The 72089-nt window shown below is 36.7% G+C and overlaps 1 protein-coding gene across 2 annotated transcripts; it reads right to left on the reverse strand.

Moving 5' to 3' along the window:
* Nucleotides 1-28382: 28382 nt before the first annotated feature.
* Nucleotides 28383-60290, reverse strand: LOC139135954 (uncharacterized). Of its 2 annotated transcripts, XM_070703738.1 has the most exons (16): nucleotides 60099-60290; nucleotides 53557-53702; nucleotides 52536-52607; nucleotides 52024-52135; nucleotides 50929-51595; nucleotides 48661-48844; nucleotides 47226-47403; nucleotides 46562-46582; nucleotides 46189-46270; nucleotides 45802-45845; nucleotides 45489-45695; nucleotides 44756-44944; nucleotides 42668-42871; nucleotides 41788-42015; nucleotides 39851-40051; nucleotides 28383-29396 (listed from the first exon to the last, which is right to left on the reverse strand). In XM_070703738.1, the coding sequence occupies exons 1-16, from the start codon at nucleotides 60163-60165 to the stop codon at nucleotides 29341-29343; spliced, it is 2658 nt and encodes an 885-aa protein (XP_070559839.1). In that variant the 5' UTR covers nucleotides 60166-60290; the 3' UTR covers nucleotides 28383-29340. The 2 variants fall into 2 exon arrangements, with proteins under 2 accessions (XP_070559839.1, XP_070559840.1); XM_070703739.1 differs by lacking the exon at nucleotides 46562-46582 and having other exon boundaries at nucleotides 60099-60272.
* Between the last annotated feature and the right edge of the window lie 11799 nt (nucleotides 60291-72089).

Here is a 72089-nt window from a genome sequence, read left to right on the forward strand (position 1 = left end):
CGAAAAAGTGTACAACTTAAATCGTCTCTAAATCTGCATATTGTCATGCCTTTTGTATCGGCAAGGTAGAAGGCAGGAAGGCCGATCACATCAGTAAATCTGTCAACATAGCGTTCAGTCAATACTTATGACTTAAGCAGTTGTCAAAACAATACATTCACTAAAAAAGGATGGACGGTTATTTCAGAAGTCCGGTAAATCAACAACGAAAGAGCATTCTCACGATGCATCACGTGCAGGGTTAATCACGGGCACTCCACAAAATGTCAGTCAGAGTCATTGTCAGTCGTAAAAACTAAATTCAAGTGATAAGATACGAAACAATCGAAAAATGATATGTCATAACTTCATTAACATGCAAGTCACACTAACCAAAATCTAATCACTTCTTGCAATTAGCATATGGTACCTGTCTACCAAATCTGACTTGAATCTGTTCAGGGGTTTTTGAGTTATCATGTAAACAGAGAGACAGACAGACACACACACACTCACACACACATACTGACAGACATCCAGACATCACGATGACATTAGCTCACGTGTGTGGAAACGTGAGCTAAAAATGACGGAAATTTGTGTGCCATGTCACCGGAGCAAAATATTTTTTGGCTCTTTTCAGTATGCATTTTGTTTGTCAAGGCGAATATATCCTCTGCAGCCATTTCCATTTTACAATCTGTAGTTGATAACTTCCTGCTCAAATAAGCGAAGGAAGTTGACAAAATGCAAAGTATCATCAAGGTCAATGTGATGACATCATTTTTGTACACACCTGAAGGCCAGGAGTTGCGTGTATCAAGACACTAGCATCATCTCCTACTTGCACATCAGCGATGACAACGAAATCTACATCCAACGTATCGCCATATTGGTAAGGACCGTTGTTGTTTCGCAACCATATGTCGGCAAAAGCTGTCTCTGTAATGAGCAGAATTTTGAGAAACGGTCATGGAATCTACATACTTACCAAACGAATTATATAACAGGCGAACTAGAAGTCGATATAGCTCCGTCTGTTAGTTCTTTGCTGAAAACTGTAATAGGATTGCGGCACAGCATTCCAATAATACATCCTAGCACAGCACTCCAATAATATATTCTAAGAAAACTGACATGGCTGGAGAATACTGATGTTTTTCCCCGACACAGATTTGTCTACTGCTAATGTGGAGCTGAAATATAGAGCAGATATCGTGGTATTTGCATATAGCGTAATTTTGCACCGAGTAAATGCACGGATTTGTGATTTCTAATGCCAAATGACGAAGTATGGATTATGATACAAGCTTTAATGAGGGCATCCCTGAGAAGGTACATATTGAATGCCAAAACTCCAAGACCAGTTGTATTAGAGACAATAGTTTTGACCAAAAATGAGCAGACTGGCCCAAAACTTTTCATATGCAAATTTTATCACTATCGTTTGCACAAAACTATAAGTCGAGTTTAATTGATATTAGACAACTAGTTCAGAGAACAATAATGAGAAAAAATTCCCAGAACTTTTAATATGCAATTTAATGCTGATTTATTCATGACTTAAAAGAGTATCCCTAAAAAGCTACATACTGAGTTTCAAAGTTGTACGACAGTTGAGAGAATAGTGTTGTGATCTTATATGAGAACAGCAGATCAGTTCATAAATTTGGATATGCAAATTTCATCATCTGCATAAAACTGATAAGGTTATCCCTTAGAACTGACAAACCCTAATTGTTTTTAATTGAAAACACACATTAGGCCAAGAAAAATAAAGATTTGTTTCTCATCCTAGATATTTCAAAAATGATGCAGTGACGCGGTTTTTTCTCTCTCAATTTTTTTTAACCCTGCAATCAACAAGAACGCGCAAAAAACATGAAAACAACATAGGAATGCACGCAGAGATAAATGCACAGTAGTGTTGCTTTCATATTTTTGTATACAAACAGTTCTGCGGTTTGACTTTTAGTGCGGCAATGCAGTTTTGATAGCTTAATAGAACAGTGACATATGTGTACAGTTCTGAATGGATTTTTATCGTCATTTGTTTTGTTTACAGTACTGTTTTACACAGCACCATGCTATGCACTATCGTCCCGTATTTTTGCGTTTAATTTTTTTCATTTTTAATATTTCGTCATGAGCAGAAAAAAAGGTTGACGTGGCGGGTCTGAATTGACGCGCGCGAGGGTGAGAAACAAACCTTTTATTTTTCTTGGCCTTAGAAGATACACATTTTAAGAAAGATAAGCAAAAACGTAGAAATATTCTCAAAAATTTAAATGTGCAAATTAGATGCCGATATTTTATATCTTTGTAAGGGCATCCAACACAAGCTGCATATGCACTTTCAATGCTGTAACACCAGTACAATAGAAACGGTGATGTTTTGACCAAAAAGGAGAAAATTAACTGCTAAAATTTGCATATGCAACGTCATGAGTTCATCCCTCGGTACTTGCAAATAAATTTAATTCTTTAGGTCAAGTAATTCAGAGAAAAACATTTGTGATTGAAGAAAATTGAGCCAAAAATAAGAAACAATTCTCAAAAAAAAATGGATACTCAAATGTCACTAACTTTATTATAACTTCATATTGGTGTCCCTAAGAGGCTGCACGTTGAATGTCAAAGCTTATAAGACCAATGGTATAGAGAAAGCACTATTTTGACCGAAAAATGAGAAAATTAGCCAAAAATTTTGTGTACGCAAATTTCTTCTCAATTTGAACAAAACTGGATGAAGTTATCCGCACCAAAACTGAGTTCGATTGCTATTTGACGAAAAGTTTCAGAGAAGAAGATCGATTATGAGTGACTTGAACAGTAGTGATTTCTGCGAACAAGTGCAAACGGGCGACCGACGACACATGTTTGAGAAAAACTGAATTGTTCCGGAGCTGAAATATTCGAAGTAAATACTAATTCTATGACGTTCTTGTCGTACTCTGCCAAGATCAATAAATTGTTTTGAACGGGGACTTGGTATTCAGGGACAAATTAATTTGACGATTCCCATCAGAAGACATCTAAGTTGTCAATTTCTCGGAACCGGCAGAAACGAAAGAGTTCACAGCAGCAGCAACTGTACTTTTCATGGATGAAATTTGAAGAAACAGCGGATCATACGAGTAAACTTTGATGCAAACATTAGGATAAATTATCAATATTAAGTGAAATGTTAATTGTTTTCTCTTATTGAGGCCAAGAGGTGATAAGTGTGTTTAAGTGTGTTATGCCTAATTTGCATAAATCAAATATGGCGGCCAACCACCCAACAAAATAACATAATTGGCCATATATCACATGTTAAACAAGCTATTTCAGTGATTTCAACGTCTGACACTGATAATTTGGCCTGGGGAATCATTTTGGAGGTAAACTGTTTTATATAGGCACTTCATTAATTTGCATAATTCCAATATGGCGGCCAACATTCCTATAAAATACATTTTTCGGTCAAAAACCATGTATTAAACAAGCTATTTCAGTGATCTAAAGTGAATAGTATATTTCTTTGGCATGAAAAAAACGATTTTCGAGATGCAATGATTTGCATTGGCACTTTGTTAATTTGTATAAATCCAATGTGGTGGCCAACATTCCTACAAAGGACATTATCGGTCATATACCACGCTTTAAACAAGCTATTTCAGTGATTTTAAAGTTTTAATATTTTTCTTGTGCATGAAGAAACACTTTCGGTGGTTCAATTTTCACAAAGAAACACTTTCAGTGGTTAAATGTTCACAAAGGCCCTTTGATAATTTGCATAAATTAAATATGGCTGCCATATTAATGCCAATTTCTCGATAGCTTCTAATATAAATAAGGGTTTGATATAGGTTTTAGCACTAGGAATCTATCACGATGAAACTGTTAAGTTGGTGGAAATTTAGTTATAGAATTTTGATTTTTCTATGTATGATGACTGTTAATGATTGTTAGTCTTTTAAATAATATATTCCCTTTCCGAATATAACATAGGGTTCATCTGTGTAGGGCATTTTTGTAATTTGTATAGGTGTTTAACACTGTACAGTGTCAAAACATGTAACCTGTAATGTTTACTGTCAAAAAAGACGTGTTCAAAATCTTTAGTTTTTAATTTAGATTGAACCCCTTTCTTATGGATGGGTGCATCTTTATAAGATCCCCCTGGATGATAGGCAAGAAGTCATCACACTTAACAATGCTATGTAGGTCATTTTCCCCCACACTCATCTTGACCTGAGTTTAATTAGTCTAGAACATTCTCAGGGTCACAGGCCTTAACGACCTCACAACCTTGAACTCAATTAGTCATGTAAGGAGTGATCTGGAAATTTACTGAGTTGTGCAAGAGAGATAATTTTAGAACAGTAATTAGCATATCAATACAAGTTCTAGATTGTTCTCATATGCCCTTATGTAAGCACATGGGTATAAATAGGGACGAGCACAGCTTGCAGTCAGACATTTTGGGATCGTGTCTCTTGCGTGTTACTTCAAGTCTTTGGGAACTCCAGCAGTATTAATTCCAAGACTTTTCAAGACCTTCACTGCCACACTGGATTTATACTGTTGACTTTGTGCAACTTCAAGCCTGCAAGCCAAAGGACTGTTCATTCACCGACTTACTGTTACAACTCTGAGACTGGAGCTTTGCCGTCCCAGCTGAGATAAGTAGTCTGTACACTTTAACAGTTTGTATTCTATCCCAGACTTAGCAGGTAGTTTATTTTTCGTTATAAATTCCGTTTTACACGGAAACTGCTTAGTTCATCCTTTTGTTCGTTTTCTGCCATGTAACAAAATTTGGGGCTTGTCCGGGGTTCGAACATTTTGAGCCGTTTGACAACATTTTGCCAGCCTTTTCAAAACTACTGTATATTGTGAACTCAGCGAAATTCAATCATTGCGGAATTCAAGCCAGACGAATTTATTGATGACCTTGATCAGGACACGTTTGATTCCCTCAGAAAAGACAACCTCATAGCACTGGCCAATTTCCTGAAAGTTGAAGTCAAAAGATCTATGCGCAAGAGGGAAATACAGCATAAGATTGCAAAACATTTAGTTAATTCAGGCCATTTTGAGGAATCCGCCTTGAAAGATTATGAGCCTGAGTCTTCCTTTGAACTCAGAAAATTAGAATTAGAAATACAGGTAGATTTAGCACGTAAGAAATTAGAAATGGAAGAAAGACAGAGAGAGAAAGATAGGCAGGAAAGATTAGAAATGGAAGAAAGACAAAGACAGAAAGAGAGAGAGAGGTAAAAGAAAAGGAAAGAGAATTAGCAGAACGTTGACTGCAGTTAGAAATGAGACGTTTAGAGCTTGGACAGTCAGGAAAGTTCTTCCCTTCAGACGGTTTTGACATCACTTAGCCTGAAGCACTTGGTGCCTGAAGCTTACCGTCAGAAATTTAGGGATTGTGAGAAGGTGAAGGATCAAACTTATGTTGAATTTGCTCGAACAAAAGAACAACTGTTTGATCGGTGGCGTTCTTCTGAAAGGTCAGTCAGAATTATGACAAATTATGACAACTTGTTTTAATTGAGGAATTTAAAAGGTGCATTCGGAGTGACATCAAGACATTTATCAATGAACAAAAGGCCGATACATTGGAGGTTGCTGCACGTTTGGTCGATGATTATTCATTGACCCACAAATCTTCATTCCTCAGCGAACCATCCCAGTCCTTTTCATACCGAAACAAGGCAGGGAAATTTAACTCCTCCTTTTCATCCAAGAATTTCTCAAGGGAGAGTAGAAAATCAAATGACAACAGTTCACAAAATTCAAGTAACACTTCCACATCATCAGATCCCAAGTCTCAATCTCCTTCTGACAAACAGCTTGGTACACTTTCTTGTAATTATTGTAAGAAAGACGGCCATTTAGTGTCAGATTGTTTCAAATTGAAAAGAAAACGTGGAGGTCAAAGTGGTCAAAGTGGATCTAAGCCCACCGGCTTTATTTCTTCATCAACTCAATTAGAGTCTAATAATGTGTGTGACACATTCTCTGAGGTTAAACCCCTCTTATCCCCAATTAATGAGGTCAAGGTCAATTCTTCTCAAGATAACATTATGGGTATTTTTGAACCATTTATTCATGATGGTTTATATCACTTTCTAGTGAATTTTCTTCCGCTACCCCTGTCAAAATTTTAAGAGATACGGGGGCTTCCCAGTCTCTTTTGTTGGTAGATACCCTGCCGTTTTCCGAAAAGTCATTTTCAGGTTCTAAAGTTCTTATTAAGGGGGTAGATTGTAATGACTACATTCCTGTTCCTCTCCATAATGTCTGTTTGTCTTCGGACTTTGTTTCTGGACCTGTGACTTTAGGTATTAGGCCTTTTTTGCCTTTTGAAGGGATTCACCTTCTTCTTGGAAACGACCTTGCTGGGGACAAGGTCATTACTAATCCACTTGTGACTGATAATCCTAGTTTAGATCAGGATCCAGAGCCAATTGAACAAGAGATACCTGATGTATTTCACTCATGTGCTATCACTCGAGCCATGTCAAAGAAAACGTCTGAGAATCAAAATACTCTCACAAATGATGTCAAAGATGTTGACTTAAATGACACCTTTCTCAGTCAGGTGTTTGACACGGATCATTCCGTTATCCCTCTTAGATTAGAAACTTCTAGTAAAAATGGTAGGAAAGCCAAATCAGACGATTCCAAAGGCCCCTTTACAGCCAATTCCTGCATTTCAAGAACCATTTAGTAGGACACTCATACACTGTGTAGGGCCCCTTCCAAAACCAAAATCAGGAAATGAGTACATGTTGACTATAATGTGTACATCTACTCGGTTCCCAGAAGCCATACCACTGAGAAACATAAAGAAAAAGACTATAGTGAAAGCTTTAGTCAAATTTTTCACTATATTTGGTCTCGTCTCCCTAAATGTGTCCAGTCCGATCAAGGCTCAAACTTTAAGTCTGGAATTTTTCAGCAAGTAATGGATCAGCTAGGCATTAAACAGTATAGGTCATCCACCTATCACCCAGAAAGTCAGGGTGCTCTTGAGCGATTTCATCCAACCTTGAAAAATACGATAAGGACCTACTGTTTGACACAGAGAAGCAGTGGGATGAAGGAATTCATTTTCTGCTCTTTGCTGTTAGAGAGTCTATTCAAGAGTCTCTTGGTTTCAGCCCATTTGAGCTTGTATTTGGACATACAGTCCGTGGCCCACTTAAGTTCTTCAAAGAGAAATTCCTATCAGATGATGATGATTGTCTGAATATTTTACAATATGTGTCAGATTTTCGTACAAACTCACTAAAGCATGTGAATTAGCCAGAGAAAATCTTGAGTCATCTCAGCAGTCAGTGAAAATCAAATACGATAAAAACACCTCAAAACGGAAGTTTGAACCAGGTCAAAAAGTTCTCGTTCTTCTTCCGGTTCCTGGCAAACCACTCCATGCTCGTTACTTATGGGCATACCTAATTGATAAGAAATTGAGCGATTTAAATTACATCATAAAAACACCTGATAGGCGAAAACAAAAACAGCTATGTCACATAAATATGCTTAGGCCATATTTGGATAATGATAACCCTACTATAACACAGCCTGTCAGTGCAGTCAGATCTAGCCATTATGAAGATAGTGATACTGAAACTGACTTGAGTGAAAATACACTAAATTCAAAGCTGGGCTCGGTCAAGCTTCAGAACTCAGAAATCCTGAAGAATCTGGAGTCTACAAAGTTGGCACACCTCCAGCCAGAACAACAACAACAGGTGAAAGAACTGCTCCACGGATATAAACATCTGTTTAAAGATGTTCCAACGAGGACAAACGTCATCTATCACAATGTTGATGTTGGGGACAGTAAGCCTGTAAGCAACATCCATACAGATTGAATTCAACGAAAGCTAAATCTCTCCAGGAAGAAGTCAAATACCTGCTGGACAATGACTTTATTGAACCCAGTAAAAGTAAGTGGAGTTCGCCGTGCATACTTGTGCCAAAATCAGACCAAACTTATCGTATGTACACGGACTACAGGAAAGTGAACACTTTAACAAGGACAGACTCTTTCCCAATCCCGAGGATTGACGGCCAGCATTCCTACAAAACACATTTTCGAGTGGGAAAAGCCAAGTATGTGACGAAATTTGAACTACTGAAGGGATTTTGGCAAATGGATCGTGCTCGTGAAATATCCGCCTTTGTTACACCAGACAGATTGTCCCAGTACAAGGTAATGCCATTTGGCATGAAGAACTCCGGCAACGTTCCAACGGATGATCAACGACGTCATATCCGGGCTAGACGGACGTGAAGCTTCGACAATATCGTCCTGTATAGTGACACCTGGGAGGAACACATCACGCTTGTGCGGAAGTTCTTCGAGAGACTGAGCAAAGCAATGTTGACTGTCAACCTTGCCAAATCTGAGTTTGGTTGGGCGAGGGTGACTTACCTTGGACATACTGTAGGACAGGGTGAGGTAAAACCTGTTGATGCCAAAATCAGTGCCATTTCAAATTGCAAGAGACAACTGATGCACTTTCTTGGTATGGCTGGTTACCACAGAAAATTCTGACCATATTTCTCTACAATTACTGAACCTTTGACTAACTTACTTAAAGAGAAAGTAAAGTTTGTTTGGTCAGAACAATTCCAACAGGCATTTGATACACTTAAAGAGGAAAGTCCCCTACAAAAGGGGGATTATGGTAAGACTATGCAGATGTGAAAAAGCCACGCTACGGGTAAGACGCACTCGATTTGCTCCGAGATTTCCAGAAATTCGACGGGTGAACGGCGTTAATTTCCGTCCAATCTCATACATGACACCTGTGAATGTATACCGACTGCCTTTATGTCGAAAAAACGTTGAAAAACAGTGTTATTTAATACAGAAAACGCATATTTTCACAAAGTGTGGGTCCAGAATGTCCATTTGACCTCTGTTCTAAATGTTAATGTATGCTGCCAATCATGATTACTCAAATTCAAATTGCGGCCTGGGCGATCTTGATCCCTGCCGAGCACAACAAACAAAGCGTACTGACTTATCACTAAAATCACCGTTATGTACCTAAACACACGCATACACAACCACATACAACGTAAACGATACGACACATGTAATGAACACGCAAGAAACGGCATTTTCTTTTTGGAGAGATTGGTGGTCTTGAAAAAAAACGTTTTGTATGTGTTCCTGTAAAAAGTTATGAACATTGAGAGTCTTCACACGTCGTTTTGAAGGCAATCACAATTTCATTTTTTCCTTCAGGCATCGAAACTGAATCTTTTGACTCACATTTTGAGAAAGTACCTTTAGCATTGTGACAAGTTTGGTCATGTTTATATCAGTTGATTCAATTCAGTTGAGCTGAGTGGAATTGAAATTTCAGTGTCGATTACATCGTTGTCACTATTGCGTTGTAGATCGATCATCCATGATCATCCATACTCGAGTACTCATCGACGACGCGTGCTTACGATCACAATCTGCTGCCGTCCTTAGAGACTATCATCTATTTGCTAGACTTTCCCCTTATTTTTTATATGTCTAGTTTGCGCGCTTGTACCGAGCACGAGATGTTCAGGGCTAGATTTAAACTCAACACAGTGCCCGAGGAAATTCTCTCCTGAACTAAGTCAAGACCTTCGTTTTCTATCTTCCTTCCGAAGCTCGTATTAAAATACTATGTCCATTTCAGCTACTGGCTTCAATCACAGCGCCTTCACATTCAAATCACCCACTGCTGTTAGAGAAAGTATCCGTTCCTTGTTGATGAAAGCCGGGGTTGAAACCAGGGGGTTGAAAACCGTGGGGGTTGAAAACCAGGTCCCGTTTGAAATCGCAACGGAATATGCACACATCTTCTTAGACGCAAAAAGGTTAGCAGAAATTCAGAGATGTATTGAAAGCCATACATCATTGCTGTTTATTGAGCAAATTGTATGATGGAAATCCGTCTCCGAACTCGGCGATACATGAGCGGCCATTCTGTTTCATAACTTCCTATACATGTATTTCTATTGCGTACCACAGCGGTCATCGCATCGCTGTCTATCGAACCGCAAAACGACTGTGATTTGAATTCAGTAAATTTTGATTGGATTCGAACTCACAACGTACGGCATACAGTCACCTTAGTAGCGAAGAAATCACAGTTAAGGAAGGTCTGTCGACCGGACCACAGCCCCTCGACCAGTACTCCACCCTAGTTATAATGTAGTCTCGAATTGTGTGAACCCTACACACTTCCGTAATATTCAGGCAGAGGTGATAATCGGTAGTTCCTGGTGTAAAAGATAGTTTATGTTTCTCTGATAAGCCAACGACTAAGCAAGTGTTTAACCATCCCGCCCAGTGTTTACCAACAACCGACGTCACTACGACGTTGCCTATTGTGCGCCCACGGCGCTGGACTTTCCTCTTTAAAGCCATACTGCAAAGTGCTTCAGTGTTGTCTGAACCAGATTTCAGTTTGCCATATTAGCTGTAGATGCCAGTGATACGGCAGCTGGTGCTGTTTTATTGCAAGAGGATAGTCATGGGATAGATCATCCCGTTTGCTATTTTTCACGCAAATTTAACAAATCCCAGAAAAACTACTCTACAATTGAAATAGAGTGTTTATCTTTGATATTAGCTTTACAGCATTTTGAAGTTTATGTTACTTCTTCAAATCAGGCAATAGTGGTTTATATTGATCACGATCCACTTGTTTTTCTGCAGAAATTAAAAATCAGAGATTGTTAAGATGGAGTTTAATGTATCAGGAGTTTAATCTTGATGTTAGACATATCAAAGGCAGAGATAATTTAATTGCAGACTGTCTCTCTCGTATTGAGAGTTTATTGTTGTTCACACTTTTAAGATTATATTTGTAAAAGAAAGATTTTTCTTTGAAAAATTTTCTTTTTTTTGAAGAGGGGGTGTGTTATGTCGGTCATTTCCCCCCCCACTCATTTTGACCTGAGTTTAATTAGTCTAGAACATTCTCAGGGTCACTGCCCTTAACGACCTCACAACCTTGAATTCAATTAGTCATGTTTGGAATGTTCTGGAAATTTACTGAGTTGTGCAAGAGAGATAATTTTAGAACAGTAATTAGCATATCAATACAAGTTCTAGATTGTTCTTATATGCCCTTATGTAAGCACATGGGTATAAATAGGGACGAGCACAGCTTGCAGTCAGACATTTTGGGATCGTTTCTCTTGCGTGTTACTTCAAGTCTTTGGGAACTCCAGCAGTATTAATTTCAAGACTTTTCAAGACCTTCACTGCCACACTGGATTTATTAGTCTGTTGACTTTGTGCAACTTCAAGCCTGCAAGCCAAAGGACTGTTCATTCACCGACTTACTGTTACAACTCTGAGACTGGAGCTTTGCCGTCCCAGCTGAGATAAGTAGTCTGTACACTTTAACAGTTTGTATTCTATCCCTGACTTAGCAAGTAGTTTTCTTTTTCGTAATAAATTCCGTTTTACACGGAAACTGCTTAGATCACCCTTTTGTTCGTTTTCTGCCACGTAACAAAAGCAAAAATACAATAAACACAACAAAGCTAAAGAAACCGAAAAATAATATGACCAAAATAAAAAAAATGCCATAATACGCACAAATTAAAACTTAACACTATTGCAAACAATGTCAGATTCATAAATACTGCAATGCTTTAGCATAGGCTTACAATAAATCCAAACACAGAATCCAACTATTACACAATACAAACAAGTAAATTATGAGTCGTTTTTCCAAGTGTCATTTTTCCAGATGTACATGTTTGTATCGTGTGACAGTTGGATTTTGTTGGGCTGATGAGTTGTTTGAATTAATGTTAAACCTTCGCTAAGCATGCAGTTTTCAATTTTTGTGAGTTTGTGTGTTGATCAAGTTTTTAAGAGTCTGACATTGTTTGGCAACATCGCTAAGTTTTAATTTGTCTGTATTGTGTCACTTGTTATTTTTGGTCACATTATTATTTTTTGATTCTGCGTTTTTATTATCTTTGTTGTGTTGAATGTTATTGTATTTTTGCTGTTATATGTGATTACTTCTTGCCTATCATCGTAAGCGATGTACAAAGATGCACTCGTCCATAAGAAGGGGCTCGGTCAAAATTAAAAACTAAAGATTTTGTACGCGACTTTTTAAAACAGTAAACATTAAAGATTACATGTTTTGACACTATAGACTATTATTAGATGACTAACAATCATTAACGATTGTCATATATGGAAAAATCACAAATAATACATCTCAATTGTAAAAGCACATCAACATATACGTATTTTAATCAGTTCGGAAGTCAGATATGTAATTCTACCAAATTCACTTAAACACTCTTTTCAAAATACAATACATTTATGGAGCATGTTAACAAATTCAGGTATCGTAGACACCTAGCAAAATAAACTTTTATTCTTAAATGGATCGTTTTTGTAAATAAATTTATAGTATATTTTCCATATTTTTAAAAATAAATGTTCAAGGACATAAGATTGAGCTGCACGTTGCCAACACAGTTTTATTCAAAGGAATATTTCTTGTCTAAGATGACAATGAAACCCATAGAAACTATTTTGTGAAATGTAATACTTCACTTGGAACAAGAGTATATGTAGAAAAAAACGACAATTTTATTTTTCATTATCTATCCACATTCTAATATGGCATGGGCTGAAAGACTGACATTCAAAAAAGTGCTTAAAATCATGATTAGTAAAATAAAAATGCCTCTTATTCAAAATGTAAGAATTTTTATGGCAAAACAAAATAGTTGTTTTGTTATACAGCACTTAAAGAACATAACGTGCAAATTTCAGAAAGTTTGACCCAGCCAGACTGGAGTTAAATTCTTTGGAAATCTTGAAATTGGGATAAAAGGGAAGCAGGAAATCGGGTGATTTGTATACATTTGCATACATTAACACTTCTATATCATGCAACTTACGACTGCTTGCCAAGCTAAAAGGTGAACCTGGCCAATTTTTAATCTTTGGTTAACAAATTAATCAAAATTGGATGAATATTTGCAATTAAATTTTTGAGCACAATACGCTTTGTTGGGTGCAGTGCCTTCTTAACAGTTTTTTTCTTGATACTCCCATTACTAAAAACTGTACCAAAACCCTATTATTACAAACTATTTGGGTATTAGTTTGGTAACAATATTTAATTTGTGAATGTTATCAAAGTGTCTTTTAAAAACATTGAACCGCTAAAGGTATTTCTCTATGCTCAAGAAATATATTTAAATTTCAAAATGGCTGAAATAGATTGTATAATACAGGATATATGACAGAAAATGTCTTTTGTAGGTATATTGGCCGCCCTATTGGATTTATGCAAATAAACAAAGTGCAAACGCTAATCATTGCAAGCCAAACATCGTTTTTCCATGCAAAAGAAATATACTTTTAACTTTGAAATCACAGCTGGTTTAACCCTTTGACCGCTGTAATTTTTACATCAATATTTTAATGCAATATTTTTACCAATTTCTGTGATCTTTTCTGTACGTTTTTACATGAACCAAAATGGATATCATTTTTCATCGCATCAGCTACAGTTTATTATCAAACTTTGGCAGATACCGGAAAAAATGACTGTAGTACATTTTATAAAGTTGACGAAAATAGACAGGCGCTCAAAGGGTTAATACGTGGTATATGACAGAAAATTCTTTTGTAGGTATGTTGACCACCCTATTTGATTTATGCAAACCAGGGAGTACCTATGCAAATCATTGCATCTTGAAAATCTTTTGTTCATGCCAAAGAAATACAATTTTAACTTTGAAATCACAGAAATAGCTTGTTTAACCCTTTGACTGCTTTAATTTTTGGACCAAAATTTTATGCAATATTTTACCAATTTCTATTAATTTTTCCGTATTTTTTTCATAATTTTGGACCAAATTGATATCATTTTTCATCAGCTATAGTTTTTTATCAAAATTTTGGCAAAATAGCAGATAAAATGACTGTGGTACATTTATAAAGTTGACAAAAATAGACTGGCGCTCAAAGGGTTAGTACGCGGTTTATGACAGAAAATATCTTTTGTAGGTATGTTGGCCACCATATTGGATTTTGGCAAATTAACGAAGAACCTATGGAAATCATTGCATCTCAAAAATCTTTTGTCCATGCCAAACAAATATACTTTTAACTTTGAAATCACTGAAATAGCTGGTTTAAGATGTGGTATATGACAAGAAATTGTGTTTTGTAGGAATGCTGGCCGCCATATTGGAATTATGTAAATTAATGAAGTGCGTATACGAAACATTATACCTCCAAAATGATTTCCTGAGCCAAATAACTAGTGTCAGACTTTGAAATCACTGAAATAGCTTGTTTAACATGTGATATATGGCCAATTATGTTATTTTGTCGGATAGTTGGCCGCCATTTTTGATTTATGCAAATTAGACATATTTCTCCAAGTTGGATTCGAGTAAACTTTTAATATGTTGTTCTGGGTACCTCCCTAAAATGCATTCTGAAGAAAAAAATTATGTTGCAATTTGTGGTGGGTTAGGTGCCAAAATCTCGTAGATTGACTGGACTTATACCACTCCAGGTCATATGACCTATTGTTCTTGCCATCCATTTATCCCTGTAAACACGACTGCCACCTATTGTTCTTATGCAAATTAGTAATCAGTCATACTTTTATTCTTATGTAAATAAGTAATCACCACACTTTAATGTATGAAAGTCATTATCATATCAATAAAAGTGTAGTGATTACTGATTTAAATATGAAAAAAGTATGACCGAATATTAATTTGCATGAGAACAAAAGGTCAAGTCGAGATGCCTAAAGCATTCACACACAGTCAATAACACAATAAAGACAATCAACTGATATGTTATAACATCACATTTTATAATTTAATTTTAACTTTCTTTGAACCATGCTCAATATAAGCAAAACGATTTGTTGATGAAGATCTATCTTTTTAAGATTTGGCGTCTTCTTGGGTTGGACCAATCCTGTCTGTTTTGTTATGTTGTTTTGTAGCAACGATAGAAACTGGTTTACGTACAGCTTCCTCTGTTTTACCACTAGATGAATGTGGCAGTAATGTATTCAATACATGCTTTTGTAGTGCGGTAGACAAACATTTGAGGCGCGTAAACCGTTATCTGATCTGTGACCTGTTTGTTCTTTGATAAGCTGCTCATCGCATCCCTGACGGTACAAAGATGTTGCCGCATTCACCTGAAATTATCAAACACAAAACATATGTCACAAATAGCATGGAAATAAGTACAGCCTTTTTATAAAGTCTGTGGAATAGTGAAAAGAAATTCTGTGATATTGCCGCACACACAACAAAATATTTGGATCAATGAATTTAATTTTATAACTTTACAGATTTTTTTATTGTATAAATACCTTAGTAAAAGAATAACATTACCTTGCCAGAATGTCCAGTGTGATGGCCTTCATCCAAGCCATCTCGCACATTTGCTTCGCGTAAAGACGCCTACTTTCTGGGAGGAGAACTTGATTATCCCTTGGCAATTAAGGGTCATCGATAGTAAGGTTATGTCGGCGGTACGTATCATCGCCAAGTACTTTTTATAAGTTGAACTACACATTGTGGATTTGATGCACTCCGTTGTAGCTGCTGCTCTTAAAGGGCAGTTTGCCCGTGTAAAATCCACTTTGATTGTTTTTACATGGTCGTCCATGGACCTCTAGGAAGTATCTGGGTCATCAGATCAGACAAGTTGACAAGATCCATCTTGACCAGTCGAAAACACGAAATGGCATTGAAAGCCTGATGCATCCACGAGGCAATTACATGCATCTACAGATTGAATGCCTTCTCGCTAGCCAATAGCCAATACGACAGAGTAAGGCAAGCCATTTTATTTAACCAATCAGACTAAAACAGTCTTCTCTACACAGGTGCATTATACCACTCTGTAGCCCTTATTCAAATGCAGATTTACAGTTGACCAGAGCCCTTGTTCTTCTTGTCTGGGATAGGTCATTCTCACGTCCCCAGTGCGCTGGGAGTGTGAGAACACAGTGTGAGAACAATTTGTTCTCACACTCTATATTGTTGCGCGACCGAACACCTCGTATGTGAAACGTATGTTGATTGGTCAATTCTGCTCAGCGCCTACTTCTCTGTACGAATTATTTGACGAATAGAACATCGCGTAATGTACAACTGGCACTATAGGGGACAGACGACTGAACCGCAGAGTGAACAGGTTGTTCTAGATTTGAGTACGGTCAGCGCGGCGTCGGCAACAAATACACGGAGGATGACCGCTTTCATGTTGTAACGGGAAAATTCAGGCCATTACAAACCTATCGGCTATTTACGCTCGTCGACATATTTTCTGGAGAAGAACTGACTTGACAGCGATACAGTTAGCGAAAGACTTCGATGAGCGAGCCATTTGCACACGAGGCTGTAGCAGACGACAGCTTTCACGCAATGTCATCAACAGATGGCCACCAGAGCTGTTTCGCAACATTTTCCTCAGATGACCTGGAGAATTTTGTGGCTGACCAACAAAACAAAATTGCCATATCGGTAATATACATGTTAACGTGTTTGATATGCCCATCAATGAACGGAACTTCATTTTTATTTGCGGAATGACACAAATGAAACAAGTGCAATCGTGTGCCGGTTTTTGATAGTATAAACCTACCACAATAAAATGCAATTTTCTAAAGATATTGGAGGGACGTGAGAAAAATAATCCCACACCCCAATGGGTTGGGATGGAATGTCTCACACTCGTTGGGGAATTCTGTCTCACACTCGCCTTCGGCTCGTGTGAGACAGAATTCCCCAACTCGTGTGAGACATTCCATCCCAACCCATTGGGGTGTGGGATTCTATTATTCTCCGCAACTGGCATGCCAGGTGCATAATGACCTCTGTGAACCTTTCGACGTACAATGGTTCAAATCAAAAGTCGACGATTTATTGACAGTAATTTTCAAATTTTAGAGAAGATTGGCCTGTTCTTCGTGGTATAAGTCGTTAATCGCACCTCGTAGGTGAGCTTATACAGTTGTAAACACCACACTTATGGTCAGGAACTTGTAAACATCACTCGGCCTTTGGCCTAACCACTGTCCACTGTGCCTTCAGCGTTGGTATACAGGGGTTATTCTCGAGCGCAGCTTTTTGCAGCTACTAAATTAACTCGACTGGATCACCTTGTCTGTGTATCACAACGTACACTTCCATATGTAATGTGCATGCTGTTAATGCATTAATGTTGACGCGACTGATCTAGATCGAGGCTTGCAAGTATGAGAAAGAGAAAACAAATAAATCTGTTTTTGGCTAAATTAAACTTTGCGTGTCATAATGAAATTACACAGAAGACAAATCATAAATCATTGATCAAAAACTCTCTTGATACAGTGAAATAATCAATTGGTACGAAGTGTATTGAGGGAAAGCTGACTGCATGTTGTTTTCAAAATGATGTGTTCATTCAATATAACAAATCAATTGTAATGTGACCAGAGTGGTCCTAAAGCTTTGTCTGGTTTTGTGCCGACAATACAGTATGAAAAAAAGAAATTCTATGGTTCGCTGTAACCAACATGACAGTATTTCAATCTTGTTACTGACTCTCACGAAACGCGGCTGCTATCAGGTTATTGATCCTTTTAAAAGGGGAGAGAGAGAGAGAGAGAGAGAGAGAGAGATTTTAGCAAGATTACAGACTGGTAATTATAATGTAGTTATTACACTGAACCTCACTACAGTATAAAAAATATCCTTGAAAGTATCCCATTGTGCCCTGGCAAATATCGCTAGAGGCATGTGCATATTCAATATTGAAGTAACCTCGATATGGAATTTCTATGCTTCCTAAAAAGGGGATCACTTTCCGTCTCGATCAATATTCACCTACTTTTACATCCGCCTTTTCGAAAGCCGATGGAAACTATGTTTACTATATAAGCTTCAAAATGAAATAGTACGCCCAAAGAATACTGTAAAAGTTTGAGAGACTGTATATCTGTCCCTGAGGTGCATTTTGCATTAAAAACTAGCTTCACTTTTAAAAAATGATGATGATGATGATGATGATGATGATGATTATTATTATTATAAGTAGCAGTAGTTGATATAGTAATAGTATGAGTATATATTTTTGTTGTTTTTGTGTGTTGAATGCTTAGTTTTTGTTCTTATTGTTAGTATCATTACTGAACACATAATTTCCTTTACAATCGATATTAATCCTATCAATCTATTGTTGATAGTGAGATAGTGAGATCAAGTTTTTTCTTCGAGGTTGTAATACTTTTTCAGGGCAAGATTTGTGATATACGGAAAAAGTTGTCCACGATGATGAACTTATATTTCAAAATACCATCCTAATGACCCACTGGCTATGATGAATTTAATGATGAGCTACTTAGATGCTGATAGAGAAGAGACTTCGCAGAGACAGTATAGCAAAGCAAAATGTTTAATCATAACGTTACGGTGAAATAGAAGTCTCTGCCCGAAAGACTTCAAAATGTCAGTTGTCAAGTTCAAGGGGTATGTACATGTAATTCTATTTACTTATCCTTCTGATGTATATCGCAATCAGTGGTAGTTGAAATATCCCAATGTTTAGCAGGTTAACGAAGTAAAAACTCGATAGGAAAATAATTCGTCTGCAATGAAAATTTCTGTCCGAGAATGTCAGGATTCATTAATTCTCATTAGACATTTTGGTGAGCTGTTGACTTGACTCGACCCTACTTGTTACGAAATAATAGCAGGTATTTGGATGTGTCATTTATCGGGGCATTGAAAATTCTTGCCATCTTTTTTATTGACGGATTGGCGAGACTGTAAAAGGGTAAAGTAAATAGATCTAACCTGTTCGTTAGGCATGCGCAGTGTGATCTTTTCAGTGCAAGTGTTACTCAGACTGATGAACGGTAAAATGCGTGCATCGTGCAATCGATATGAAATAACGTACACTCCATTTTAATGTCTTGGAGTTTCACTGTGCGGTCAATTCTCTACCATTTAAGGATTGCAGTGCATTGGAATGCCTTTTCATAGTATTATGTCCATTGTAATTTGCGAATCTATTCCATTGCAGATCACAAAAACAAGCTCATTTCTGTCAGTATTCGTGTCGAATGTGGACTCAAGAAATCACTCATGCAGCTATCATGACTTTAAAAACCCCTCAGCAAGGATATCAAATCCAGGATCGTTGTTACACGTGGAAGGCTATGCAAACGTGATTTTGCGATCGAATTACCGAACGATGAAAATCGTTTTGCTTACCCAGTCTTCAATTCATGGGAAAACGAGCTACTGTCTTATATTTTCTGTCATAACTGTTTAGAATTTGTGAAAACACGACTCATATCAAGTTAGCGACGGTATTGATGTACTTTTGGTAAAACAGAATGCCCATTGATGCAACTTATATTAAAACTTCAAGATTCCTTTCAAATGCATCGAAATTATTCGACGTATTCTACTAAACTTACAATGTTCATCTCCTATGCTAGCACACTGCTAACGGATACCTTGTACGTTTTCTTTTTCTTTTAATTGATTTATGTTCTTGGGCGGAAGTATCTGGAGTCAGTGTAAAGGATGAACAGAAACAGAGAGATAAAAAAACTTTCATGTTCTTAAGAACTTATATTTCTGTCACCGTTACAGTTTAAAGCCAATTAAAATTCTGTAGGTTGATATTGCAAAGTGGTAATTGTGATGTATGTAGAACTGTGACCTTGACGTCATGGGTTTGACTTTGGGATATTTATCATGCCCATTGTTGTAAATAAAAATATTCAAAGTCAAGAAATGCAAGAGTTTGAATGTTGTTCACGAACTATTGGTTATTTGTTTGCAAAAGATAGATGAAACCTTGCAGAAGCTCACTTGAAAAGTAACAAAGAATTCATCCTTACACGCTTGCAAGATGGGAGAGATGTTCGCATCGCAATGGTTACGACCGAGAGCGATGTAAAATAAATTCCACTGAAATAAACTTTTAATAGATTATTCAGAAACCAATGCTTGGCTATTAACCAGCTTTTGATGTGATTGAATATTTCATATGTGGCTGTAAAGACAGTGAAGCGATTCTGATTACACCAAAGACAGTAGAGGTTAACTATGATTACACATAGTAAAGAGACCCATCGAATCAATGCTTGTTTATAACGCTTTCATTGCCCATACCCGTTATATGTATATGGTGCTACCCTGGTAACCAGCCATTCAGTAGACTGCTAAATCACGATCTTGATTTTGTTTAATGAACGACTAACAGCCATCTGTCGATGTACTTTTCTGTGAAATTTACTTTGTCATACTGACTTTCAAAGGGGAAATTGTTCATATTTGCTGGCTTGTGTCGTCGAGTCTTATGTCCTTGCAACACAAAATACAACATTTCAGTCTTGTGAACTGTTTGCCAGATGGCTTTTAGCTTCTCTTCAATAAATTAATCGCAGCAAATATAAAATTGTATCCAGGGTGAACTTGACTATTTTTGTCAGGTTGTCAAAGCTAGTCCCCTGTGATTTATTTCTACCGCAGTCTGTTTCAAAAGTGTTACTTAATCTGTTCATCCTACCCTCCAACGAGTGGAAACACTTATTAGTTTTCATAAAGATGATGCTAGGCACCAATCATCACATGGCTCTCACAAATGGCAATTCATAAAGATGATGCTAGGCACCAATCATCACATGGCTCTCACAAATGGCAATTCATCTGTCAAAATATTATGCCATGGCATCAATAATTACAAAATTGCGAGCGCTGGTCAGAGATCAAGTTAAATTTCAAGCGGAGTTTTTGTTGGTAAGATCGGGTTATGAGGCGATCACTGGATAAAACTTGAACTTCAAAAATACCTTTTTATCATAATAACTTTGTCTAATAATTTAATTGCGATTCATGCATTTCAAAGTCTTCAATTAGGTTATCATGCGTCACACAATTTTATGGTTTATATTCACTTTATATTCACTGCGGGTTCTTACGTCATTTTTGCGTCACAGCGCCGTGAAAACAAATAATTGAAATTCGGATTTTTCAACCACCAAAGCAATATTCAAAGTTTCAATATATATAAATTACATAACTCTTAGTTCTGCTCTTTTTCCACACAATGTCTGTATCATTCGCTCTTCTGTATCGTCTGATCTCTCATTCACCTCGTTCGTATGCATTTCACCTACTGACGTCACTCCGCGGTCGAGAATTGTCATGGGAATCTGCAAGCTGCGATTCATGCGTGTTTTCGCGATGAATCGCCTGGAACCGCATGGCATATTGAATGACGGTTGAGAATTTACTAGTCAACATTTTAGGTTATATCCCGTTTAACTTAGCCAATGGATATGACGGTCCGAGAATACCAGTGCAGACTACAAAGAGCACGGTGTCTCCCTATTCGTAACATTTATTTGGTTACTTTCAAAGCCATAAACTGTCGCTTTAGCGACAAACTTTGCTCAAAAACATATAATAAAGGAATCAAGATATGGTAGATATTAGACTCACCTGCTCCCGTTATTGTGCTGAAAACGCAAAACAGAGCTAGAAAACCCAGATATTTTCCAAGCATAGCTACGGTACTCGTTGTGAATTGTAAAAATCCTTCAAAAACTCGATGGCAGAAGACGGCAACCTCTTGATATGTTGACTGAGCTCGGGAAAGAGGAGAATTAATCGTAAAGTTTAAACAAATCGTTCCACTAAAGGTGATGACGCTTACCTAACTTCCTTTCCGATCCGAACGAGGGCGATCATACTGCTTAGTTGGTTACCAAGGCAAAGATCGATAGAGGAATGCGATACATGATGTATAGCATAACAGAAGAAATGCTTCTCAGCAATAGATTGTAGAAATGTTTTTATAATGTAAAGCCACGTCACTTGTAGTGTAGTTATTATTCAAAACAGCCGTTTATAATGAATAGATATTCAGTCAATATTATGACGTATCGATTACAAATTGCCGAGCCGTAAACACCTGCAAATACTGATGGACAAAGGTCGAAAAATGCATCATCGATTCGTATTAGATTTTGAAGAAAATTTCAGGAATACTATGACGGTTTGTTCTTACAACCGATATTTCATTGTATGTTCACAATAGGGTAAATTTGTGTCGGTTGATGTGGTATTCATGCGGTATGGTTTATCAATCATAATAAAAAATTACTTTAGAATGGTCGACATTTTAATTCGGTCATTTCAGGTCAAAATTGTCAATAAATTCTATAAAATGGAAACTGTAATGTCTTACTTAGTAAGAGGTCACCTTAACAGTTAGGGTCAACGGAAGTACATTAAGGCTGCAAAGAAATGACCACCCTTGCAAAAGAATTTTTATGGAATGTTTTCAGTTAATATGAAACAACGACATTGTTTTTAGTTTCATCGGTGGAAATAAGAGTTATGTCTTTGTAGAACATTACAGCGTTGGTTAAAGCTGCAAAGAAACCAACTCTGAGTTGGTTTAAAAATGTCGCCACCAGAACAGATATTATTTATCAAATTTCAACACCACCTACAAACAGAATTGTTCGTTCCAATCATATATATAAGAGTGTGAAGCTAGGAATCTTTTCACTTCTATCTGAGGATTGCAGGATGCATGAAACTTAAGTAATAGATTTCATTACTTTGTACTTGAAGTAATTTGTTTATTTATATATACATATATATTTTTTCTTCAAAATTAATACATACATACATACATACATACATACATGTATATATACATACATATCTATCTATCTATCTATATATATATATATATATATATATATATATATATATATATATATATATATATATATATATATATTCCCTTATAGGGTATCACACACGTACATTTTAGTACAAAAATACCGCTGTAACTCACTCCGTGTTGAACTTTTTTGTTCTGTAGCACCTGAGGAAGTTCTACTTTTAGGACGAAACGTTGTGCAGATATAATAAACTATTTGAACCAGCAGATTGGTACGTGTGTAATACCCTATAAACGAATATATCATAACCACGCCACCGACAACACTGGGGACAACCTAAAAACCACAGTCGAACACATATAGGCCTATATATATATATCTCAGTGTTCGCGGTGACTTTTTTCTCCTCGCGTACGGCATACGCATTAGTCTGCTAAAATTGCGTAATGGCTGGATTTGAGTGCGTAATTTCACTTCCGCACTCTATTGATGAAAAAACTGACTGCAAAATACAATGTGCCGTTGAATAAACCTACACTACATATTTGGATTGTACGATGTAACATTATTTTAATGAAAACAGTTTAACGAACAACTTGAACAATGTTGAAACGTAACAGTGAAGGGTATACATGAGCACCGCACCGCAACCCAAGACGTTTCGGCACCGCTGAAGGCTATCTGTGGGAACTACCGGTAGTGCTGGAATGTAATGTTACAAATCAAAGTACTAAAAAGTATAGTGTCAACTAACATTCACGTACTTGCTTTAATCTTAGTGAGAACATGGGAAGAGACCGTAAGAAAAAACTTCATATCATTTTCAAATCTGTGACACAAGTTTATCGATATCAATAGCCGCCGACACGGCAAAATTAAAGTTTGAAAGTGGTGACGAAACAGTACGGCAAAATTCACACAAAATGCACATAAAGTACTGCTCAGAACGCAAAGGTCACGCTTACAAATATGACGGATCAGTCAATTACTAAATAGTTTGAAAAAAAATCGAAACACAGATGCCGAAACGTCTTGGGTTGCGGTGCCGAAGTGACTTGGGGCCGGAAATTGAGAGGCTGAAACGACTTGGGCCTGAACGACCGGTTACCATCCAGACACTTCTGGAGTGTTCAAAATTTATCGGGATTCCGATCGACGAGCTCTACCAATGAATAATTTTTTTCACGGACTCGTAGAGCAAAGTTGAAAGAAAACAGATTTGTCTGCTTCGACGCCATGCTGCATGTGTTCTTGATCAAAATTTGGGAACAGCGAGACGCGATGATCGTGCACGGTTGGCATTTATATAATTTGTCGCAACATTTCCGTCAATCACTCACTTTCAGAAACTATCGCTCGCCTGAAAATTAGCAACGTAATTCATAGGCACAGCTGACATGATAACGTGCCTAACGTGATAACGTGTGGACTACGATTCCGATTTTTCAGACAACGCCCAGAGAATCCAAAACTTTCCACACAAAATGAGTGATTGACAGAAATGTGTTGCAACAAATTTCGTCTGGTTGTCGCCTAAGCTCAGTCGTGGGGAGTGTTTTCGGTGTTATCCTTTGCGTATAGAAAACGCATAACGATGAAAAAAATGCGTAGAGAGTCAATTTCAATGCGTAAATACGCACGATTTTTGCGTAAACGCGAACTCTGTATATATATATATATATATATATATATATATATATATATATATATATATAATATATATATATATATATATATATGCATTTATGTTTGACAACTGATATGAATGTAATTCACTAGAAGATGGTGATTAGAAGTGCGGGCTTAAATGTACAGAGTACTAAGTTGAAATTTCACAAAAAACATTTAAATGTGTTATACATTTGAATTTACAAGACAAACAATTAAAAGCAGTCCATACAAAATTAGCTTTTGCTGTGAGATTAATTAATTTGCCTCCACGTTTCCCTCACCGAGTCCTCCCCGTGAGTAGTGCCCTTCAGGTTGCGTACATCATGTGGGCACCGCCATTTTATAAACCAGAATTGCTTTTCAAACTAAACACACTCGACAACGGGCTTCTATGACAGATTATCTCTTTCTGACAATTACAGTCGGAAAATTTTCACAAAGCTTGTTTAAGATACAGATTCTCCACAAATATGGAGAGACTATTTTCCAGACCAATTTTCGCGGCCAAAATAGATTCTCAAGGGCGACACCATCTAGAAACACGCCAAACGAACTATTATTTCCATCTCGGAAATGTTGGGCGCCATCAACGGCAATAATACTTCTTTTGAACACGTATGTTAAGAATGGGCTCCCACTGCATCATACTCTACAATTATAGTTACCGCTTTATTCATCCAACCTAGACTGGCCCCCAGTCGCCTGGTTTTTCTCGGCAGCTGAGTTACTAGCTGGCGGCCAAGGCGTTCACCCCAAGATTTACGCATCAGCCTACAATTAGCGCGACATTCTGCTGATGTTTAGTCCTTCAATTTCTGATATGTTTTGATACTTTATATCCCCACAGACTTGGAGCAAGTCTACATCCAAACATGAACCTGTCGAATACTAAAGTATGCCAGTCACTGCGTAATTCAAATTATTCTTGTTCACAATACTCAGGACAATTGAAAGCAACACCGACAATTTATAATAAGATTTACCAGAATATATTAAGGCTAGTTGACGACTGTGAAACTAGTCAATAAGGCAGGCCGCGCTCGCTTGTAGGAGCACTCTGTTACATATGAGCAAAATTTAATATTCAAAGCAGGTACGTTTACATTGAAGTGAAAAAAGGAAAACGTGCAATCATGATTTTGGATCTCGTGCCTCTGTGCCTTCCAACCGGTGTCGACTATAGAGAGTGTAACGGAACAAAGCTTGCTGAGCTGTGTTCAGTCATTATTATTATTATTAATCTTTATTTAAACTCGATAACTCCATAGGTGAAACACCTCTTTTCATGAAGGTCGAATAGACAAAAGAAAATCATATTACAGCACCAACTTGAAAACACAAAAAACACAGAAATACAAATATCAAAAAAAACAAAACAAAACAAAAAAAACCAAAAAAACTACGAAGAGGCATCAGACAAGTAAATAGAATACAGAAAGTTGTTACAAGATTTCTTAAAACTAGTCAGTGACTCAGAGTCCCTGATTGATTTGGGGAGATTGTTATATTCATCCATACCCGCAACAGACAAGGTGTTTTGATAAAGAAGTGTACGTGCTTTGGGAACTTTAAGGAGGTTCTGATTGGAAGAACGAAGTGATCTGGAAGGGGTATAGTTATTTAACATACTGGTTATGTAGTCAGGGGTTAGATTGTGAGTTGCTCTGTAAATTTGGGCCATATGGTTAAAACGGAGTTATACTCAGTTTCATTGGCAGCCAATGAAGCTGAGTATACATTTGATAAGTGGAAAGAGGCGGAACAGTGTCAAGAATAAGTCTCATTGCACGTCTCCGTAGACGCTCCAATGCATAGATATTGCTATTTGAAGTAAAGCTCCAAATATTAGAACAGTAATTGATGTGTGGTGAGATGAAACAGTAATAGAATAGTTTGCGTGAGTGGAGAGGAAGAAATATTTTGATGCGTGCCAAAAGAAACACTTTGGAATTGATTTTGCTTTCAATGGTTGAAATGTGTTCACACCAGTCTAGGTTATTAGAAATAGTGACCCCTTGTAACCTCTCTGATGAGACGCGGTAAATTGTGTTACCAGCGAAAGTGAGGTTGAAGTTTTCACTGTCAATGTGCCGTCTCTTCTAAGAAGCTGTGATGATCATTGATTTTGTCTTACTGGGATTGATACAAAGTTTGTATCTAAGTTTGTTAGTAAGATACCAATTGTCAACTATTTTCGATCAGCATTCAGGTAATATAGATATGGTGTTTACGGACTTGTTTGAAACATGAAGTGTTGTGTCGTCTGCAAAGGAAGTACAGGATGAATTTTCAAGGTGAAGGGGCAAATCGTTAACATAAATAATAAAGAGCAATGGCCCCAGTATGGAACCTTGCGGCACACCGACACTGACATCAATAACATCTGAGTTTGTACGTTTAAATTGCACAAATTGTTTACGTGTGAGTAAGTATGATTTAAAAAATGACAGGGTATGATCAGAACACCCATAGATTTTTAGTTATGAGAACAATATTGTGTGATCAACGAGAACAAACGCTTTGCTCAGGTCTAAAAATGCTGAGCTAACGATGTTTCCACGATCAATTTCTTTAGTTGACCAGACCAACAAGAGTACTTTCACAAGAGTGTTTGGCGCGAAATCCAGATTGGTTAGAAAAGAAGAGAATGTGTGTTTCCATGAATTTTACAAGGTGATTGTGAATATGGCGCTCAAGAAGTTTGGAAAGTACAGGAAGTACAATTATTGGCCTTTAGTTACCAGGTTCATCTATTGGACCCTTTTTATAGGGACTAACACGAGCCAATTTCCATAAAGATGAAACCTGACCTTTGATAATGCAGCAGTTAAATGCATACGTGAGGGAAGGTGCTATAGTGTCGGCTGCCAACTTTAAGAATTTGGGTGGTAATAAATCTGAACCGGGAGATTTCTTACAATTTAGAGATTTGAGTTGGGAGAGAACGAAATTAAAAGACATGGGTGGGATGTCGAAAATTGAAAGAGGGTTGTTTTGGATACCGACGAAATCTGACAATTTGTCAAGATTGACTGGGCTACTGTTACCATTGGAAGACAGTTTGTTGATGGTGTTGATAAAGTATTCATTGAATGTATTTGAGATGTGTTTAGGATCGGTGGAAATATTTTTACCTGATCTAAGTGTGGTGGGCGTACTTGACAATTTTGATGGAGCAAGTTCGCGAAATGAATACAGGACTTCGATATATTCATGTCACGAGATGATAAGAGGTTGTTGTAGTACTGAATTGAATTGAATTGAATTGTTTATTCAACCAGATAAACGGACAATTACAAGAAAAATATTACAGTCACTTTGAAAGTATGACTTTATCTGGTTTGGACCATAGAAATAGTCCATAAGGACTAGATAAGGACTGTGATTTGGATTTAAAAATGAGATTTTTGACTCTGTTTCTTAAGTGTCTATAGTCTGGGAAGCAAGATGTCCTTTTGGCTGTATCACATAATTTGATTAATTTTGATATCTATTCGTTCCACCAATCAGGACGACGCAGGTGACGTACACGTTTCTGTTTTGTAGGAGCATGCTTGTCAAGAACAGTCATAATTATCATATAGGCTCTACGCTGTTTTTAATCACTTTCTGCAGACTCTTGTTTGTTAATGTAGAACTTAACCTGTTTATTTGTTTAGTTTGACATGCATTATGTTCAAAAGAAAATCGCGGACCTCAGTCTCCGTTTCTGAACATGTTTCAGTGCAAAATTTAGGAAATCACAGAAAACTAAATTTGGGAAATACTTGTTCTCTGTTTTTTGTCAATATGCTGGAAGAGCCAACACTGCGACACAAAACTATCGAAGAAAATCCGAAGTCAATTTGGGAGCTATGGCAAGATTGGCAATGATACGTGTTCAGCAATAATGTCTTCTGACTCCGTCAATTCAGTGCCCATGCAACTGAAATATCCACAGATGACATAAATGTCGTTGGATCGTTGCATCTCGATGAAAAAATCAAAACATAACAAATCAAGTGGTGTTTCAAGTTAGTTTATTGCAGCGGTTGGAGAGTCTCCAGGGTAATTCATGCTGACAAAAATATAATCTACCTTCAGTGTTCACGTTCCCATTTAGAGTGACGTCATCGTCTGCGAAAGACACTCATTCGATAGAATTTCCCGTGCGAACGTATCTATCTGGCGTTCTAAACGTCTGTTTCCTCCTGTAAAGGACAGCCCTGACAGCAGTAGCGACCGCCTCCATCTTGTTAGAATGTAGTACATAGGAAGCTGCCAGATCTCGGCCACGAAGGCTTGAATACTTTTATTCGGACGGGAAGTGATAAACTCCATGACAGCCGAAGTCTATTGTCTTTTCCGTCCCTTTCAGCGAAATTACCCCCACGACAACATTGCTGTGTATACGTCGCTTGAATAATGTCATTGATAATGCTCTTGTCGCCTTTCGGCTAGTCTTACTGTGCAGTAAATGTAATAAGGCATTTAATCATGTCTAGCAAGATATACCAATCTGCATCGTTGCTTACAAAAGGCGGAGGTACTTAGTCAACGGTATAAGCTATATGATATGCAGTGCGCATGGAACAACGATGTTGATAACTCGATACAAGGTTGTCGTGTTTTATGATCCCATTCATCCGCTATGTTTTTTTTTTATTTCTGGGATCAAACACATTGGACACCATGTCACTACCACCAACTCTTACGCGATCAATACCACGCGGTTCCTGAAAAAACAACACAATGTCAATGTGCTTGTCTGTATTCTGTTGTCTTGTAAATTACATCGGCATAAATTCAAATTTAAGTTACGCTCCCTCAAAAATGAAACTCGTCAATATGAAAACGGATTTTTCCTTATCCAACTGACTTTGGAAGATAGATAAAGGTATGTTAATAGTTTGTGTGTACAGCTCTGAAATAGTTGAATGCAAACTCCATCCATCCATCCATCAATCCACCAGTAATGTATCTACCAACGGCAGACTTCGGTTCCTCCTATGAGGTACGAATGCTCGGTAACCATTACTAAAGACAGATAGAAAGGTTTGCTGTGTTAATGGCTATCGGATTTTCTGCACCTTTTAGAGGAAGCTCTCAACACATGCACCAATAATTCATTTTGCACGACAAAGTCTACTTAGCCCTATTTCTGTCGCTGGCTGCGATATGCTCACGAAAAGGCCCGGTGTAAGCCGATCTCAATATAATTTTCATTGGTTAGTTTCTTCTAGCAATCTGATCGGTGAGTAGTATCTTTGGCGATCCAAGATATATTCCTCCTATTTTCATATCAGAAGCTGTGGATCTTGCCTTCGCCTTTTGTTTTTCTAAAAACCCTCTGAAACAAAAACACGCTACTGTGGTTGACTTAACCGGAAGTTGTTGTCTCAAGGCACGGTCCTGTATTACCCCTATTTGTAACAATCAACCCTATTTGTAACAAAATTTAATTTTCAAAAAAACTTTGCCGTATATGTTGAAATATTAATAAAATATGCATATTTGTATGTTTGAGGGCAATTTTCTTTTTTTTTCCTTGTCAAAACTCATTTTTCCGAAACTGCTTTTGTTACAAATTGGGTTGATTGTTACAAATAGGGGTGACATGTGTCAACCCTATTTGTAACAATCAACCCTATTTGTAACAAAACCTAGATTTCAAAGAAACTTGGCCGTATTTGATGAAATCTTGATGAAATATACATATTAGTATGTTCGGGGGCAATTTTCTTTGTTTTCCTTGTTGAAACTCATTTTTCCGAAAATGCTCGTGAGATTAAATTTCGTTGTGCAGGTTCCTAGGGATAAGAGCCCTACTCGTAAGATATAATCAAGTCGTGCAGATACATGCCAAAGGTTTGTTTTAGGGCAACGTTCACCATTTTCGGTCAAAAATGTTAAAAATCTTGTTTTCTGACCGAAATCATACTAAACCTATATGGGGTTAACTTTTGTTACAAATTGGGTTGATTGTTACAAATAGGGTTGACGTGTCAACCCTATTTGTAACAATCAACCCTATTTGTAACAAAATTTAACCAACTTGAAACAAAACCTAATTTTCTACAAAACTTGGCCGTATTTGATGAAATCTTGATGAAATGTACATATTAGTATGTTTTTGGGCAATTTTTTATTTTTTCCTTGTCGAAACTCATTTTTTCCGAAAATGCTCGTTAGATCAACTTTCGTTGTGCAGGTTGCCTAGTATAAGAGGCCTACTCGTAAGATATAATCGAGTTGTGCAGATAGTTTGTTTCGGGGCAATTTTCCCCAATTTCGGTCGAAAATGTTAAAAATCTTATTTTCTGACCGAAATCATACTAAACCTATATGGGGTTAACTTTTGTTACAAATTGGGTTGATTGTTACAAATAGGGTTGACGTGTCAACCCTATTTGTAACAATCAACCCTATTTGTAACAAAATTTAACCAACTTGAAACAAAACCTAATTTTCTACAAAACTTGGCCGTATTTGATGAAATCTTCATGACATATACATATTAGTATGTTTTGGGGCAATTTTTATTTTTTCCTTGTCGAAACTCATTTTTTCCGAAAATGCTTGTTAGATTAACTTTCGTTGTGCAGGTTGCCTAGTATAAGAGGCCTACTCGTAAGATATAATCGAGTTGTGCAGATAAGTTTGTTTCGGGGCAATTTTCCCCAATCTGGACGAAAATGTTAATAATCTTGTTTTCTGACCGAAATCATACTAAACCTATATAGGGTTAACTTTTGTTACAAATTGGGTTGATTGTTACAAATAGGGTTGACGTGTCAACCCTATTTGTAACAATCAACCCTATTTGTAACAAAATTTAACCAACTTGAAACAAAACCTAATTTTCTACAAAACTTGGCCGTATTTGATGAAATCTTGATGAAATGTACATATTAGTATGTTTTGGGCAATTTTTATTTTTTCCTTGTCGAAACTCATTTTTTCCGAAAATGCTCGTTAGATCAACTTTCGTTGTGCAGGTTGCCTAGTATAAGAGGCCTACTCGTAAGATATAATCGAGTTGTGCAGATAGATTAGTTTCGGGGCAATTTTCCCCTAATTTCGGTCGAAAATGGTAAAAATCTTATTTTCTGACCGAAATCATACTAAACCTATATGGGGTTAACTTTTGTTACAAATTGGGTTGATTGTTACAAATAGGGTTGACGTGTCAACCCTATTTGTAACAATCAACCCTATTTGTAACAAAATTTAACCAACTTGAAACAAAACCTAATTTTCTACAAAACTTGGCCGTATTTGATGAAATCTTGATGACATATACATATTAGTATGTTTTGGGGCAATTTTATTTTTTCCTTGTCGAAACTCATTTTTTCCGAAAATGCTTGTTAGATTAACTTTCGTTGTGCAGGTTGCCTAGTATAAGAGGCCTACTCGTAAGATATAATCGAGTTGTGCAGATAAGTTTGTTTCGGGGCAATTTTCCCCAATCTGGACGAAAATGTTAATAATCTTGTTTTCTGACCGAAATCATACTAAACCTATATAGGGTTAACTTTTGTTACAAATTGGGTTGATTGTTACAAATAGGGTTGACGTGTCAACCCTATTTGTAACAATCAACCCTATTTGTAACGAAATTTAACCAACTTGAAACTAAACCTAATTTTCTACAAAACTTGGCCGTATTTGATGAAATCTTGATGAAATGTACATATTAGTATGTTTTTGGCAATTTTTATTTTTTCCTTGTCGAAACTCATTTTTTCCGGAAATGCTCGTTAGATCAACTTTCGTTGTGCAGGTTGCCTAGTATAAGAGGCCTACTCGTAAGATATAATCGAGTAGTGCAGATAGATTTGTTTCGGGGCGATTTTCCCCAATTTCGGTCGAAAATGTTAAAAATCTTATTTTCTGACCGAAATCATACTAAACCTATATGGGGTCAACTTTTGTTATAAATTTGGTTGATTGTTACAAATAGGGTTGACGTGTCAACCCTATTTGTAACAATCAACCCTATTTGTAACAAAATTTAACCAACTTGAAACAAAACCTAATTTTCAAAAAAACTTGGCCGTATTTGATGAAATCTTCATGACATATACATATTAGTATGTTTTGGGGCAATTTTTATTTTTTCCTTGTCGAAACTCATTTTTTCTTAAACTACTCATTAGATAAAATTTCGGCGTGCAGGTTTCTAGGGATAAAAGGCCTCCATCTAAGAGGTAATCATGTTTTTCAGATACATGCCAAAATTTGGTGGGGGCATCAGTCACTAATTTTGGTCTAAAATGCAAAACAAATCTTCTTTTCTGACAGAAGTCATACTAACCCTATTTGTATCAAAAGTTAACGCTATTTGTAACACTTAAAACATAAATTTTGCTCTTCCAATAACATGGTTTCAAAATAGGGCAGTTAGGTCGGCTGGTTTTCTTTTCCCCTATATTTTTTTTAAATATGCACTTTTCAGGGTTCAGGGCGATCTAACACTTACCACAACATTTCCAGAAAAAGCGTATCATTCATATTAAAGGATTAATTACATAAAAGACGTCGACGTCCCAAGCAAAAATCAAATATCAGGTGACGAACACTGATTTTACGGGGTTTTTCTGTCTTTTTGTTCTTCCCTGTTTACGTTGCTAAAACGTTTAGGGTCGCAGTCTAATAAAATAGGGTAGGTCGGGTTATCGGAACAGGACAACTTTTTTCTTTTGCCTATCCTATCCATCTGCAGGCCACCGAGACTTTGGTCGGCCTCTGTAAAGGATGCTTCATAGTAACTTAAATCATCATCAAACTTTAAATTTTAAAAACTTTCAATCACGTCGCCCTCGAGTTCTATATTTTTTTCCTCCTTCAGTCGTATTTTTCTCTGTATTACTCCACTAATAATGCCGTACAGCAATGACAATGCCGTAAAATCGATAATTTTATCAAGCTTCAGCAGCCGAAAACCATATGGAATTAAGGCAGAAAGGACCCATCATGTAGTTACTCATAACCCAAGCCAGGCACAGATAGGTGAGACACTACACATACGGTGTCCAAAGTTAGAGAGTGGAGTCGTTTATGTTCCAGATACCTTCGATCTGGTATTTGACCTTATAGTATCGGTCACCCAAATAACCGAGTAGTTCAGAATATCATAAAAATATAATCAAGTGCATTGTTTTAGAATTCGAGGGACAGATACTTCTCGATCTTAGTAATCATAATGTTATTGAATGTTATCGTGATCCCTATGAACATAAAAAGTAGAGATGAAACGTGATTCTGAAGAGTATTCAGAATGAAAATCTCCGAATCTAAGAAGTGGTGCGGCCGATGCAGATAATAACATCGTTTATGATAGTCTACCTCTTGAGGTTTATGATACGAAATATGCCATGCACTTGACTCATCCCTTCATCAAAGGTCATAGGGTTACTTATCCATCAGCGCTCGGCAGCAACATCGAGTGGGAAATTACCCTTGTGTCTCTGTCTCCTAGTTAATTGTCAGTGAAAATCTCCCTACAGCAGGTTATACAAACTGACGAATATTCAATTTGAATGTTAAAATGATTGTAGACTTCACGACACTACTGACACTGGAAATGCATTCAACATTTGAATTTACAGTTGAGAAATACTAAAAAAACAACATTTTCCGACGTTGAAATATTTCAGGGCTAAAAGCAAAACTAAGAAATCATTCTTGATATTAAAACAAATGCAAAACCAACTGGAACGTTCCAATGCCTGCTCAGAGGATCAACCAAAACCAACCTTTAAGGGACCCATCAAAGGCAAAATTCTTAGATACTCGCCTACATGCAATACCCAATCGATTTCAAGAAAAAATGTAGCATTCTTCACAAGCAAATTAATAGACAGAGAATGCACGGCAACATAAACCAAACAGAAACCATACTCAAAACCGTAAATAGAAAAAACAAACAACAAACATTCACAACATAAAATGACTTGATCTTCACAACAACATTTAGGCTCAACACATATCAAAACAAAGGATAAAAAAGAAAGCCCGTCAAAATATTTGGAAGAACTTGATAAGTGGGAAGCAATAAAACCCTTTTGCCGAAACAACCAACAAGAGCCTACAATAAACAACACAAGTGTATAAATTAAAGCAGCGGCATTGAGGGTTCAAATGAATCCAAACAAATGCCAAGGCCGTATCTGTGATGAATTATCTGAAAATTAGGTAAAACGTCACCACATGGAACCTTCATACAAAATGTCAAAGCAATAGGACGAGTAGATTCTAAGAAGAAGATTTTTGACCCGTTTTTTTGCAAAAATGGCGAAATTGCCAAAAAGAGTCGTGCATAGATCAGCACAATTCAATACGTCTTGAAGGAATTATCTCCAGAAACCTGTATACCAAATTTCAAAACAAACCATCTCGCAATTTTAGAAAACATATTTTTTGAAAAACGACATATTTCCCCAAAATATAGACCTAAATACGAATATTTCATCAAGATTTCATCAAATACGGCCAAGTTTTTTGAAAATTAGGTTTTTTTACAAAATTATTAAATTTTGTTACAAATAGGGTTGATTGTTACAAATAGGGTTGATTGTTACAAATAGGGTTGACACGTCAAACCTATTTGTAACAATCAACCCAATTTGTAACAAAAGTTAACCCCATATAAGTTTAGTATGATTTCTGTCAGAAAACAAGATTTTTAACATTTTTGACCGAAAATGGTGCAAATTGCCCCAAAACAAACCTTTGGCATGTATCTGCACAACTCGATTATATCTTATGAGTCGGCCTCTTATACTAGGCAACCTGCACAACGAAAGCTAATCTAACGAGCATTTTCGGAAAAAATGAGTTTCGACAAGGAAAAAATAAAAATTGCCCCAAAACATACTAATATGTACATTTCATCAAGATTTCATCAAATACGGCCAAGTTTTGTAGAAAATTAGGTTTAGTTTCAAGTTGGTTAAATTTTGTTACAAATAGGGTTGATTGTTACAAATAGGGTTGACACGTCAACCCTATTTGTAACAATCAACCCAATTTGTAACAAAAGTTACCCCATATAGGTTTAGTATGATTTCGGTCAGAAAACAAGATTTTTAACATTTTGACCGAAATGGTGAAAATTGCCCCGAAACAAACCTATCTGCACAACTCGAGTATATCTTACGAGTAGGCCTCTTACACTAGGCAACCTGCACAACGTAAGTTAATCTAACGGGCATTTTCGGAAAAAATGAGTTTCGACAAGGAAAAAAATAAAAATTGCCAAAAACATACTAATATGTACATTTCATCAAGATTTCATCAAATACGGCCAAGTTTTGTAGAAAATTAGGTTTTGTTTCAAGTTGGTTAACTTTTGTTACAAATAGGGTTGATTGTTACAAATAGGGTTGACACGTCAACCCTATTTGTAACAATCAACCCAATTTGTAACAAAAGTTAACCCAATATAGGTTTAGTATGATTTCGGTCAGAAAACAAGATTTTTAACATTTTTGACCGAAAATGGTGCAAATTGCCCCGAAACAAACCTTTGGCATGTATTTGCACGACTTGATTATATCTTACGAGTAGGGCTCTTATCCCTAGGGACCTGCACAACGAAATTTAATCTCACGAGCATTTTCGGAAAAACGAGTTTCAACAAGGAAAACAAAGAAAATTGCCCCCGAACATACTAATATGAATATTTCATCAAGATTTCATCAAGATCAAGATACGGCCAAGTTTCTTTGAAATTTAGGTTTTGTTACAAATAGGGTTGATTGTTACAAATAGGGTTGACACGTCAACCCTATTTGTAACAATCAACCCAATTTGTAACAAAAGTTAACCCAATATAGGTTTAGTATGATTTCGGTCAGAAAACAAGATTTTTAACATTTTTGACCGAAAATGGTGCAAATTGCCCCGAAACAAACCTTTGGCATGTATTTGCATGACTTGATTATATCTTACGAGTAGGGCTCTTATCCCTAGGAACCTGCACAACGAAATTTAATCTCACGAGCATTTTCGGAAAAATGAGTTTCAACAAGGAAAACAAAGAAAATTGCCCCGAACATACTAATATGTATATTTCATCAAGATTTCATCAAATACGACCAAGTTTCTTTGAAATTTAGGTTTTGTTACAAATAGGGTTGATTGTTACAAATAGGGTTGACACATGTCAACCCTATTTGTAACAATCAACCCAATTTGTAACAAAAGTTAACCCAATATAGGTTTAGTATGATTTTGGTCAGAAAACAAGATTTTTAACATTTTTGACCGAAAATGGTGCAAATTGCCCCGAAACAAACCTTTGGCATGTATTTGCACGACTTGATTATATCTTACGAGTAGGGCTCTTATCCCTAGGAACCTGCACAACGAAATTTAATCTCACGAGCATTTTCGGAAAAAATGAGTTTCAACAAGGAAAACAAAGAAAATTGCCCCCGAACATACTAATATGTATATTTCATCAAGATTTCATCAAATACGGCCAAGTTTCTTTGAAATTTAGGTTTTGTTACAAATAGGGTTGATTGTTACAAATAGGGTTGACACGTCAACCCTATTTGTAACAATCAACCCAATTTGTAACAAAAGTTAACCCCATATAGGTTTAGTATGATTTCGGTCAAAAAACAAGATTTTTAACATTTTTGACCGAAATTGGTGAAAATTGCCCCGTAACAAACCTATCTGCACAACTCGATTATATCTTACGAGTAGGCCTCTTATACTAGGCAACCTGCACAACGTAAGTTAATCTAACGGCATTTTCGGCAAAAATGAGTTTTGACAAGGAAAACAAAGAAAATTGCCCCAAAACATACTAATATGTACATTTCATCAAGATTTCATCAAATACGGCCAAGTTTTGTAGAAAATTAGGTTTTGTTTCAAGTTGGTTAAATTTTGTTACAAATAGGGTTGATTGTTACAAATAGGGTTGACACGTCAACCCTATTTGTAACAATCAACCCAATTTGTAACAAAGTTAACCCCATATAGGTTTAGTATGATTTCGGTCAGAAAACAAGATTTTTAACATTTTTGACCGAAAATGGTGAAAATTGCCCCAAAACAAACCTTTGGCATGTATCTGCACGACTTGATTATATCTTACGAGTAGGGCTCTTATCCCTAGGAACCTGCACAACGAAATTTAATCTCACGAGCATTTTCAGAAAAATGAGTTTCAACAAGGAAAACAAAGAAAATTGCCCCCGAACATACTAATATGTATATTTTATCAAGATTTCATTAAATACGGCCAAGTTTCTTTGAAATTTAGGTTTTGTTACAAATAGGGTTGATTGTTACAAATAGGGTTGACACATGTCACCCCTATTTGTAACAATCAACCCAATTTGTAACAAAAGCAGTTTCGGAAAAATGAGTTTTGACAAGGAAAAAAAAAGAAAATTGCCCTCAAACATACAAATGTGCATATTTTATTAATATTTCAACATATACGGCAAAGGTTTTTTGAAAATTAAATTTTGTTACAAATAGGGTTGATTGTTACAAATAGGGGTAATACAGGTCCCTCAACAAACTGTGCTCAAGGGTAGTCGTTTCTATATTGTCCCATAATGCAATAGACAGTGTGACGTCAACTAACAAGAGTCTAAAATGGCTGCCTCATGCCGGGCAATATTCATGAGCTCAGCACAGCTAGGGATAGAACTGGGAACAGAACCAGACTAGAATATTCCACGCTAAAGTTCAAAGCCTCTGATACATCACGAATATTCAAATCTAAAGAGGGTCAATCATTCCTTCCTGACTTTCAGTTCACGACACAAATTTAATGAGAAATCAGTCGTAATATGTTGCACGGTCACTTTGTGGAGTGACTGCGGTTGATGGTAGTAAGGCTGCGTTAAAAAATTGTGAGGGGTTCGATTCAGGGGGTAGTGGAGGGGGACTTAAAAGTTTTGCTCTGCCTAGGGGGGGGGGGCCTGAAACTTGGTTTTCAACATTTTGATGTCTCCGATGGTTCTAATGTTAGTAATAATTAAATAAAATCTAGAAGCGTTTTGTTGCATTTTATGACTTGTATCTCGAAAAAATTTAAAAATGTATGAATGCCTTTAAATTTTCGTAAAAACAACAAGTTGGCTTTGAAACAAGACAGAAGCTGCAACTGTTGATAATTTTTCTAACATTTATATGCAATATATCAAACACAGTTTCTCGCACGGTTCACGTAGGCTGTGTTGGCAAGCTGAATACTGGATAGCTCAACATGCTGTAGGAAGAAGAACAAGAACGCAATCGCATGGTGACAGTGATAGCTCTGACCCTGATGTATTTTAAGAAGAGTTTGGGTGATTGAACCATACATGTACTTGTACACAAGATCAGGTCAGAGACCAGCACATAGAAGACTAGGAGACTTAACAGTTACCATGGATTTTTGAATTCTGGCACATGAGAAATAGTGAATAATCAAATATTTATGGGGTCACCATGCTTGATTTATACAAATGTACGATGAAAAGTCACAGTTTTCTCAAATCACTTATAATCAATAAAAAAACCATTTATTTAAAGTTCATGCAGTGAATGAAATTTTCTCATCTCATCGTAAAATAATACAAAAGTAAAATTTTGAACAGTAAAGACTCAGTCTAATTTAAATGAAAAAAAATGTCTGACTAAATGGAATAATTTATTTTTCACCAAATTTGCCATTATTACACCCAAAATTTTCTGAGATTAAACATTTATTTGATGGATATTTTCCAGTATTGTCAATTTTGTAAAACATTTATAAGTAGCATCTAAGTTGTATATGTCCTTTACTTTTGAAAAAAAATATTTTATCGATAGGTCACTGTTCTCAGTTTTTCACACTTTGATAAAATGTAGCCAGGAATTCACAATTTGCATACTCTCTCATGATTGTCATTTTGTGTGCTCTTCAGCGGGTGCCATTGACCTGGCCAGAGTTGGATAAACCCAAGTCGGCTTAGACTGATAAATCCAAACAGTCTACTGATGCATTTGAAAATGAATCAAGTTAAGAACTTGCCTTGGGAATATGACTCTACAACCTGCTGATATGATCTGCGTATAGAACTACGCAATACATATTTATTTTCACTCTGCGTGCATTCCTAATAAATATGCGGCTACATGATAATTTGAGGGGAGGGGGTCCTTCCTACAGCATGTTGAGCTATCCAGTTTTCAGCTTGCCAACACAGCCTACGTGTACCGTGCATTTGTATCATAGACAAATAACTTTCAGTCTGAACTCTAATTCAATTATCACCAATATTTAGACGAACGGGCTTTGTTAATCATATAGACGGGGGCGACTTGAAAATTGTTTAGGGTATCGAGGGGGGTCTGAAAAAATAAGCTTTCAATTGCAATTCCTCCAGTCCCCGCCCCCCCAACTTTCTTTGAACGCGGCCTAATTTTCGTCTTCACTGAGACCGGTTTCAGACTTTCTAGCAAAATTAAGTTAGGGAGGCAGACGTTACCTTTTGTATAAGCACTGAGTTCACAAACTGTAGTTGGCAAGGTCACATTATCGACATGACGCAAAGTGACGATGCGTCCTCTGACACCATTATTACCACAGTCGTATTCAAAGTGACCGTCGACTTGAGACAAGGGACTGCATGCGCCACCATCGGCGACATAGTCACCGATGACAGCAGTCAGATTGTATGAACGCTTCCCTACAGAGAACAACAGCATCATAGAGAATGTATTACAAAGCAACAAGCCAACAGCTCATATACCAAACCACAGCACATGAGAGTCCATGGAGCAAGCTATTAACAATTTTCCCAAAACAAAACTTGCAATGTCTGCACATCCATTTAGGTTTCATATGGTAGCAATAGTTTACTCGAAAGACGAAGGGGTATATGTATGGGGTAGAAATCTCAATTTTGGTATTACTGATAAACTTAATTTAAATCAAAAACTTGATACTATTTTCTGACCTTAAAACAAGAGTATACGACTCTCTGATTTTCCATTATCTATCCTCATTTGAAAATGGCAGGGGTTGAAAGACTGACACTCAAAAAAGTGATTAAATCATAATCAGCAAATGCCTCTTATAAAACTTGTAAGAAATTTATTGCCGAACAAAATGATAGTTATGGTATATAGTATTTAAAGAACATAATGTGAAAATTTCATAAAATTTGACCTAGCTAGAGTGGAGTTAAATTGATTTGAATGCTTGAAATTTGGAGTAAAGGGAAGCAAGGAAATCGGGTGATTAGCATACATTTGCATAAATTTAAACTTCTTTCTCACTCAACTGCTTGAACCAAACAAATATTCTAATTTTAGCTTAACAAATTACTTAAAATTAAATGAATCTCGACAAAAAGCTGATTTTGTGCAAATATGCTGTGTTGCGTGAATATGCAAACAAGAAATTTTGGAATTTATCTGAAAGTGTCGATTCACTATACATGGTAGCCTATAGGGGCAAACTATGAACAGAATTATACAAATCTATCAGTACATCATAGACGTTTGACACTTGATACAAATGTACTTGTCTAGAATACGGTTATTGAAAGTGCAGAGGAGAACAACAAATGTTACATTTGGATTTAAGCAAAAGGTATCGATTACATCATTGTCTATTTGAGTCTATGAGGTAAACTATTAACATTTTCCAATAAAAACTGTCTGTGCACGAGCATATATAAGCATACATTATTAAAGGGACAAAGTCGGCCATTTTCATGAATTTTGTTTGATGCAAGATACTACTTATATTGTTTGACATGTTGAAAGATAACGAATGGGTGACACTTACATATATTCGACCCCGGTTTCAGACAAATTAAGTGAAACCATCGCGAAAATGAATTAATGGTCATGACCATTAATTCATTTTTGCGATGGTTTCATGTATCGTACCCTTTAAATGTTGAATTTTGGGTTTTAATAAGTTTATTGACAAACTGCAATAGTACTTTCTGTACAACTACAAGCCAAACTTTAAATGAATTACAGCTGTTGTCCTTTAATTTTGAATAGCAACTTCAAGTAGTTCATACAAATGATTATTGTGAAATGTGATGTCGTTTTCATCGTATCAATTGAAACCCTGCATACAAAGACAAAATGAGAAATTATGTGCAAATTAAGATATTATTGATATTGATTTAGGCACGCAGGGGAGGATCACTAATTATTTGGGCATGGAAGTCAGGGAAGATCACAATTTTTCGTGCAAACACTTTTGAAGGTCACTAATTTTCGCTCAGCGTAATTCCCAAAACAACCGCCCTCCTCAGCAGTCCCTTACACTACAACAGGCATCGCTACACAAAGTGTTTTGACATCAGTACATTGGTGGAACGTTCGGGACTATTGTAGGAAATACATGTATCATTATCGACAAAAGATTGCAACTACAAAGAGGCAGAGAAGAATCACCTACAGCATGCACGCTGTCGATTGGTGAAGTTCACTTCGAGAATTGAGTATCGTTCTTCCAAATCTATGAGAAGATGAGGTTCAAATTCGTTTCGCGTGTGCATACAGCTGTAACCGCTCCATAAAGGACTTTTGTTACCGTCGACGACTCTGCTGCCGTAACCACCATAAATAACGCTACTTTGACTTGTCGACTTGTTTACTGCCACGTTAACCATCTTATGGTTTATTTCTGTAAAGCGTAAGACGTAATGCCATTATTAGACTAAATTCATTTCTGGAACTTTTCAAAGTTTTGAACACTTTCACGCACAGTTTCACAGTTTCATCGGTTGCAAGATTATTTCTGATGCTACTATCCTCAAATGTCATTAATATTTTTGTTTAAAAAGTGAGATTTTCCTATCTAAAAACAATTTATGGGTTATCATTGTAAGCTAAACGTTCTAAGAGTGCTTCGGTGTCGTGCGACCGTATTCATGCCCGTGAAGTACACGAGAAAGGATTGAAGGCTATAAATATTTTTTCCTTGTTATACACTGTGATATATCAATTTTGCCGAAAATTTTATGAGACGCGAACGAAAGAAATCCGTTGTTTTATAGGCAACAACATGCGAATTCGTGACGAACTTAAGACTTTAATACATGGTATGTCGAGAACTAATTGCAATGTTGCACGAAAACTCAAAAGCTGTATTCCTTTTTGGTTATTTTGAAATTGCACAACACCATCATAACACAGGCGGTATGACTACAGCAACATTCTGTTATAGTAAGTCTTGAAATATCCACATCCAATAATAAGCTAATCTGAAACGCTTGGAGTCACTTGAAAAAAATAGTGATGAGATATTCTAGATAAATGTCATGGCAGTGACCTACCTGCATAGGCATCGATCTCACAGAAGTTCATACACATCTTAGTCCCTGTCAGTTGAACTGTGATGAATCTACCGAGAATTCCTTGTACGCCATTCACACTGCATTTCCTGGTAATTTCCTGCTGCAGAAGTTCATCAGCTTGGAGTGGATCTCCGCACTGGTAACCGTGCATTATTGAAGACGTTGACTGCGTCAACCAATCCTCTGTGTGCAAAAAAGTCACGTACAGTATTTAGAAATCAACTGTACTTGGTCTACTCCCTAGAGAACGTTTGAATACCCAGTATTCGGCTAGTCAACACATACTGTACATATGAGGTACATTGAGGCGCATCAGAGCTGGAAGTCTGGGCGAAACCTTGAAACAGTCCTCTATCAAAGCGACAGAATTAACGGCAACAACTAAAAAAACAGAAAATGCTCACATGTTCCATTATTACATAATGCAGTTGTGTATAAATTTGAACCTTTGCCACATGTTTGCAACTTCATTGAAAGTATTATGATCAACATAATGAACAATATTCACCGCCGATTAATTCTAAAAGGTCATGAAGTATACAAATATTTGTAATTAGCTGAAATAAAAATATTAAAGTTCTTTGACTGCTGTCATTGTATCACCACTTTATATAGCAAGTGTAATTACCTTTGGCCAAGTCCTTCAAGCCATATATGCCGAAATGTGAAAGCTCATTAGATATGCAAATTAAAAATTAGCTGACATGAAAATTTGAAATTACTTTCGATATTGTTTTAACCTGGTATAATCATCAATGTACGTAGCATGTGTTTCCAAATTTGATCAAATAAATCCAAGTATATATCCGTAATTACAAAAGATAATTGAAAATGCAAATTAGGAATTGGCTGAAGAAAAACTACTTAATGACTTTCAGTAATGTTGTATCATAGTATCTTTAATGTATATAGCAAGTTTCATCAACTTTGGTCCAGACAATTCAGATTTATATCCCTAATTAGCAAAGTTCATTAAATATGTAAATTAGGAATTGGCTGAAGTAAAAATGCTTCATGATTTTCAATAATGTTTTATCATAGTATCTTCAATATATGTAGCAAGCTTTGTCAACTTTGCTCAAGTCAATTCAAATATATATCCCTAATTACGAAAGTTCATTAAATATGCAAATTAGGAATTAGCAAATTTGTGAAGAGAAAATACTTAATGACTTTCAATAATATTGAAGTATAGTGTCTTTAATGTACATAGCAAGTTTCATCAATTTTGATCAAGTAAATTCAGATATATCCCTAATTATGAAAATTCATTTAATATGCAAATTAGTAATTGGGTGAAGTAAAAATGTCTTTTGACTTTCAATAATGTTATATCATAGTATCTTTGATGTATATAGCAAGTTTCAACAACTACAATCAAGTTAATTCAGATATATATCCCTAATTAGGAAAGTTCATTAAATATGCAAATTCGGAATTGGCTGAAGTAAAAATGCTTAACGACTTTCAAGAATGTTGTATCATAGTAGCTTCAATACATGTAGCAAGTTTCATCAACTTTGGTCTGGTCAATTCAAATATATATCCCTAATTAGCAAAGTTCATTAAATATACAAATTAAGAATCGAGTGATGTTAAAATGCTTAATGAATTTCAATAATATCAAATCATAGTATCTTCAATGTACATACAAAGTTTGGTCAATTTTGATCAAGTCAAATCAGATATATATCCCTAATTAGGAAACTTCATTAAATATGCAAATTAGCAACTATCTTTCATGTCATCCATTAATGGTTACCACTGCTGATATATCTTGGTGTGATCAACATTTGTAGCAAATCTCATCAAATTATGTGCAGTCGTTTTTAATGTATATCCGTTTTTTTCTAAAATCTTGCCATTTGCTATCTGAATCTATGTACCGGATATGATTCTGATCTGATCAGCCGTTTTTGAGATATCGGACCAACAGACAGACAGAGAGACAGACAGACAGACACAGACAGACAGACAGACAGACAGACATCGCTGCGACATATGCTAACGTGTGTGAACACGTGAGCAAATGACAGTGAATAGTCCGGAAATGGCCAAAAAACTTACGAGAACACGATCCTAGAACTTTGAGTTTATAGATGTCATAGTTGTCACCCAAGTCGATTCTCCACCAGTCGTCTATATCCCTTAACGGTGATGAACACTCATAGAGCTCATTGAGCTCAGCTGGCTCAGGTTCCCGCTGGTAATACGTGCCCGTTTTTGGTAGACGTAAGAATGTACTTGGAACGAATTCTTCTCCACAAACAAACAAAAACAAACAAACAAACAAAAAGCCCAAATAAACAGACAAACAGACAGACTGATTTTTAAAAGATGACAATATTTCATTCTAATTTAATCATCGCTATTGATGTTGCCACGGTCTTGTACACGTATTAGCGTTAGCTTTCATAAAGTAAGATAACGAAACTTCAAGAATAAGCATAAAGTAAATCTTTGGTTTACCAGCTTCTTTCGGAGCGTATATTAGCCTTTTCGAAGAAATTTTACTTCGAAAAAAGGTTACGGCGACGAGTGGCTACGCATACGACATAAATATCTTTATCGGAAGCTACAGTGTAAAACGCACAGCCGTTATATTCATGTCGTCTGCTTTAGATCAAATAAGCATTGAATGTACGCGTGTAGTACACATACTGTAGTACTGAGCCAGTTCTCAAAATATAGCTTCATCGGAAATGACAATATTCGTCTATCTTGCTCACAAATGTCGCCAACATCGTGTGACTGACGACCGGACAAACGTTTGAGTGGCAAGCCGTAGACATTCTCTCACCGTCAAAAGTCAGAGTTGAGATCCCTGAAAATCCATCAGTTGCCATGACATCAGACCATTGTCGTGAAGACAAGGCGATCCATGACTTTCCATCGTCATCACTCTTCATGTAACCAGCAACATCGTCGTTCGGTGAGTATAACGTGCCATACAAGTCGCCGCTGAGTTCATTCCATGCCAATAATCTATGAATCCAAGGATGCAAACCTGTTGGTGCAGAGGACCATTGTGCACAAACGATTAGTTGACGAAGGTAATTTTTGTTGATAAACTTTGATTCTGATATTGAGTTAAATTGCTAGTGTATACTCACCGATCCATCGACCGTCAACGTTACCAATAACACATGTACCAAATCTGTAAAAATAGTTTGACAAATAATATCATCAGAATACAGACAACAAAGTACATTTTCATCTACAGTTTATACCGCTTGCAATCTATCTATCTCATATCCATCCATCCATCCATCCATCCATCCATCTATCCATCCATCCATCCATCTCTCTATATCTATCTATCTATCTATCTATCTATCTATCTATCTATCTATCTATCTATCTATCTATCTATCTATCTATCTATCTATCTATCGAGAGAGAGAGAGAGAGAGAGAGAGAGAGAGAGAGAGAGAGAGAGAGATTGCCAAGGTGATGACCATAATGACTGCATCTACAACTGATCTTCAAATATAATTTACCTTTTCACTGTAGTGGGAGCACAAAGATATGTCACACCGTCATCTTCAAAAAGCAGCAGACTGCCAGGCGACAAATCGTCAACTTTAAGGACAAAGAGATAAATCAAACAGAACGGTAAATTAATTAGTTTCTATTAATGAGTTTCTATTCATCCAATGCAATTTGTAAGCCTTTGATTTCACTTGAATGTGTAATTACATGTAACATTGACAAGTGAAAATACTATAATTCACAAGCCTAGCAATGAACGCGAAACTAAACTAACAGCTCTATGTGTAGACTCGATTTTCTTTTATTTTCAGAGTTTTTCTGCAGTCATAATGGTGTACGAAAGAGCTAGTTTAGTTTTTAATTGATTAGATGTTTTCATACCTACAGATCCAATTTCATTGCCTGTGAACAGAACACAACAGCATATAAAGAAGGTAAGATCATCTTTGTAAAAATCAAGTTTGCTTTTTAGTGATGTTAATGGAAAAGTAATCTTTTTTGTATTATTTTCATGTTTTTTTTCTTTTTTACAACAACATTAATTCATGAAAATTTCTTAAGATGGGATGTGCAAACTAATATTATTAAACACAGATTAGATCTGCATGCGAAAATTAAACAAAATAAATTAAGAACGGGTATCTCGATGAAATATGACGACTTCTTTACACAATATGCGAAAAACAAATTAATTTACGCAAAAAACATGGTGGACACGGTACATACACGCAATTGAATCCTCAAAAAAAAACATGTCGTAATCCATTGTCCCCAACGTGATGTTGCATTCTCAGTGTGCTGACATCAGTGACCAGCTTTTGAAAATTTCAGGAAAAAAGGAAAACTGTAAAATTTGCTCTACCAATTTGCCACAAATGGAAGTTGTAATTCGACATAGGGTTACTTTAGTATAAGAAGTCACAGAACCATGTAAGGAAGGTAGCGATGAATTCAGCAAATAACAAAGGCTGCAGCTTATGTGCCTTTTTGTATAAAGACAGAAAGTTGCATAAACGTGAACAAGGTATTATGAGTCTTGACGGACCTGTTACGTTGTATTGGAACTGTACACTCTTCAAAGGCAGTGATAGTTGTATACCGCTGTGTGTGCTGTACACGACTTCAGCTGCCCCAACAAAGTTATGCACACTTTCAGAACCGCCTTGGCCGATGATCATCTCAAAGCAAAGGTTTACATGAGTTGAGAAGGTGATATTACTCAGCTGGAAGAGACAAGCCCATGAAGATTTGTTTTCGGGAATTATTCGAAGGCTGTCTTTACTTTGCAGGTTATACTTTCGATATCACTGTAACAGTCGTGTTCCAGCAATTAAATCAGACTTATAAAGGAGTCAGTTCAAACTTTTCCAACTGTGTAAATATATCGAAAAAAATGTTCTTCGTCATTGATGGTTAATAATGTCGTCATGGTCTTTTTTACAGTCATAAAAAAGTCGGTGATAAACTTTCACAGCGATAAAATCAATCATCAGGGTAAGTTTTCTGCCTGCCCAGGCCATTTAAACGTACGCAAAAGGTGCAACAAACTGGAATATCACTGTGAACGTGTAACGTGACGTGTCCAAACAAGGCTCTATCGATTGTCGGCAAAAAAAAAAAACCCACAGGCAGCAAATGTACAATTCGAGTAAAAAGGTTTTTCCCTACAAGCGGAGCGAGCAGTGAGGTCAAAGATGTGTGTTTCCTGAAAGGTAGAATGAGCCCCGGGGACAGATATGAGAAGTATTCTCTAACTTTGACAGTTCTTTTCTGATCTACCACTTGTGGGGGCTAATTTTAAAGCTCTCGGTGAAAGAAAAAACTTTTACCGTCTTTTAATGTTTTCCCGAAGGGTTAACATAATAATGGCGGCCATTTTGAATTTCATATATCAGAAAATCTTGGGTAATTTGTTTCTCCAGTGCCAAACTATACACGTTTACCCCCAATTTTTATACTTGATCATGAAAGAGAATGATCGAAAGATTCCTTGAGGAAATTTTGAGCAACAGTTTAAGTCTAGTTCAATTTTCGAGGCGCATACTACCTTAACATGCCTCCAGGGAATAATGTAGGTCGATCGGGAACTTTGTTCCCTTTCATTTTGAATTGAGTCTTACCAATAACAAAAAATGGGTATTGAGTAGGTTATGGAGACACACATTTTCTTATGCAGCCTGATTACGATATAATGTAGATATGGTTCGATTTAGTGTTTAGAAACTGTAAAATCCTCTTCAAAACAACCTCCTTGACCCTAACTTATCGCTGCAGCATTTTCAAATAAAATTTGAAGTGTGAAAAAATCGTTAGCGCCTCTCCTCAAGCTAACACTACACTCAATCTAGGAGGAAAAGAACTTTCTGAACAAGAAAAAACAACAACAATAGTTTCGAATGTGCCAAAGAAACCTCACCGCTCAAAGCGATAATACACTGTACCTATGCGGAAATAGCGACGATATTTCGTCACAAACTCACCGCGAGCTCTGTTAATGAAGGCGTTTTGCGTGTAACCATGGGAATCGTCGACATGGTAACGTCATTGTAATTGCTAAGACCGGAAAACTGCACTTTCGGAGACGCTATGATGTTGAGCTTAGCATTCCAGGCGTAGGCTTGAATGGCATAATGCCAAACTTCCGCACACAACTCCAATGTGTCACTGAGCAAATATATAACAAAATCGTCATTAAAAATGGTACTAAACGCATTGCCTTTACATTAGACAAACACAATTTGATTTACCTGATTTACCGCCATATATAGACTTCATTCAGAATTGCCATTCAAAAGAAGAGGAAAAGTAAATTGACTATAGCACCTCATACAAAAATAGTTCTGAACGATTTTTATAACAGTCTCTTCATAACCAACTAACAAAATTATTGACTTACGCTTCATATGGTATTCATTCAAAGACAAATCTTCTCCAGTTATGAAATCAAAATATTGTTTTGAGCGTCACACAGTCAAAGTTATTTGACATGTTCATGATACTTATCTAGCGAATGTAGACATACATGCGGCAAGTAGAAGAGTCAACTTTATCATTACCAACATATATATATATATATATATATATATATATATATATATATATATGTGTGTGTGTGTGTGTGTGTGGTGTGTGTTGTGTGTGTGTGTGTGTGTGTATATAATATAGCTACAGTGGAACTTGTCGTGATTACTCTACAGACTGTTTCATGCGCTTGGCAATCGTCAGGAGTGATGTTGGTGGGCTCGTTGCTACCTATATATAGGGTCAGGTGTATATGCAAACGAGGCGGTTGTTCTGGCGCGTTCAAGTGTTAATGAGAAGGAATTTGCGCTTCTGTGTCTTCATTTCGAAATAAATTCTGTACGTTTGTTTAGCAGTGTTGACTTGTCTGAGTTGATAATGTGAAATTTCTCCGTGATGCAGAGGTTACAGCGAATTAATCTAAAATAATATCTACCTATCTGACGATCGCGTATATGCGTGAAACTCGAGTAATAGGTACCAAACATACTGATGTGTTTTCATATTTATTGTATATATATATATATATATATATATATATATATATATATATATATATATATATATATATATATATATATATATATATATATAAAGTATACAAATGTCATCGTTGGAAACTACAGTGCTAGATGCTCGGTGCTTAAAGCAGAGCATCTGATGCATGGAACTTAAGTAACAGATATTATTACTTTGAACCTGAAGATTATAATTATATGTATCTGTTGCAAATTTCAGACAAAAAAGCTACCTATCTGACGATCGCGTGAATATGTGAACTCGAGCAGTAGGTACCAAACATACTTGATGTGTTCTCATCTTTATTGTAATATTGCTCTGCAACCCTGCATCGAGCACTTTACTCCTGTGAGATGGTACAAGCAAGCAAGTTCATATATATTTTTATTTATTTATTTACTTATTTATTTAATTTCACTTTAGGCCCTATTCCGGACTAAATCAGTCCATATAATCCTGATTTCACAGGTATGAAAAGTTTCTTAGAACACTACAAAAATATAACATTTCTTCTGTATAATATTGTGTTGATAGAGAAAAACAAAATCAAAGGTACAGGGAATCGATCCACAATTTACAAATATCAGAGATAAAAAAAAGACGATCATGTACCAGCCTAACGATCATATTTTCACTTCTCGATAAGCGTGTCATAAAACTATAAATTTATATATTTATATATACATATTGATACAAAGCGCTAGATCTTTCGTACATTAGCAACTTTTTGATTAACTTTCTCTCTCCATATATATATATATATATATATATATATATATATATATATATATATATATATATATTATATATATATATACATATATATATATATATATATATATATATATATATATATATATATATGATATATAAGAGAGAGAGAGAGAGAGAGAGAGAGAGAGAGAGAGAGAGAGAGAGATGCTTCTTTATACATACACACTTATACATGATGTTTCAGATGCACCTGGTCACTTGTAAAAGTTTGAAGTGCACCCTGTGCATGTATATTATATTTATCCAAAAGAATAACTTACCAAGATGTCATTATTAAAGCATTACTTTAAAATATTGGTAGGAGGGCAAAGGTCCTTATAGTTGCAGTGTAACAACAGTCTGTGTGTGTGTGTGTTTTGAATGTTTAGCTTACTTCCCTATTAAACTACATCAACACTGGGAAAAGCGATCATATTACAATGCCATTAACTTACCCCTGTCGAATTGGTGGAGCCGTTGTCATGGTAACAGAGTAATCTATCATGGGCTGACGATCATCGTCGACAAGTACAATGACAGGTATCTGCCCGACCCAAATATGCGTTCCCTCCAAAAAGACGGCGACAGTCACCCAAAGTTGTGAACCGTTGACCATATCTAAGCTATCTTCGATTCTTACTTGCAAACTAAATAGCGCCTCATTATCACCGTGGCCCACGTTGCCATTGGTTACTTGGAGCGCGGTGTGGCATGAAGTGGTTGCTACATCCTTTTCGGTGACAACTGAGGTCGCATTCAAATGCCACTCATCGTTGATAGCTGCCACGCAGTTGGAATCGCACGGAACGTTAGCTCCCACCTCTGACAGCGAAGCGTTAACAATGGTCACCATGGGAATATTCAGGTCAGAGGTCAGAGGCATGCTGAACATAACTGACCACATGTCTATCTTTACCTTTGGAAACGAAAGCAACAAAGTTGCAGTCGCGATTCCGCCAATTCCAACATATTTCTGTTCATCCGAAGCTACTTCGTTCCAGTGAAAATCAAAATACGGCATTTCGATATCAATTGATTCTGTCTGATTTTGAGAAATAGTTGAGCTTGGTTCTACCTCACACAGAATGGTTACAATGAGCTCCTGCCCCGAGTGAACGTCAGCTAAAAAGAAGGAAAGGACAGTAAAGTATTTGCACAAGAATTTATGCTCTAAACACACGGATTATTGTCAAGTTTAACTTCAACACGTTTAGTAATCTCTACACCCAAATAAGAAAAAAATCATAAAAACCATAAAACTATCTATCAGTCGACAACTGTCGACAAATTGGACGAAGGCATCCACAGCAAACAGTACTTTTTAAGAAAATTGTCGAGGACGAAATGTGTAGAAATACCGTTGTCAACGCTACATGTTAATTAAACTTGTAAAATAATATATTTTTATTTCTAACTTTATCCATCATTATTTAAATCGATGTATATTTGTCTTAAATAATGAGAACTGCAGAGACGACAAAAAACATTTAGACATTGGGACATTTAGACATTTCTGAACTTGTCTACACTAACATCTTCGTTTCGCTCACCTGATACAGTTGCTGATTGAGTGCCCTCTATCTTCCATTCAGAGTGGTCACATGATGTATACGTGATCTGTGAAGACGTGCCGTTAACGCTCTGGCTGGTTAAAGTAGGCGGCTGCGTAGGAATAGTAGTTGAAAATAGGCTACGTGTAAATACGTATGGAGATTTTGTTAAGAGTCTGTTTGTCAATCATGCCACACGTAATAAAAGTTTTGTCACTCCACATTTCTCTCTTGGAAAATACTTAAGGTTAATTTCGTCACTAAATTGCCGCCTGGGAGCCTTGTTGGATTGTTTCGGGCAACCATTTGACGTGCATGGCTACCCAAAAGTACACCGTCCTAGTGCGAGGTTTTAATGAGTCGCGGATAAGGACATTTGTGAGTAGGGGCGGAAGGCCATATGCCCGGAGCGAAATATCATAACTCCTCTGAATTATTTTCCAGATGGTAACTGTAGGACAAGACAGTGTTCCTGCACACAACGGTGATAAATACGGATTTTCATCTCTTACCATTATTATAGGCTGCCATTCGTCAAATTCATCCAGAAGAAAATACCGGAACATCGGACCGCCGGGATGCAACTGAGAGAAAAACGATACACTCAAAGTTACGCCGAGCCGGTGCCGATATCTCCCCTGTGGAAAGTTCAAGGGTCACGTGCTTCTGCCTTTACAAATAGTTCACTTGTGTACTTATTGTGAACAATAATACTTGTTTTATTGTAGTTTAAATGGGCCGGGTTCGAGGCTGTGAGAGGGACGGTCTCCGGACGAGGCCACTTAATAGTTAATCAGTATTGGCTTCGCCCTCAGAGCGTTCCCCCACCCTCCCTCCCTATCCTACTAGCTTGCAATTGAATTTTTTTTTCTTTCTTTCTTCTTCTTTCGTTCTGCTTTTTGTCTTTGAATATGTATCTTATTACGCCTAGAGTGGCGGAAATCGGCTGATAGCCTGTCAACATCGGAATAAAGTTGTTGACCTTGACCCCCAACACTTGTGTCTGTCTGTGTGTTGTCAGTATAGGCATCATTTAAATACGCTGTCTACGCTAACATGAGCATTCCTGAAGTCGAGCTTTCACTTTTAGCTTGCAAGACGCTGGCCATTTGCCGAAAAGGCAAGTAAGATTTATGTCTGCAAAACTAGGTGTACTAAAATGCGCAAAACTAAGACAATAGGGAAGGAAAATTTCAATGAACACAACCTGTGAAAATACGAAAAAACCTTTGTTAAAGAAAACAATACTCTACAATGAGATGTTTTCTATATTCTATTTCTATATGACCATTTTATTCGGCCATGACATAAATAAATTGACGGAAATTTGCATGAAGTTCTTTTGAAAAATACAAGACACGTGTATTTGTTGGCACGCTAAAAGCATCCGTTTGGATTTTCAAGCTTGGTAATTCATTCGCTGTTATTACTTTTCGAAATGTTGTAGATAACTTCCTTCTGAATTCAGTAAAGGAGGTTCATGAATGCAAAGTATCATCAAGGTCAAGGTGATGACATCATTTTTGTACAAACCTGAAGGCCAGGAGTTGCGTGTATGCAGACACTGGTATCATCTCCTACTTGCATATCAGCGATGACAACGAAATCTACATCCAATGTATCGCCATATTGGTAAGGACCGTTGTTGTTTCGCAACCATATGTCGGCAAAAACTGTCTCTGTAATGAGCAGAATTTAAAAGAACGATCGAACAACTTATAAGCTCAACCAAAGAATTATACATGACATCAAAGATGATGTTTCTCGTATGAACATACTGTTATTGTACATTGCCGAACTGCACATGTTTTGAACGCGACACGAAATCCAGCTACAAATCTGACAGTGTTTTGTACGGCTATACATCTTGATGAACTTCTTCACTTAATATCACTGAACAGTTCAAAATATAATGTATATGATATCAATAAAGTTTACGGCACATGCACTGAAAACGTTGAAGCGATTGATTTAGAGCGAAGCTGGCGACAATGGCAAATAAGAGAAACATCAAGCCTGTTTCTCTTTTTAGGCTGAAATTGTGCAATCCTTGGATGTCCCTTTTTCTTTTCCTTAATTACGTACTGTAAAATGATCAGTTGGCACAAATTTTATTGAATGATTGTATCGTTGGTTTTCTTCAACTGTGGTTTCCTGCTCGTCCTAAAAGTTGTATATCATGAGTTTATCAAACATTACTCACTATCGGCCAATGTTGTTATGTATTCAGTAAATGTACAATAGAAAGTAGACTGAAACTTTTCCTAATTGTATGTATGCTGACAAAACAGCGTGGAAGTAGAAATGCTAGAGTTCGCAGTACCTGTAATGAAAGTATATCGCAATGTTTTATGTTGTAACGCTCAATGCAATTAACAAACCAACGTTTCAGTAACAGAGAGAGAGAGAGAGAGAGAGAGAGAGAGAGAGAGAGAGAGAGAGAGAGAGAGAGAGAGAGATTATATGAAGTTCTTACTTTTCTCATTGTGTGTATTTGTTTGCCATGCCGCTTTCAAATAAAAAGCATTCTACACCAGTCTGAGTAAATGTTCTTATGTGGACGTGAATACACTACTTGTAATAATAACGTAATTTTATGAGGGTTTTTAAAAAGTCACTTCTCTGCGAAATAAAGAATCCATTGTGCTTGGGCAAATATCGCTCGAGGCATGAAACCTCGATATGGAATTTTTATATGTTTTCTCAACAGGGGATAACTTTCCCTCTCGATACTGGATCAATATTCACCTGTTTTTACATCCGCCATTTCGTGTTGGGCTTGGAATTTTCATTTTGTGTGTCCTTGTTGACCGAGTTTGATAATGGATCAAAGAAACGCAGAAAGTAATGGGCGTTGATAACAGCACGACAATGTGTGATCAAAGTAAAATCTGTGTCACTAGCAATGCTTGAGCTCGGTGATTTTAGCGATATCGTACTTAGCACGCTGTGGGAATAGAGACTTCACAGAAAAAGAACAGCAACCAAATTTGTGTATTGCTTAGGTGACTGCGAATAGCAATCCTTTTCAACACCATTCTCATCAAAAAGTCTTCAAGAATGAGGTGTCAGATACCATTAGCTTTCTCCTAGAGTGGCAACTGTTACATGACAAAAAAGTACATTTAGCACAAATTTCAAAATGTTTGTATTGCATGATTGAAGATGAAGCACAACTTTTTTCTCTTCTTTATCAGCAAAAGGAAAGACAAGAAACACAAAGCAAGAGAACAAGAAAAACAAAAGGAGAAATAAAAAACAAAACAAAAGTGAGGGTAACAAGAAAATTTGACCTTTTGAAAACTTTTACATAGGATAAATAACATCCCACAAAGCATGATTAAATCGTGTTACATTTTAATGAGTAGCTTTCAGGTCATGACATCTGTATTCCAAGTAGAACTCGAAATCTTGATCTATTAGTCTAATGTAACACGATTGGAACTAATTTGAGATAATTGGATCTTCATATTTTTCAAATTTCTCAAAACTTTAGGTGCCCTATAGCTTAATGTCTCTATTTTACAAATTACTTATAAAACAAGTGTGTAACGTAAAAAGAAAAGCAGATCAGCTTACAGTTGCAGATTTTAAAGACATTACTTTACTATCCAATTATCCCAAATTAGTTCCAATCGTGTTATGTGTAATCTCAACAGGAAAGCTTAGTCTAAAACACAATCTTTGTGCCAATTTTTTTGTGAACAAAAATATTAGGGCTCAGGCAAGTATATCTCTGCTTCAAATTACTGGATAAAAGTCACAGATAAAAGTCGTATGTGCTATAAAACTAGCATTACACCACTCCGGTACGCAGTACAAGTATTGCTGCCGAGCCTCCTAACAATGTTGGAATCAACATTTCCACAATTGCTGGCATTTGATCACGATAATATAATTATATAAAACTCGATTCTTTGACAGCTTAATGAAGATGGAAACATGATGATTCGTCTGTCATAAGACGTTTTTTGTTCAATAAAAGTGCTTTGATATGCCCATGTGATATTAATACCGTTTCGATGCAATCCGTTGCCCCGACAGTTGAACTGTGAAAACGTGTACTTTATTCAGCGCTGAGTAGACAAATGAAATAATGGAAACTACACTTCGGTGCCTGAGCGTTTTACCACATAGTCGATACACTACCCTTTAAGGATTATAGTACATTGGAACACTGTTAAAACTGAATGCTATCTGCACATTAGTTGTGTCAATTGTAATTTGCAGAACTATTCTGTTACAGATCACAGAAACAATTTTATTTCTGAAAGTAACGTTCCATTTCACGTCGTACAGAGTCGAGAAATTACTTCTGCAGCGCTGACTCATAAAAAGCCCCTAGCAGAACATCAAACCGAGGACCACTATTTATATCTGAAAGGCTATGCAAAACATGATCATTGTGCGACGAATTTGCTATGGCTACAGTGAAATTCGTTGTGGCTACCAATCGTTCAACGTCCTGGGAAACAGGTTACCGTCCCATATTTTCGTTCATAGCTGTTTAATATTCATGCAAAAACAACGCATATCAAGTTATCGACGGCATCAAATAACCACGGGCGCAACAGAATTGCCTATTTATATCAGTATTGAAATTTAAAGGCTCCTTTCAGAGACATTGAAGTTGTTCAAATTATTCTACTTATTACAGTTTTCATCCCGTATGCTAACACTATGCTGCCAGCAGTATTCACATGTTGAGTGGCATTTGTAAATGGATATGTTTCAGGTTATTTGATTTTTATGTTCTTTCAAGCTGGAGGAAACACCTGGAGAAAGTCACAGAAAGAAAGAACAGAAAAGTTTGAAATGAAACGACTGTTTCGTTCCTAATAATATGATTTCTGTGGCTATTACAGTTCAAGGTCAATGTTTAAATCCGAAAGTTAACGTTGCGACGTGATAATTGAGATACAGGAAGAGCTGTGACCTTGACGTCACGGATCTGCCTAAGGGGTATTTGCCACGCCTTTTATGAAAAAAAGAACCTTCGAAGTAAATAAATTCAACGATATCAAATGTGAAAGTTAATCACGTTCTTTTCATTGCTTGTGTATCCATTGTATACCATGACGGAAATTAATGATTGCTACTCAAACCAACAGTAACACCTTTTAACGAATTCATCTGCGCACTTGTAGCTAGAGGAGGCCATAGAATCACGTTGGTTACGACTGAGAGTGGTGTAAAATGAATTCTTGAAAAGTAAAATTTTAACAGGATAGTCAAACACGAATGCGTAGGTATTATCCTAGTTTTGGCGCTGCTGAGTATTAAATAAATGACATTAAACATGGGGAAACAATACAGCTGTACTGATTATGCGTAGTAACACAGGTCTGATTATGCTGGTTGTTGTCTACAGCGAATATGACAGATTGTACAGAACATGTACTACGCTTGGAATGAATCATTGAACCTTTAATCGCGTTCTTGATTTTCGTCGATTGTCGAATGAAGGCCATCTTGTCGGTGTACTTTGCAGTGAATTTTACTTCATCAGACTGATTTTCGATTGGAACGATTCGCATGTCTTGAGTTTGTCGTCGAGTTTTTCGCAATCGCAGTACATTATATGGCATTGTATTCTTTAAAACCATGTCCCAAAATGACTTTTCGTGTCACCGAAATCAATTGACCGCATTCGTGTCTGACTATCGAATTCCTTGATCGTAGGTGCTGTAATCAGGTGCTGTGCATTAAGACATGCTCCAAATATAACAACGTTTAAGGTGAAAGTGAAACAATAGCGTTGATCGCGATTTTGGGTTTGTTACTAAATATAGCTGCACGCGCGCGACTTTCGGACAAATACGCTGAAATTCGGACAAATTTTGTCGTTGTATGCGCGGCTGTTGTTGCAGCTTGTAGTCTCAGTAATCAATTCATACGAATAAGTGTGACGCTAAATAGCCATTCTAACACTCGCAGGTTTTATTTTCGTCGTTTATGCGGAAAAATGCGGACAAATGTTTATTTATGCATATTAATGAGAGAGAACAGTGACGTCATTTGCGATCAGCGCTATTCATAAAAGAAAATGTTCCTCTGTGATTATTTTTGCTCTTTGTATTGATATTCTGCTGCTTTTTTCTCTGTATATTTGAGCCCCGACGAAAATTACTCTTTGAGTAACTCGGTCGCTCAGTAAAAGTGTAAATAAAAATAAATAAATAAATACAATACAGTCAAGTGATTAGTGTGAATTTATCTGTATTATTACGTTTTGATGCAGTGTGATTTTTATGAAGATTTCGCTATGCAGCAGGCATCATTAGGCTCTGATATATGACCGCTAACCTGTCCACATGCTATGGCGTGCCGTAAATATTTAACGTCATAGGAAAGTCGGTTCATTTTGAATTTACCGTGATATGAGGCGATCCCTCGACAAAACGCGTACTTAACAGATATCACCCACAATGCTCTTTGATAGTTGAGCTGCCATTCATGGGTGATGATTTGAACTCGGTTGTCGTATGTCACATGATTTCATCATTCACACTCACTTTGTACTACACAGCGAAATCATATGCACCCTGCATGGTTGCATACTGAACAGCATAACATAGTTTGTAACATTCTTAATGTATTTTCCAAGTGTTATTAGAATCTGCATCCTTGCGAAACATGGTTTGTTTTCATAACCAATCGTTAGGAGCTGCATGGCACATTCCAACAGCAGTTCAGTCCGATACACTGGTCGTCATTTTAAAGAATATGGGAAGGCAAGGGATTTAGGGAGCTTTCGGTAATTACAGGGTTGGGCCTGAGGAATCGGAGGAGGGCCACTTTTTAGAATTCGAAAACTGTCCAAGGGGGGAGGTAACTTTTTATAAACCTATCTTGGGGGGGGGGGGTCACTTTTAACAGAAGATGATTTTACTGCCAAAGCTTTGAATGTCCATTTGATATTTCCTCAATAGCAAATTGCAGGCGAAATACATTGATTCTTTTAAATACACACATTATCGACAAGCTTCACAAGCACAGAAGATGCAGTGGTATCTTACATTAAACACCTTGAACAGTTAAAACTGATGAAAGACAAGAGAAAAAAAACATATGGGACAGATGGCAACGTGTACATCAATTATCAAATGTCTATAAATGCACAGATATTGTTATCTTTACGTTTTATATCAGCACAAAATTGATCATAGTTCTCTCATAGACTACAATGTATAGTGAATCAACATTTTCTGTTAAATTCCAAAATCCAATTTCTTGCACGCACATCAATTGTAACCACCCTAGCCTCATCAATTACATTAATATCAATAATCAAGCATACATAAATACACAAATTTACCTGTTTTGTATTGAAAACAAATATTTGTGATAAATTGCAACTCTCCCTCCTAAAACCGCCAGCCCTCCCCACTGTAATTTCCGTCCGTAACTTACATAACAATGAAACTAACTGTTATGTAAATTAGTGATACTGTTTCAGTTATTCCTGGGGAGAATACTGCAGTGCTTAGGGAGGGTCGCATTTTAGACACAAGGATAGGGGAGGGTCACATTTTACAGTACAGGTGCGCACGGAATTCCCCCGTCCCACCCCTACTCTGTAATTACTGAAGGCTCCCTCACGGAAAGCTAACTCTTGGGAAACAGTGCAGACTCGCATGGTGCGCGTACCGGTCATTGATATGCCTATTCAACTATTTCAAAAGTCATTTTGCGCATATTATGTACTTCCATACACAATACATAAACACTACATACACATGCGTACAGACAATACATATACAAACAAACAAACACACACATATAAACAAAACAGTAACTTCAAGTACAAAGTAGTAAAATAATAACCTTAAGTAATTTTTGTTTTTGTTTATAATGCTCTGCTTTTGGCATCCATATTAGACATGTGTATAGTTTGGTATTTTATATATATATATATATATATATATATATATATATATATATATATATATATATATATATATATATATATATATATATATATATATACATACATACATACATATACATATATATATTTGACACACGAATAAACTAATAAAGTGAATCAAGATCATAGCAAATGTTAGACTCACCGGCGTCCGTTGTTGTGCTGAAAACGTTCAAATACACAATTAGAAAATACAGATATTTCCCCAACATGGCTACGTTGAAGGCTGTAAAATGTAAAAATTCTTTAAAAGAAGTTGACAGAAGAAGACAGCAAACTCTTGTAAAATCGTACGAGTCGAGAGATATAAGACGATTTAAGCAAGCACTGTACAGATCACTTGGCGGAGGTGGTGGCGTTCGTCGTACTTCGTATCCGATCCGAAGGGGCGATCGCGCCACCTATTTGGTTGCCAGGGCAACGATTGACAGAGACGTGTGAGAAATGACGTATAGCAACAGAAGAACTTCTTCCCAGCAAAGGCAGTACCAATATTTTCTTTTAATGTAAAGCCACGTCGCTTATTTAATGGTTACGGTTATTAACAGTGAATAGTTATCGAGTCAATATTTTCACGCTGCCGATTTACAAATTGCCCAGGCGTAATTACCTGAAAATACCAATGAACAAAGGTCGAAATTCCATCGAAAGATGAATCATCGATTCGCATTAGGTTTGAGAGGAAATTCCGGGTACAAAATATCATCAGTGCGTTCTCACAACTATTATTTCATTATATTTTCGTTTTTAAGTCAAATTTGTGCCAGTTGATGTGCTATTTATGCGGTGTGGTTCATTAATTATAATCAATGCCTCTCGTATATATTACTTCAGCGTTGTGTACATTTCACTGCTGTCGTTTAAGGTCAACATTTTAGATAAATCTATAATCTAGAAATCATAATGCCTTGTTTTCGTAAGAAGGTCACCTCGAGGGTTAGATTATGAGGGCGCTATATTGAACGTTCAGGCTGAACACAAACGAGCAGCCTTGCAAGGATTTTGAAATCAGTGTTTCCTATGGATATAACAGCAACCTTATTTTTAATTTAAGCAGTAAAGAAATCAGAGTAAAGTTATCAGAGAACGTTCAGCTTGAAATTTAGGTTGTAGTATCTTTCCACACAAAGAACGAACTTGTTTTCCTAATTGTCTAACACAGTCTAAGAAAATTGAATCACTATCAAAAGTTGACATTAACCATCTTTTTATGTATTTGTTCGCCCTGAATAACTGTCGCCAAAGCAGCGTTTTCATACGGTGGCTCCTACACGCCACGGAACTCTATTACTTTTGAATATAAACTCTAATTTTTCTTGACAATATCTTTAATATTTGTAAGAGATTTTATTTCTCCACCGCAAACTTTTAATTTTGTACGGGCAACTTTATCTTCACTTTATCTTAACTTTAACTTCTCGAAAGTATTTTTAGTTTTAACTATAAACAAAATATTTCTCAAAAGAATTTTTAATTTTGTAAAACAAAAGTAAAATTTTTTTCAAGATAACAGACTCCCTTACACGTCATGGAAATTTATTACTTTTGAACATAAACTCATATTTCTTGAAAATATATTTAATATTTGTAAGAAATTTGATTTCTCCACAGCAAACTTTTATTCCTTAACGGGGAAACTTTATTTTTGGGGTAAACTGTTTTTAAAAACTTTTAACAAAACCACTTTAACTTTTAAAAAATAACTTTAACTTTGAACAAAATATTTGTTTCTCAAAAGCGTTTTTTATTTCGAAAAGAAGTAAAAATTGTTCACAGCAAGAGTTAAAGATTTTTGTTAAGCGCGAACTGAGTTACTTAAATGACATAACCTTATGTCTTTAGAGCAGAAAACTTAAATTCTTAAAGAAAAGTTATATTTTTCCCAAGAGTAAAATTAATTTCTTTATGGAAAAAAGATTTTCTCAGAGCAGTAAATTGAAATACAGTAAATAAAACTTTTTTCTCAATGCAGAGAAATTATTTTCTGAAGACAACAAAATTAATTCTTTCAAGATATATTTCCTACATATGAGTGTGGTTTAAGAACTGAGAACTAAGAAAGAACGAAAAAGGAAGGATGAAAAAGTCAAACTTACTTTTCTTCAGAGCGAAATTTATTTCTGAGAGGAGAAATATTTCATGTGAGGGCGCAATTACCTATAATGCATAGCAAACTCTTTCTAGCGAAGAGTAAAACTTTTCCGACGAGCAGAACTTTATTTTAACGGCGGCGGAAGTTAAAGTATCCCACCATGCAACACCCAAGTTTGATGACCCAGAGTGTCCGAGACAACCATGACTGACTTCATCGGCGATACAGGCACGCTAGCCCGGCCCTAGCTGCAGTACAGTACCTCGAGGTTTTACCTGGGTATTTGGGTCGGACGGTTTGCCGTACTGTACTGCAGCTAGCCCGGCCCACATGTTATCGTAACGTTGCTTGGATTGTCGTTCGAGGCGGGCGGCCGCAGGTCGCAGTTTACTTGGAAAAAAGAGAAAGGTCAGACATCGATTTCAGACAAGCAGCCAGAAAGAAACAAAAGAAACAATCTGGCGTCAAATAAATGATCCTCGACTATCACAAATGCCTTCAAATGTTTATTGCTCCAGTATGGCCGGCCTAGAAACGTTACATGTGCCGAAATTTGGCAATATTCACTTCCTGGGGATTCCGCACACTTGCCCTGTATCCGCCATACTGGCTTAATTGGACTTCGCATTGAATTGTGGGTAAGGTAGTTCGAATTCAGTATGGCGGATACAGGGCAAACATTTAACTTTTAATATTTCCCCTTGTCTTGGCCTGCTGGGTTTTAAAAAAATGTTTAAAGGTATATATACAGGGATCATGTTCAAATTTAGCCATTGCTACCATGGAAAGGGGAGATCTAGCTAATCATCAGAATCATAGAGTTTATGGGTCACGCCAGGTCACATAAAAAATAATGCATTACTACATGGCCATAATTTTACTTTAGTTAAACAATCAGGAAATATATAATTTGTCTTCATTATTCTTCCTGGAATGAGGCAAAGAAATCAAAATAAATTATTATAAAATGAACATTATTATAGGTCGTTTATTATAAATCCATGAAATAAATAAGTACCAGTGAATTATAATAAACTTAATTCGATAAATGCATAATAAGTTAGTAATATACTATAACACTTATTTGGGATGACTGAATGAAACACAATTAAAAATGCTTGAAAAATTATTTCTGGTCTAAGTAAAATTAATTCTAACACACTAAAATTAACGGAAAACATAATTTTGACCAAAATGGCCCCAATATACATTATCTTTATTATTCTTTCCAGAATTAAGGCAAAGAAATTACAATCATTATTATTATCATTATAGAACAAATGTTAAAAGTTGTTACTTAGAAATCCATAAAATAAATAAAAAACAGTGAATTATGTTTTAACATAGACCCTCTCGAGGGTCTATGGTTTTAAACAAAAAAACTTTGGTTACCGAAATGGTTATTATGGCAACATAAAACAAAAATGAACATGGAGTTCATGCTGTTATAAATACACTTAGGAGAGCATTTGCATAGTAACTGGGATTACTTTTAATTGACATAGGAAAAAAATTGAAATTTTAAAACGCAAATAGGTTACTATGGAAACAGGGCAGTAAAAATGGATATCATATTTTGTCTTTCTAACCCGAAATAACCCTTTGGTATAATATTTCTGTTGATTACTGGATTTTTACACTAGATATTTGGTCTTTCTAACCCAAAATATCCCTTTGATATAACACATTCTGTTGATTCCTGGATTTTAGATGGAATCTTTGAAAAACTGGTAATTTTTACTCCTGAATGGTTGCCATGGAAACATCTCACATTAAAATGAGTGTGATTCTTTTTGGTGTGCTAACCAGAAAAACCCTTATTATCAATTTTTACATCAATCAATAGTTCTTTAATAGGAATTAGGAAAAAAGTAACATTTTCAATCCCAGAATAGTTACCATGGCAACTCAAAACATTAAAATAAGTCTGGTTTTTGTGTTTTCTGACCTGAACTCCCCCTGCTAGATAATTTTCATATCAATCAAAGTAACTTTTCATTGGATATTAGAAAAACTGAAATTTTCGACCCCCAAAATGGTTACCATGGAAACATGGGGCAGTGAAATCGATATCATATTTGGTCTTTTCGACCCAAATTATTATTAAAATTATTATTATAATTATTATTATAATCATCTGTATAAAATGGCAAAGACGAGACGACAGACTTTGCATGGCGTGAATATCTCTTTCACTTCTTCAGAAATAAAGATGGCAAGTTCTTCAATGGTCACTGGTCTCTCTTTGCTTTCAGCGATAGTGGTATTCTTGCAGTAATTGAAAAGGAGCAAACGGTCCTATGGCCTTTTTTCAATCCTCCGAAAAGATAACGTTAAAATAACAACAACTACTGCCACTAGCGCGCTACTGCTAGTGCCACCATTTTCATTAGTCCCTCACACCTGTCGGCCACCCCTAAAATGTAATGGTACAAGTCGGCTAGGTACAGAGTTCAACGACGGCGGTCCAGTTCGAATTGATTTCGCGCCTGATTCATTAAACTGACATTTTTCAGCTGCAAGGAGTAAAGTTGACCATCGATAGGAGTTACAAGGGCTCTAACATTATCCGGGAGCAGGATTGATAGTGGTGAAATTTGCACTAGGTAAGGCGAGATTCTCTGATAAGGGAGCGTTCAGTTATTATGGCCGGGGTTGGGCCGGCAAATTCTTCCTGCGCATCAGTCAAAATAAGTGACCCCCCCCCTACCCATTGTACCAAAAAATTGATGACCCCCCTTTCAAGATGACAAAAATTTCATGACCCCCCCCCCCCCACACACACATTGCTTGAGTAAAGCTGCACACACAAACACCTTGGGGTATGGAGCAATAGAATCCCCCCAAAAAAGAGCTTAGATTTTTTCAAATGACCTTCCTTACAAAACTCAAAAGGTGTTAATGATAAGATTTCCCCTTCTGACTTGCTATAATTTTGAAATTACCCCTCAAAGGGGTTGGACAGAAATTACTGGTGGATCGCAATATTTTTGCGCAAGCGTGTGTGTACAAAATTTTGATATTTGGATTTAATTAAAAATCAGCTGTTGATAATGTTGATTCACCATACATGGTATACATATATTTTCTCATACATGTATGAGAAATCTATGTAATACTTTTTCAATGCAAAACTATATCTTTGCATTTATAGATATTTGATAATTTACATAAATGTACTTAAATGAAATAGGTTTATTACAACTGGCATGCGGACAAAAAGTTTGACCTTAGAATTTCACCAAAAATGTTCATCCACTATTCATGGGAGTCAATGATATATAAAATTGTGAATAATTTTTTTTCCAATGAAAAACTTGGTATACTTGTGCATATACAGATGTTCAATAATTAACATTATTTTACTTGATTAGAATATGATGGTTAAAGGTGCATATTATGTGTACAAGAAATCTGATTATGGAACTTCACTGAAAATGTTCATCCACTATACATGGGAGTCTATGAGGAAAGTATGAATAATTTTTTTCCAATACAAAAATAGGTAAACCCATGAATTTATGTACTCTCGATTATTGATATCAATGTACTTGATTAGATTAGGGTGGTAACAAATGGATGTGTTTGCCAGAAATTGGATTTTGGAATTATACCAAAATGTAGATTCACTTTACATGGGAGTCTATGAGGAAAATGAATATTTTTTCCGATATAAAACTATCAAAATCTGTGTATTTATAGACATTTGATAATTCATTTTAAAGTACTTAGTTAGCCTAGGATGGTTAATGGTTGATATGTGTGCAAGAAATTGGATTTTGGAATTTCACCGAAATGTTGATTCACTATACATTGGAGTCTATGAGAAAACAAAGAATAATTTTTTTTAAATGCTAAACTAAATTAATTTGTGCTTTTATAGGTGTTTGATAATTGATACAAATGTACTTGATTCAAATAGGGTATTTAAAAGTTCAGATGTGGACAACAATTATGATATTGGAATTTCACCTAAAAGTATTATTTAACTTTTCATGGTACTAGTAGTCTCAGTACAGGTAACTGTTAAATAATTTAAAACTTGCTATATCTCTAATATGTAAGTAATAGGAATTGTTCATCGCCGTCAGTGCAGTGAGCTTGATTTACAATAAGACAAGCCTCAGAGTTGTCAAGTTAAGATGTTCATGTGACAGTTAATTATACTTTTGTTCAGATTTACAGGTGAATAACTTCAGAGAATGAAATCATGCAACGAATCATTTTGATCTCCCAGAATATTTCTGAACACTGAACCTGCTTTTTGACGGGACGGATACTTATGAATATTAAGTGACCCCCCCCCCTCTGAGCTGTTTGAAAAATACATGACCTCCCCTTTGCAGTTTTCAAATTTGAGGTGACCCCCCTGGATTTTGCCGGCCCACCCCCGGCCATAATAACTGAACGCTCCCTAATGCGGCCCCGTGTGTGCCTTGACCTAGCTCTGCATGGCAGGGCTTAGACTCTCGCCAGTCGCTTGTACTGCTTGGTCTCGTAGCTTCCATGTGGTGGGAGGCCGTATAACGCCGGTAACACACAGCCCTGCTATGCAGAGCTAGCCTTGACCACGCAGTGTAGACGGCACTGAAGCTTTTACACGAGCAGGTATAGGGAGAAATTGTAGCCCTGGTTTGGGCAAGGCGCGAGCCGCACGATAGAAGCACAATCCCCACCAACCAAGGGCTACAATTATTGCGGCTACATGGCAGGGCTGTGTGTGTTACCGGCGTTATACGGCCTCCCACCACATAACGCCGGTAACACACAGCCCTGCCATGCAGAGCTATTCCTTCATCAGTTGATGTGTTGTTAATGTTAGGGGAGAACCATGTGATTTCGGGGGGGGGGATGGAGGAAATGGGTATGGGAGCAAAGTTTTTTTTCCTATCAGAGTGACAGCAATTTTTTTTTCTACTGTCAGACCTGCATCAACTTTTTTTTTCCCAAATGGAGTAGCAGTGCAATTTTTTTTATGGGTCATCAAGTTTGTAATGCGTTGTATATGGAGTCGTCATTATTTAAGGCCTGAAACTCTGAAATTTCGAGTGCCTCCCCCCCCCCCTCGCCAACCATGATGAATTTGAGTAACCTCCCTCTCTAACTCTAAACTTTTGACTGATCCCCCCACTTAGAAAAGTTAAATACCAATACATGTAATTGTAAAATTTACAAAATACAGCAATAGTAAAGACCTTTCAAATCCTGATGTACCCTGCTAGACTATCATCAGTTATCTCATGATGGCTCAAAAAAGGTGAGCCCATCAAAATGAAATTGAAAGTCACAATAAAATAAAGATATAAAAAGCTCACGCAGTATCTAACCATATAGTATATTGTTTAATTTGGATGGGTATTATGACAGGGTTTTCACTAGGATATCTGACCGGGCAGAATTTGAAAGTACAGGGCGAGAACACGCGAGAGGCTTAGGGGGAAGTGTCACAGGGGCTTTCCCCTATCTTGCATGGAAATTTTTAAGATATTGATGTCTGCAATGGTGCAGTCATGGTGCAATCTGAGAGGTCTTTTATTATGTTTTTTACTAAGTGAAACTGTTGGAATACCCCAAGGGGGAGAGCACGAGAGGGGGTTCCCCCTCTCGTATTGAAAATTTTGAGAAATTGATATGTTTAATGGTGCAATCTGAGAAGAGTTTCAGTTTATTTTGCACTCGGTAAAACTGTTTGAAAATGACATTGAACACTGATATTTTTTACATTTTTTGCATGATCAGTGTTTTAGTCACAATATTCAACAACCAAACAATGACAATACAATTTGTGAAAAACAGTTCTGTTTGCCAGAGACTGAAGACAAATGAATATACAGGAACGGAAAATCTGTGACCTTGTGTCATTTCTCCAGCTGCCAGCTTCTAATGAAAAGCCGGAATATGGTATGTTTAACTGTCAAAATGGTCATTGAACTGAGGTAAATTAAAACATGTTTCTGTGATAATAAAGGATGAATTCACAACAGTTCAGTTCTGTTCAGTTCAGTTTTGTCCTAGATCCTGTGAAAATTTTGAGAAATTGATGTGCACCACGGTGCAGTGTAGTTCAATCCGAGAGGTATTTTCAATTTGTCTTTTACCAGTAAAACTGTTAGAAGACCCATGGGGAGAGCACGAGAGGGGATGGCCCCCTCTCGCATCGAAACTTTTGAGAAATGGATGTGTGCAATGGTGCAATCTGAGATGTGTTTCAATTTATTTCGCACAAAAAATTGAGTAACCCCACCCCCCTTCTACCTCTCCACATTTTGAAGTTTTCACTTTTTTAGTGACCCTCTCCCCCCTCACATTCCTCCGAATACATGGCGAGACACCGGTGAATCGATAGTGCTTTGACCCTGGTCATGTGATCTCAGTCCCGGTAAACCAGTTTGTTGATTGAGTGATTTGTCTTAACGGTGTCTTAACACTAGTTTATTGACTCCGGTCTTGTGTTTTAAATTTTCACAATTTACAGAAGTCAAATAGACCCCTTTAGATAGTGCCTATGCCATTGAGATATTGCAACAGAAACCTTGAAATATGATTTCTTGAGTCAGAAAATGGAAGGAAAACATTGAGTGTACTGAGGTGTAAAGTAGACCTATGTAGTGCATGCTTATATCATAAGTGCTAGGGAAAAAACATAAGAATTGCTTGTGGTAAAAACATTTGCGCCGCCTATGGCGGCGCGCCGGCAAAGAATACATGAGAATAAGGTTTCCAAATTTTGCTAATTTCTGGTGCATTGTGACAATTTTTTTTTTCACTTCTGTCTGTTATGACAATTTTGTTTTCTCAGGCCATGACAGAATCAATTTTTTTTCCTTCTATCTCACCTGGTGACAATTTTTTTTCCTCAAAATCCTCCATATGTCCCTTATGTTGTGTGATAGTTTTCTTTTCTATAAGCCAGATACGTAATTGATAGAGACTTCGACTGAAACTGAACCTGGCCCGCCAGATTTGACCACTGTCGAGCGTGGTTCAATACACGGTAGTTGTGGGTCCACAGCTGTGGTGTTTTCGGACAGGATATGCCTTTTACGGGCTGGTTGACTTTCACGTTTTTGACCCCGCAAACCACACGTGAAAGTCAAAACCAGTCCGTGACTGTGGTCAAATCTGGCGGGCTCGGTTCAGTTTCAGTTTCTATCAATTACGAATCTGGCTTCTCCTCTTAGAAAAGATGACTATCACACGCATTGGCTGTGTGTTACCTGCGTTATGTGGTGGGAGACCGTATAACGCCGGTAACACACAGCCCTTCCATGCAGAACCAATGAAGAACCCCAATGCGGTCCCGTCGCAAACCGTCTGCCGTCAGGACGAATCACTGAAACATAAAATCGTTCTTCGGGAACTCAGACAAGTGGCAACTGACCCGTTTGTGTGCCCGTAGCCCTGCGTACGATGTTGTGAGTTACCGGCGTTATAAGGCCCCAACACACAGCATCGTACGCAGGCAGGGTAGGGCCGGGCTAGCGTGCCCGTATCACCGATGAAGTCAGTCATGGTTGTCTCGGAGGGCAGATCGTCCATGTAGCCGACACGAACACGAACTGTCTGATACCGGCTACCAACTCGGAGACTCTGGGCCATCAAACTTGGGTGTTGCATAGTGGAATACTTTAACTTCCTCCGCCGTTAAAATAAAGTTTCGCTCGTCGGAAAAATGTTTTACTCTTCCCCAAAATATGTTTACTCTCGCTAGAAAGAGTCGTTAAGGATTTAAGTTTTCTGCTCTAAAAACATAAGGTTATGTCATTTAAGTAACTCAGTTCGCGCTTAGCAAAAATTTTAAACGCTTGCTGTGAAAAATTTTTACTTCTTTTCGAAATAAAAAACGTTTTTTAGAAACAAATATTTTGTTCAAAGTTAAAGTTATTTTTTAAAAGTTAAAGTTTTTTGTTAAAAGTTTTTAAAATCAGTTTACCCCAAAAATAAAGTTTCCCCGTTAAGAAATAAAAGTTTGCTGTGGAGAAATAAAATTTCTTACAAATATTAAATATATTGTCCAGAAATATGGGTTTATGTTCAAAAGTAATAAATTTCCATGACGTGTAGGGGAGTTTGTTATCCTGAAAAATTTTTACTTTTGTTTTACAAAATTAAAAATTCTTTTGAGAAACATATTTTCTTTATTGTTAAAACTAAAAATACTTTCGAGAAGTTAAAGTTAAGATAAAGTGAAGATAAAGTTGCCCGTACAAAATTAAAAGTTTGCGGTGGAGAAATAAAATCTCTTACAAATATTAAAAATATTGTCAAGAAAAATTAGAGTTTATATTCAAAAGTAATAGAGTTCCGTGGCGTATAGGGGCCACCGTATTTTCAACACATTCTTTCGTTATTTTCACATGGAAGGCCATGCAGTTTTTATACCAAGCCTTGGCAAGTAGATCGTGTCTGGCCTGATACTCAAAATTTGTGTTTATATTTTGATGAGGGTGTGCCCCAGCCAGTTGTCTTTCCTCCATGAGAAATACCAGCCATTGGGACGTTAATGTCTAGCATCCAACATACACCGGAAAAAATCTACCGGCAGTTTTTTACGGAAGCGTATTCGTGCCACATTTGTAACAAGAAAACTTTGATAATTACGAGTTTTGAATCACGAGATTTTGATTCTCGTAATTACGAGGTTTTAATTCTCGTAATTACGAGATTTTGATTATCGTTATTCCGAGATTTTGATTATCGTTATTACGAGATTTTGATTATCGTTATTACGAGGTTTTTAATTCTCGTAATTATGAGGACTAAAATCTCGTCATTACGATTTTTTTCTTTTTTTTGTACAAAAATGGCCTGAATAGGCTTCAATATTTTTTCCCACAAAATACTGGTATATGCTTTCCTTAGATAATCGTTAAAAGCATGTTTCAAGCAGAGCTAACTTCTTTCGCTTCTCTTGTAAAAAAATGAACTTGAGTTTCATATCAGGTCCAAAGTGACACGCCCCTTTAAGCTACAACGCATACTAATTTCACAAGCTTCCATTTTACCACTGTTCATGAATGACGTTGGAGATAGAATGCTATTCAGCTTTTGGAATACGGAAAGCGAGAACGCCATTCATTCTTTTGGACACATTCACTGTGACGAAAACAAGAGGATAGAAAGGGTGAGGGAAGACTTCATCAGATCTAATTTACATTGACAGATATAATATTCAAGACGGACTGACGTTTCAGATTACACCGTTCGCAGAGTTTGACATGAATTGTCTTAAATTGAAGATTGTTGAGAGGTAACCCAGAGGTAGGCGTTCGCTCTTGTTAATTGAGATGGTTTTTTAATGTACTTTCAGTGTAGTTTCATGCATTGTGCTTGTCCAGATTGATGACAGCTATTCAAAGGCTTAGCTCGGCTGAATTCGCCGATAAGTGCATTCTAGGTAAAGAGAAAATCATTAAGTGCTGTAAGGATAACCATGACATTGCGCAAGCAAAATGGGTGCCTGGGAGACTCAGAATCTCAGTGATATAGACAGAAAGTGGAACGATTTCGTGAATTGAAATTAACAATGATTAATTGCGAGGTGATTGATAGGCGAGTTCGGTTGATTTCATCGATCCGCCGTCTGGCTTTATATAGGAAGGGGTTCAGTGAGCGGGGTAGTGCTTCCTTATGACGGAACACTTGGGTATTGATGTTATCTCGTATCTCGTGCTGATTTCGAGATCATCTCTGATTTTACCCACAGGAAACATGGCTAAATTATCGAATCGTCGAGTCGATTCGGGTGTGGAGGGTTGAGGAGACATGCCAACCTTCCAGAAATAGTCTGCAAATCGGTAGCACGCTACTAGTCGTACGTCTATTAGGGGCGAAGATATGCGTGCATTCTCCAAGCGACCGTTTGCTGTCGACTTCAGCTCGTGTATACCTTGCAATTCACCGACATGTTGAATCGGAAGCCGTTTTCATAATCGAAAATCATACATTCCATTTTGATAATAATATTATAATGGGGCAGTTAAAACGTATCGAGTGCTTTTACGGAGCATTCAATTATTATGGCCGGGGATGGGCCGGCAAATT

The sequence above is a fragment of the Ptychodera flava genome, chromosome 6, assembly GCF_041260155.1.
Source record: "Ptychodera flava strain L36383 chromosome 6, AS_Pfla_20210202, whole genome shotgun sequence".
Lineage (NCBI taxonomy): Eukaryota > Metazoa > Hemichordata > Enteropneusta > Ptychoderidae > Ptychodera > Ptychodera flava.

Excerpts from the sequence above, each read along its gene's own strand:
- LOC139135954 (XM_070703738.1), bottom strand. The coding sequence starts at position 60,165 with ATGTTGGGGAAATATCTGTATTTTCTAATTGTGTATTTGAACGTTTTC. Across the intron at positions 53,703-60,098 it reads CAGCACAACAACGGACGCCG|AGACAGTTTTTGCCGACATA; the intron begins GTGAGTCTAACA and ends TGCTCATTACAG. Across the intron at positions 45,696-45,801 it reads CGTTGACGGTCGATGGATCG|GTTTGCATCCTTGGATTCAT; the intron begins GTGAGTATACAC and ends CTGCACCAACAG.